This window comes from Ursus arctos, unplaced genomic scaffold (assembly GCF_023065955.2).
Source record: "Ursus arctos isolate Adak ecotype North America unplaced genomic scaffold, UrsArc2.0 scaffold_5, whole genome shotgun sequence".
Taxonomy (NCBI): domain Eukaryota; kingdom Metazoa; phylum Chordata; class Mammalia; order Carnivora; family Ursidae; genus Ursus; species Ursus arctos.
In genome coordinates this window covers 9,877,243-9,949,331 of record NW_026623067.1, presented here as the reverse complement: position 1 = coordinate 9,949,331, position 72,089 = coordinate 9,877,243, and the positions used below count along the sequence as shown (strand labels likewise).

General features: G+C 36.0%; 3 protein-coding genes across 3 annotated transcripts in view; all 3 read right to left on the bottom strand.

The window, feature by feature from the left end:
* Window positions 1-19, bottom strand: part of LOC113261449 (olfactory receptor 2T27) — a 954-nt gene extending 935 nt beyond the window's left edge. The window contains exon 1 of the mRNA XM_026507573.2: window positions 1-19. This exon is cut by the window's left edge and continues 935 nt beyond it. Coding sequence (XP_026363358.2) covers window positions 1-19 — 19 coding nt within the window.
* Window positions 20-31,778: 31,759 nt separating this feature from the next.
* Window positions 31,779-32,870, bottom strand: LOC113261448 (olfactory receptor 2T1). The gene has a single exon (XM_026507572.2). It carries the CDS (start codon window positions 32,748-32,750, stop codon window positions 31,779-31,781), a length of 972 nt encoding a protein of 323 aa, XP_026363357.1. The 5' UTR covers window positions 32,751-32,870.
* Window positions 32,871-55,500: 22,630 nt separating this feature from the next.
* LOC113261910 (olfactory receptor 2T6-like) lies at window positions 55,501-56,460 on the bottom strand. Its single transcript, XM_026508221.1, has one exon. The coding sequence runs from the start codon at window positions 56,458-56,460 to the stop codon at window positions 55,501-55,503; it is 960 nt and encodes a 319-aa protein (XP_026364006.1).
* Between the last annotated feature and the right edge of the window lie 15,629 nt (window positions 56,461-72,089).

Sequence of the window (72,089 nt, the reverse complement as noted above, 5' to 3'; positions counted from 1 at the left end):
AATAATTGCCCCACTCCATAGCTCTGTAGGTTACGCTAAAAATACATAGATATGAGAGGGAAATTTGGACACAAAACATAAATAGTTGGTTTGCTTAAAACATTATGATGCAGCCATGGACAAAATCAAGACAAATGAATCTCATCTCATGATGTAATTTCCCCCTTTTTCTAATGTTTCCTAGGATTATAAGTTGCTTTGAGAAATTAGTCTTTACCTTTGGGCCCTAAGGATGACCCACCTCCTTCATGAATCTCAAAAATTTCAACTTCCTGGAAGGACATCCTTAGAAGATTTATGTATGCCACACCATACAGTCACTCACTGAAGGATGACATACTTGATTTGCTATTACTTTTAAACTTAGAGGTCATAGTGAAAACATTTTATGTCATTTGCTCAACAATATTTATTTTATTTATTTATTTATTCATTCATTTATTTAAGAAAAATAATTTTGTCTTTACTTAAAATTACAAAAAATAATTTTGTCCTTACTACAGTGAGGAAAATACACATAAAAGAGAAAAATTAAAACTTGTCTGATTTAATAGGGATAGAACAGTCGGTAAAGAAGGAGCAAAATACCCACTTTATATTTCTCCCCTACAAGGGGCTCTAGTTCTTTTTGAAAACCATTGATAAAGAGAATGTATTTTGCCTATGAAAGGATAACTACTTTTATTTACACTACTCTTTTTTTTTTATTCTAATTCCAATATAATGACTATATAGTGTTATATTACTTTCAGGTGTACAATATAGTAATTCAATAATTCCATATATCACTCAGTACTTGTCACAACAAGTTCACTTCTTAATCCACGTCATCTATTTAACCATCCCCCACCAACTTCCCCTTTGGTAGCCATCAGTTTGTTCTCCATAGTTAAGAGTCTGTTTCTAGGTTTGTCTCCCCTTTTCTCTCTCTCTCTTTTATTTTTCTTTGTTCTCTTTTTTTTCTTTGCTCATTTTTCCCTTAAATTCCACATATGAGTGAAATTATATTGTATTTGTCTTTCTCTGACTGACTTATTTTGCTTAGTATTATACTCTGTAGCCCCAACCATGTCATTACAAATGACAAGATTTCATTCTTTTTTTATGGCTGAAACTATTCCAGTGTGTGTGTGTGTGTGTGTGTGTGTGTTTGTCTGTGTGTGTGTGTGTATCTCACATCTTCTTTATCCATTCATTTATGGATAGATACTTGGGCTGGTTTCATAATTTGACTATTATAAATAATGTTGTTATAAACACTATACTACACTTGACACATTTGTACATTGCAAATTTAGGGGCTTAGCTGATATTTATTAGGGTTTGGATATATACAAATAATGAATCTATGTTGAAATAAAAAAAAATGCTCTGAGAAACAATCTAAGAATTTTTAGAAAAAGAGATAATCAAGGAGAAAATGTTTAGGGTCAAGTGGTGTTCATTTTCCTTCTTTTAACAGAAAACCACTGATTAATATCCCACAACTCATTAGCATGATTAGTGAGATGGTAGCAATAATTACTGAACAACTTTTTAATAGAAAAAAAGAAGAAAAAAAACCTGTTTTAAGTAATACTGGAGATCATTGTCTTCCAAAGAGTGACTTTTCTGCTCAACCCTGAAGTTTAATTATGTGTATATAGTTATTTCAGTTAAATAATAGTTTACCACATTTATGAACAGGTAGACTGTTTGGACATTTTCTATCAGCAGCATATAAATCTTCCCTGTCCAGGATGGTAGTCACAAGCAGCATGATGCTGTTGAGGACCTGCAACATGGGTGTTCTGGATGGAGATGTTCCAAGAGCAAAAATTACATTAAGAATTTGACTCATATTAAAAAAAAAAAGATATGCAATGTATCTCATTTTTTTTTACTGGTTATGTGCTGAAATGACAATATTTTGGATAAATTTAGTTAAATAGCATAGACTAAAATTTAATATCACCTGTTTCTTTTTACATTTTTGATGTGGCTACTAGAGAATTTAAAATTACCTCTGTGCTAGAAAGTATTTTTTATTTAATTTTTTATTATATGTTTGTCACCATATAATACATCATTAGCTTTTGAAGTAAGTGAGATAAGTCAGTCCGAGAAAGACAAATACCATTTGATTTCTCTCATACATGGAATTTAAGAAAGAAAACAAATGGAGGCGCCTGGGTGGCACAGCGGTTAAGCGTCTGCCTTCGGCTCAGGGCGTGACCCTGGCGTTATGGGATTGAGCCCCACATCAGGATCCTCCACTATGAGCCTGCTTCTTCCTCTCCCACTCCCCCTGCTTGTATTCCCTCTCTCGCTGGCTGTCTCTCTCCTTGTCAAATAAATAAATAAAATCTTAAAAAAAAAAAGAAAGAAAGAAAACAAATGAGCAGAGGGGAAAAAAGAGAGAGAGGCAAATAAAGAAACAGACTCTTAACTGATGATTATCAGAGGGAAGGAGGGTGGGGAAGATGGGTGAAATAGGTGATGGGGACTAATCTGATGAGCATCAGGTTTTGTATGGAAGTATTGAATCAGTAAACTCTACACCTGAAACTAATATTTCACAGTATGTTAACTAATGAACTTAATTTTTTTTTAAATTACCGATGGCTACTGTTAGATATCTACTGGAGAGTACTTCCCTTTTCCTGGAATATGGTGGCTCTAAATATCTTCATCTAATTGAGTCACCCAGAATTGAATACACCCCAAATTATAAACAGCTGAACAAAACATTAAATGTAAGAGTAAATTAGATTTTTTAAAAAAGTGATGTTATCTCTATATTCATTCATCTGTAAATAGCAGTAAGAACACATTAACAGTGTTTTCTGCTTAGAGATTCATATATATTGTTTAACTAATGTATTCAACAACCCTATGAAACTCTACTGATGAAAAAAGAGTGAGACTTGAGGTTAAGAGCCCTTCTCAGGAACACATGACTCTAGTTTACCAGTGGCAGAATAATTGCTTTATGCTGGTTTTCAATAAGCCTAAGTAGAGATCAACTTTTTCATTTAAAAAAAAATATTTCTTCTGAAGCACACTGGGTGAGTAAAAGTTTTAAATTCTGAAAGGACCTAAAGGTTGTGCAAGTCTCCTGCCTTCAAGGAGACTAGAACTGAAGCATAGTAAGAACCCTTACAATATGTATGACTGTAGGTGCACTTTAAGAATGGTTTTGATTAAAGCCTCTGGGGTTTTGACTTCTCCCTGCCTGGTGTATATTGGAAATTATGAAAAAAGCAGGGAAAAGGACAATGGGACCTAAAGTCTACTGGCTGATTGATGAGAAATTCATATCAGGTCTCTATGTATATTTCACCAAAACTGTCACAACAGATAGATCTGTAACTATGAAAAGTAAATTTTTGGCTAGACTTTTACTAATGAGGTTCACATTATATCCTTACAGATTTTTGCTTTCTCATTCTTGAAATATTGCTAGCTTTACATCAAGGCTTTCACCAATTGTTTCCTAATGTGAGTCCTTGTTCTGTTTCTGTCTTTATTTTTGTTTCCACTGTGTTAAAACACTAGGGAAATTAAAAGAAAATATTCAGAGGCAATCCAGAAGATGGAGAGAGAAGGAAATGCCCACTCAGCCCTACCCATCAGTTCAATAAGAACAAGCTCCTTAGAGGGCTCTGCTCATTATTTCAACATAAATTCAGAGGTTGGTAGATGGTTAATAGAAACCAAGAACAGTGACTAGTATTGTTCCAAGGGGAACATCAAAGCCCAAGGGAGACCAATTGTCCCAAAAATCTCCCTTTCGTGACACAGGTGTCCCCCACCCTGACCATGAATATTCCTGGTGCTGAAACCCACTAACAAGGCCCTAGAGAACTCCCAGCACTCCACACAAAGGGAAAGGGAGATTTCAGCAGCCCTATAGATCTTCAGATCTTAAAAGCATCTTACTCTCACTCTGTCAGTGTTGACTCATGACCTGAATTTTAAAAATTATAAAACAGTTAAACAACATTAAAGAATACTGGGAAAATAAGAAGATGGAAAGGAGTTATCTGGAATACTCCATCTCCCCAGATAATAACTATTTATACGTCTATGCATTTTTTTATCTTAGTATACTTTCAATTTTGTTTATATATGTAATAGCGTTAAATGCCTCTTACACATAAAAGTGTGCCTTTTCTATGTAAATGTGCAGTCTTTACACAGAATATCATTATGGTTGAATGATGTAACATGAATTTACTTATTCATTACTTGGTTGACATTCACATTGCATCTAAGTTTGCTTACAGTGTATAATCCTGTGGTTAATTTTATGGGAGAGACTACTGAAGATGGCTTATAAGGCTTTTGAAGTCCAATGCCACATTGACATACAAAGTTGGTGACTAGTGATGCTAAAAGAACAAAAACCGAACACCCTTGGGGTATGGTTCTCTAGCATTTGCTTTAATGAGACTTTCTTTGAATAGTAAGAAATCTGAAAAAAATATACATATAATTTTGGGATTTCATTGTCATGATCCTTGCCCTTTTCTATTTTGGGGATTTTTCATGAATTAGCGTTTTTCACTATAGGATAAGGACATTGTTTTATGTATAATATTCATTGCAATGATTTTACCTGAGGTATTACTTGCAATTATAACTTTATTTTATATTCAGGCAAACAGTTTACACTATTATGTGTTACAATACTTATTTTGTCCCTTTGAACTCTGAATTTGATTTGGAAATTATTCCTCATACAGGTCTGTGATTAATGTGTAATTCTATTTTAATCCAGCTATCATAATTTTAAATGTGTCATAATTAAATAAGTATAAAATATATTTTGCTTTTTGTTGAAAACTTTCTATGATTTCTATTTATTCAAATAAACAAATCCAAAGGTGAATAAATAATAGGGATGACCTCCCTGAGGTCCACTACTTCTTTCTGTTGAAACAGACAGAGAACACATCATCATAGGTGAAATGAAATTTCACACATGTTGCATGTGGAAATAATGGTATGAAAAATGGATACTGAAAAACAGAGGGTTTTATGTTAGTCCTGAGTCCTCCAATAGCAGTGACAATTAAATTTTTGAATCTTAGCCTGTGCTTTCCATATCTATTCTTCCCAAGAATAGCAGATCCAATAGAGGGTAGCTAGCTTTTTTTCCTTTTTTTTTTTTTTTTTTTTGTCACTCTGCTTTCAAATGCAACTCTGTATCAAAGGCTGGCACAATGCTTACTTACCACCTAATTCAGTTGTTTGAGAATGCAAAAACGATTGGCCAGACAGGATGTAGGATAAGTGGCATAAATGGGAAGTGACCTAGATAAACAGGGAAAAAGATGACCCTTACTATGTAAGTCATTTATTTTTTATTAATATTTTAATTTTAATTCCAGTATAGTTAATATACAATGTTATTTTAGTTTCAAGTGTACAGTATATTGATTCAATAATTCCATACATTACTCAGTGTTCATAATAATAAGTGTACTCTTAATCCCCTTCATGTATTTTGCCCATTTCCCTACCCATCTCCTTGTCTGGTCATCATCAGCCTTTTCTTTTTTTTTTTTTAATAATAATTTTTATTTTGTTATGTTAGTCACCATACAGTATATCCTTAGTTTTTGATGTAATGTTCCATGATTCATTATTTGCGTATAACACCCAGTGCACCATGCAATACGTGCTCTCCTTAATACCCATCACCAGCCTATCCCAATCCCCCACCCTCCTCCCCTCTGAAGCCCTGAGTTTGTTTCCCAGAGTCCATTCTCATGGTTCTCTCATGGTTCATTCCCCCTTCTGTTTACCCCCCTTCATAGGATTAAATGTAAGTCATTTAATCCTATGTTTAATCTAGTCCATTATGTTTCTTCCCCAGCAGGCTTTTCTTATAAAGCCTCACTTCTAATTTTGGAATAAAATATTTTTTCTAAATAAGTGATGGGGATTAAGGATTATACTTGTTGTGATGAATATTGGGGACTATATATAAGTGTTGAATCACTAAATTGTACACCTGAAACTAATATTACACTAATGTTAAGTAAATGGAATTTAAATAAAAACTTAAAAAATAAATAATTTGGGGAATCTTTATTCAGAAGGGTAAAAAACATATATATTGGCAAAATCAAAGGTCCAGCCTTCCTTCTAAAAACAGACTAAAGGCATTGATAACCTTCTCAGCTAAATCTCAAGAACAGTTCCACTGAGGTCTTCTCCTATTTCCACTCTTGAAACCCATTTTCCTTAGCATTTGGGATGGAATGCTGGAACACTAAACAATATTTGGAATCAGAAACCAGTTTTCACATTCTATCTTCATCATTTATGAGCTTCTGGATATCTGGCAAGCCACTCATATTTTCTGTCTTATCTGCCTTCTACAATTTCTAAATATAAAATAAGAAAGTGTGGTGGACTAACATAACATAATAAAAAAAAATTATTTGAGGGGCGCCTGGGTGGCTCAGTCATTAAGCATCTGCCTTTGGCTCAGGGCGTGATCCCAGGGTCCCGGGATCGAGCCCTGCATCGGGCTCCCTGCTCTTCCTCTTCCCACTTCCCCTGCTGTGTTCTCTCTCTCGCTGGCTGTCTCTCTCTCTCTCTCTCTCTGTCAAATAAATTAATAAAATCTTTAAAAAAATTATTATTTGAAAAAAAAGGTGGTGGAGCAGTTTTTTAGAGCAGGATATGTAGGATCTTCCTAGCTAAATCTTCTTTAAAGAAATTCATGAATTACTTGAGGAGATGGAATCCTATAAACAAATTAGATAAATTCCTACCCCTATAAACACTTCAAAATTATATAAATGAATGCACTTTTTCAATAGTGAAAACTTTGTTGAATATTGACATTGAAATAAATCCATAAAGAAATGTTCTGGTCAGAAAAATCACGAACATTCTGATAGACATAATAGAAAACTGAATTTATTATATTGGTTAAGAGAATAAATGAAATCAAAGGTTATAAAATTTACATGAATAACATGTGAACATGATCCATAATGCCTATATTTAGAATGCTGAGGGTTCTAAACCTCAATATTCCTTAATATATCCCTGGTTAGAACTAGCTTTCCAAAAACTAAGTCCAGAATCAAATATTTCAAACATCCAACAATTGATTGACAAGAAAGTCCTCAAAATTACTTACCTGACACAGTAGTCTCCCCTAAATTGTATGGTTTAAACTGAAGGTCAGATATCTACTGGCCAAAGAAAAATCTTACTGAACTGAAACAAAAACAAAAACAACAAATGGAATTTCTCATTTTTTTTTCTGTTAAGTGTGGGTAATGAAGAGGCATGAATCAGATCTTTCAAACTGAGAATTTGTAAAGGAAAACAAAGCAAAGAGGACAGAAGAGAAGCAGAAAAAAGGAATGAAGGCAGGGAATGGTTATGGATTCAAAGAATGAAATATTTCTGTGTCTTGAGCATGGAATTACATTTTGTTGACTTAAAGATAAGGGTCAGTCTCCAACCATTGTGAAAGGCTTTAAAACAGGAAAGAATAGGCAAATAGATTGAAGACATAGAGATGGATCAGCCTGTGTCCTTAAATGCTTAATAAAGATGTGCAAGGAGAGTTGTCACTAGCTACATTATGTAGGCTGCTAAAAACAGAGGTCATCAACTTAAATAAGAAAGGTTGAATCATCAGTGTAGACCAATACTTTGATCTGGAAGAGTAATTGACATCAGAATATTAGTCCCTGTGGTACATCGTCCCTAGCTTACAATTACACAGTTAATATAGATGTGATAATCTCATTCACCTTTTTTTTTTAATTCTTGAAAATGTAACCTTTCAATCTACAAAGAATTACAATAATTAAACTCCCCATATAAATCGAGTTGTGAGACACTACACTAAAATTAATTATTATGATGATTATTTCACTTTTTTTTTCATGGAATTATTTGGAAGTTTCTTTCACTTTTAACATTTCCAGTCCTTATGTTTTTCTTTCTTCAAAGGTTTAAGAAGAAATGTAATATATATATATATATATATATATATATATATATATATGTGTGTGTGTGTGTGTGTGTGTATATATATATATACACACACACAAAGATTTTATTTATTTATTTGACAGAGAGAGACAGGCAGTGAGAGAAGAAATAAGCAGGGGGAAAGGGAAAGGAAGAAGCTGCCTCCCAGTGGAGGAACCTGATGCGGGGCTCGATCCCAGAACACTGGGATCACACCCTGAGCTGAAGGCAGACGCTTAATGACTGAGCCACCCAGGCGCCCCCGTAATATATATTTTTTGCACACTGTCACTAAAGTATCCACTTAATGTGTAATGATTTTGTGTTTCTAATAACTTCTAATGAGTTGTAAGGAGTTATAACAAAACTATCAGCATTGGAAAACATTTGAAATATATGTTGTGATGAGCACTGGGTATTATACACAACTAATGAATCATTTAACATGACATCAAAAACTAATGATGTACTATATGTTGGCTAACTGAACATAATAAAAAAAAGAAAAAAAGGAAAAATATATAGTGAAATAATGAAAAGAAATAAAAAATTGAAATCTTTGAGTTATCTGAAGAGCAATAAAATCATTTTTCATCTATTTTCCAGTATTCTGACAAGTGCTCACTCTACTCTGGGGTGGGGGGACTCCTAGGTCATAGGGCTTTGTGGTGCTGCTATCTCCTTCTTGTCTCTTTATCATACAACTCACATTTACCTCTCCCTGTTGTGTGCATAAATGAGGGTTGAATTTTAAGTTTTCTTTTTTTTTTAAAGAATTTATTTATTTATTTGACAGAGATAGAGACAGCCAGTGAGAGAGGGAACACAAGCAGGGGGAGTGGGAGAGGAAGAAGCAGGCTCATAGTGGAGGAGCCTGATGTGGGGCTCGATCCCATAATGCCAGGATCACGCCCTGAGCCGAAGGCAGATGCTTAGCTTAACCGCTGTGCCACCCAGGCGCCCCAAATTTTAAGTTTTCTGATCCTAAAGTTTACATGATTTGGAAGTCTTCCTTAAGAAAAAGTTTACAAAATCACTCTTACATTACTAGATACAGATAAATATTTTCTTCAGGTGAAAAAAGAAATCCCTTCAGATTGCACATTTAAAACACAGATAAATATCTAAAAGGAATCCAGAAAAACACTAACTTAATTTTGTTATCATTTAACTGCTTAACACACCACTTTAACTGTTTTTTTTTTCAAAAATTTTGAGCTTCATATTCTGTAATTGACCTTTATAAGACAATGCCATTTTCTATAGAAAGAAAAGAAAAATAATGCAATTTTCCTAGTATGGTCATCTGAGGATTTTTTTTTAAATTACTATTCTGATACTTTAGAAAAGTTTCTTTCAGTGTCTCCTACTTGTTAAGAATTGGGGTTCAATTTTGATAATTGTTATTAAATTACTTTCATATATGACATGCCTAGCCTGAGCTTCCCAGAAAAATTGATCTTGGGAAATAAATACAGAATTGCAAGTATTTTCCTGAGGAATGTGATCCAGGAAACCAAAGAGAAAGCCAGGGAAGAGTGGAGGTTGAAACAGGGGGAAAAAAAAAAGAGAGAGAGAGTCTCTGACAAGATAATGTTTTGTGAAAGCAGCCACCAAGGCTGTCAAATGAGTTTTATCTTATCTACTTACATATCAGTATTATGTGTCAGATAGATAGGTAGAGATTTTTTTTCTCAAAAAATGTATTGCTAATATATTCATGTGTGTATGTGTGTGTGTGTAGTCATGTTGGTATATTTTATGATCACTCGATGAATCCATATCAATATATCCTATCCAATTACTTCTCTAAATGAATTGTAAAACTCCAAAATGTTATTTTTACTAAAATATGTCTTTTCCAATTATGACATGTTGTAAATATATTTTATTATTATTTCTCTAATAGCAGAATACTTTATATAGATACTTAGTAACTCATAATTACTTTTAATTAATAATCCATTAGTTTGTGCTTAAAGTCCTTTTTGTTATTAAATAATTTAAAATATTTTATTGTGATAAAATATATAGAACATAAAATTTATCATTTTAATGATTTTTGGGTGTACAATGTAGAAGTATTAAATACCCAATGTTTTGTAATTATCACAACCATCAACGTCAAGAACTTTTTCATCATCCCAAATAAAACTTCTATATCCATTAGAAAATAACTCATCATCCCCTTGCTCCAAGACCCTGTTAATGTTTAGTTTCTGTCTCTCTGAATTTGTCTATTCTAGGTACCTCATAAGAATTGAATCATGCCATATATTTAAGCTTATTTCACTTAGCACAATGTTTTCAATGTTCACCCATATTGTGGCCTATATCAGAAATGTATTCATTTTTAAGGCTGAATAACATCACATTGTTTTAAATATCACATTTTAAAAAATCTATTCATCTGTTGATGGATGTTTGGGTTGTTTCCACCTTTTAGTTATTGTTAATAATGCTATGAACATTGGTTGACTGAGTCCTTGCTTTTATTTTCTTTGGATGTATAACTAGAAGTGGAATTGCTGGATCACAGATTAATTCTATGTTTAACTTTTTGAGGAACTGCCAAGCTATTCTCAAAAGTGGTTGCAGCTCTATAAATAACAACCACAATGAGATACCACCTCACACCCATCAGAATGGCTGAAATTAACAACTCAGAAAACAACAGATGTTGGCGAGGATGCTGAGAAAGTGGAACACTGTTACACTGTTGGTGGGAATGCAAACTGGTGCAGCTACTCTGAATAGCAGTAGGGAGGCTCCTCAAAACGTTAAAAATAGAACTACCCTATGACCCAGCAATAACACTACTATGTATTTACCCAAAGGATGCAAACATAGCGATTTGAAGGGGCACATGCATCCCGATATTTACAGCAGCAATGTCCACAATAGCCAAAATATTGAAAGAGCCCAGATGTCCATCAACAGATGAATGGATAAAGAACTGGTAGATATATACAGTGGAATAATACTCAGCCATCAAAAAGAATGAAAACTTGCCATTTACCACAATGTGGATGGAACTAGAGGATATTATGTTAAGCGAAATAAGTAAGTCAGAGAAAGACAAATGCCATATGATTTCACTCATATGTTGAATTTAAGAAACAAAACAGATGAACACAGGGGAAGGGAAAGAATAACAAAATAAGATGAAAATTGAGAAGGAAGCAAACCATAAGCAAACCCTGGGAAACAAACAGGGTTGCTGGAGGCAAGGTGGGTGTGGGGAAGGGACAATTGGGTGATAAGCATTAAGGACACTTGATGTAATGAGCACTGGGTGTTATATTCAACTGAAGAATCATTAAATTCTACTTCTGAAGTTTAAAAAAAAAAAAGAGCAGCTGCAGTATTTTATATTCCCACCAGCAAAGCACAAGGGTTCCAATTTTTCCACATTTTTGCCAACATTTATTCTCTTTTTTTCCATTTCAATGAATACAAATTAGTATCTAATTGTGGTAACAATGTACATTTTGTTAAAAGCTAATAATGTTACACGTCTTTTCATATGCTTATTGGCCATCTGTATATATTCTTTGGAGAAATCTCTTTCTTTTTAATTGAGTTATTATATTTATTTGTCTTGTAGTTGTTGAGTTTTAGGAGATCTTTATGTATTCTAGATATTAATCCTTTATCAGATGTATGATTTGCTTATATTTTCTCCCATTTTGTGAGTTAGCTCTATCTTCTTGATAGTGTCCTTTGACAAACACAAATTTTTAAATTTGATTTAGCCCAACTTACCTATTTTTTTTCTTTTGCTGTGTTTGAAGTTGGTGTCATATTCAAGAAAACATTGCCAAAACCAATATAATAACAATTTCCTCCAGTTTTCTTAAGTTTTAAAGTTTCAGCTCTTACATTTATACCTTTGATTGATTTTGAGTTAAAATGAAGAGTGTGTGTTCTCTAAATTTGATTTTAATTTTCAAAAATTTTTAGGCTATTTGGGTTCCCTTGAGATTAGAAATAAATTTTAAGGTGCTCCATATATGCAATGGAATATTACTCAGCTATCAAAACGAACGATTTCTCAACATTTGCTGCAACATGGATGGCACTGGAGGAGATAATGCTAAGTGAAATAAGTCAAGCAGAGAAATACAGTTATCATATGGTTTCTCTCATCTATGGAACATAAGAACTAGGAAGATCAGTAGGAGAAGAAAGGGATAAAGAAAGGGGGGATAATCAGAAGGGAGAATGAAGCATGAGAGACTATGAACTCTGAGAAACAAACTGAGGGCTTCAGAGGGGAGGGGGATGGGGGAATGGGATAGACTGGTGATGGGTAGTAAGGAGGGCACGTATTGCATGCTGCACTGGGTGTTATACACAACTAATGAATCATCGAGCCTTACATCGAAAACCGGGGATGTACTGTATGGTGACTAACATAATATAATAAAAAATCATTATTAAAATAAAAAAAATAAAAATAAAAAAATAAAACTGAGTTATCCACACACACAAAAAAAAAATCCAGTAGGATGATTCTTAGGTGTGTTAATTTTAAAACTTCCAGATACCAGCAAACCCAACAAAAATGGGTTTATTTGGGAAGGGCAGAGAATTGTTATTTGGGATTTCTGAGCCAAGGTAAAACCATGGCAAGTTTGGAAAACAAAAGAGAGAAAAGTTAATTTATATAGGAAAAGGCACAGTTGGCAGAAGCTTTTATAAACAAAAAGCTGGCGTGCCTGTGTGACTCAGTTGGTTAAGCATCTACCTCTGGCTCAGGTCATGATCTCAGGGTTCTGGAATCAGCCCAGCATTGGGCTCCATGCTCTGCAAGGAACCTCCTTCTCCCTCTCTCTGCCTGCCACTCCCCCTGCTTGTTCTAGCTCCCTCTGTTTCTCTCTCAAATAAATAAATTTTAAAAAAAAAGTCTATTGGAGTAAACTAGAAATGTGAAGTATAGTGAGTTTTCAGTGGCTGAGTTGTAAATGTTTTTCATGGGCTGGGCTGTTGCAAGTGGACAAGAAAAACGTTCCACATTATTCTGGGGTACTAAAGTAGTATCCACTTGCAAGAGATGTCTCTTACTGTTGGGTCTGCAATTGACAACAAATGGTAGGACATGAGAGCTCCCACTTTTGTCTCCTGGGCCCATTTTAATTTTTAAAATTTTATTATTTTTACATTTTTGTGGAAGTACATTTATCAGTGTTATATTAATTTCAGGTGTACAATATAATAATCCAATAAATCTATATATTTCTCAGTGTTTATCAAATAAGTGTACTCTTATTTATCCACTTTATTTATTTTACCTATCCTTCCACCATCAAATAAGTGTACTCTTATTTATCCACTTTATTTATTTTACCTATCCTTCCACCTGTGTCCCCTCTGACAACCAACAGTTTGTTCTCTGTATTTTAGAGTCTTTTTTTTGTTGTTATTCGTGACTCTTTTTTCCTTTATTTGTTTGTTTCTTTCTTAAATTCCACATGAGTGAAATCATATGGCATTTGTCTTTTTCGTTACTTGTCTTTTTCAGACATTTAAATTAACATATACCCTCTAGGTCCATCCATATTGTTGTAAATGGCAAGTTTTTATTCATTTATGGCTGAATAATATTCCATACTATATATGTACCACATCTTCTTTACCATTTATCTATGGATGGACACTTAGTTTGCTTCTCTATTTGGGTATTGTAAATAATGCTTCAATGATCAGGGGTGGATATATCTCTTTGAATTAGTGTTTCCATTTCCTTTGGGTTAATACTACTGGATCATATGGTAATTGAATTTTTAATTTTTTGAGGTTATCCATAATGTGGATAACCTGTGTCCACAGTGGCTGCACTAATTTGCATTTCCACCAGCAGTGCACAAGGGTTCTTTTTTCTTCATATACTCACCAATACTTGTTATTTCTTGTGTTTTTTATTTAGCCATTGTGACAAGTGTAAAGTGATATCTCATTATGGTCTTAATTTACATTTCTCTGATTACAGTAGTCTGATGTTGAGTATCTTTTCACATGTTTATAAAACATCTATGTTCTCTGTCAATTTTTAAATCAAACTATTTGTGTGTGTTTCGTGTTGACTTGTATAAGTTCTCCATATATTTTGGATGTGTTTTCTTCTAGGAATTTGATTGTTTCATATGTTGCACTTAGGTCTTTAACACAATTTCAGTTTATTTTTATGCATGGCACAATTAAGTGATCCAGCTTCATTCTTTTGTATGTAGTTGTTCAGTTTTCCCATCAATATTTGTTGAAGAGATTGTCTTTTCCTCCATTGTATACTTTTGGCTCTTTTGTCATAGATTAATTGACCATAAAAGTGTGTGTTTATTTCTGGAAGATGTATTCTGTTTCATTGATCTATGTGTTTATTTTTGTGCCTGTACCACACTGTTTTATTATAGCTTTGTAGCCTATCTTGGAATCTGGGATTGTGACATCTTCAGCTTTGTTCTTTTTCAAGAGTTCTTCGGCTATTCAGCATATTTTGTGATTCCACAAAAACTTTAAGATTATTTGTTCTAGTTACATGAAAATGTTGGTATTTTGATAAGGATTGCATTGAATACATAGATTGCTTTGGATAGTTAAGACATTTTAACAATATTAGTTCTTCCAATCTATAAGCATAAAATACATTTCCATTTGTTTGTGTAATCCTCAACTTATTTTTATCAATGTTTTATAGTTTTTGGAGTGCAGATCTTTTACCGTTTTGGTTAAGTTTATTCTTAGGTATTTTATTCCTTTTGATACAACTGTAAAAGGGTTGTTCTCTTAATTCTTTTCTTGCTATTTTATTATCAGTGTATAGAAATGCAATAGATGTCTATATATTAATTTGTATCAAGTGACTTTATTGAATTCATTTATTAGGTCTAGTACTTTTTGATGGAGACTTTAAGGTTTTCTAAAGGTAAAATCATGTCATCTGCAAAAAGTAAAAGTTCTACTTCTTACTTACAAATGTGGATGCCTTTTATTTCTTTTTCGTCTTTGATTGGTGTGGCTAGGACTTCCAGAACTATATTGAATGAAAGTGGTGAGTGGACATCCTAGTCTTATTCATGATATTAGAGGAAAGACTCTATTTCACCACTGAGTATGATGATTGTTGTGGAGTTTTCATATAGGGCCTTTATTATGTTGAGGTATGTTCCCTTCAAACCCTTTTGCTGAGAGTTTTATTATGAATTCATGTCACGCTTCACCAAATATGGTTTTGTTTTGCATCTATTGAGATGATCATATGTTGTTTTTAAAAATCTTTATCTTATTATTTTTTATTATAATAATGTTTTTTATTATATTATGTTAGTCACCATACAGTACATACCTGGTTTTTGATGTAAAGTTCGATGATTCATTGGTTGTGATTTTTTAAATTAAATAAGTCAATGAAAGACACATAACATAAAATTTCACTCGTATGCAGAATGTGAGAAACAAAACAAGTGAACATGGTGGGAGGGGAGAGAGGCAACCAAGAAACAGACTCTTAACTATAGAGAACAAACAGGGTTACTGGAGGGGACTGTGGGGCAATGGATTAAATAGGTGATGGGTATTAATAAGGGTGCTCTGATGAGCACTGAATGTTGTATATAAGTGATTAATCTCTTAATTCTACACCTGAAACTAATATTATACTGTATGTTAACTAACTAGAATTTAAACGTTTGGAGAAGGAAAAAAAAACTAGTAATAAGATGACAACATATACATATCTATCAATAATTATTTTTAGTGTAAGTCAACTAAGCATTCCAATCAAAAGATTGGGTGACACAGTGAAAAGAAAAAAAATCCATACGCTGCCAACAAGAAACTCATGTTAGATCTAAAGACACCTGAAGATTGAAAGTGAGGGAATGGAGACACATTTATCATGCAAAAGGATTTTAAAGGAAAGCTGGAGTAACAATACTTATATCCACCCAAATAGAGTTTAAAACAAAGACTGTAACAAGATATAAAGAAGGACACTGTATACTAATAAAGGGGAAAATCAAACAGGAAGAGTTAATGATTGTAAATATTTATACAACCAAAATAGATGCACACAAATACATAAAACAGTTGATACCAAACTTAAAGGAACTAATTGATAATAATACAATAATGCCAGGGAACTTTAACACCTCCCTTACATCAATGGACAAGTCACCTAAACAGAGCATCAACAAGGAAACTGTGGCTTTGAATGACACAATGAAGCAAATGGATTTATAGATTTATTTAGAACATTCCATTCTTTCTTTTCAAATGTCATGAAACAGTCTCCAGAATAGATCATATACTGGGTCACAAGTCAGCCCTCAACAAGTATAAAAAGATCAAGATCATACCATACATATTTTCAGACCACAACACTATGAAACAAGAAATCAACGACAAGATAAAATTTGGAAAGACCACAAATATATGGAAAGTAAATAACATGCTACTAAATAGTGAGTGGAAAAACCAAGAAATCAAAGAAATCAGAAAATATATGGAAACAAATGAAAAATAAAACACAATGTTTCAAAATCTTCGGGATGCAGCAAAAGCTCTTTGAAGAAGGAAGGTAATAGCAATACAAGACTATCTCAAGAAGCAATAAAAGTCTCATAAAACAATCTAACATTACACCTAAAGGAGATAGAAAAAAAACAACAAACAAAACCCCAAACAGCAGAAGGAAAACAAAATTAAAGAATAGAATTGAAATAAATGATCTAGAAACTAAAAAACAAAACAAAACAAAACAAACAAACAAAAAACAATAGGACAGATCAAAGAAAACAGGAGCTGTTTCTTTCAAAAGATAAAATTGATAAATCTCTAGCAAAACACTTAAAAAAAGAAAGGATTCAAATAAATAAAATCAAGGAAAAGAGAAGAAATAACAATGAGCACTGCAAAAATACAAACCATTGTAAGAGAATATTATGAAATACTATACACCAGCAAATTGGACAACCTAGAAGAAATGGGTAAATTCCTGGAAACATATAACCTACCAAAACTGAAGCAGGAAGAAATACAAAATTTGAACAAATTAATTACCAGCAAGGAAATTGAATCACTATTCAAAAAAGAATAGAAGAAGAAAGGGAAGAAGAAAGGGAAGAAGAAAGGGGGGGTAAGCAGAAGGGGGAATGAACCATGAGAGACTATGGACTCTGGGAAACAAACTGAGAGCTTTAGAGAGGAGGGGTGTGGGGTATTGGGATAAGCTGGTGACGGGTATTAAGGAAGGCATGTATTGCATGGTGCACTGGGTGTTATACGCAAATAATGAATCATGAAACTTTACATCAAAAACTTGGGATGTACTGTATGGTGACAAACATAACATAATAAAAATTATTATAAAAAAAGAAATTGTGCAAAATAGATATAAACATAATGACAAAATAAAAATTATTCAAAAAAAAAAGAATAGAAGGCTTCACAGGTGAATTCTACCAAACATTTAAGGAAGAGTTAATATTAATTCTTCTCAAACTATTCCGAAAATTGAAGAAGGAAAACTTCCAAATTCATTCAGTGAGGCCAGTATCACCAAGATACCAAACCAGGTAAAGACACAACAAAAAAAGAAGAACTACAATCCAAATATCTGATGAATATAGAGGCACAAATCCTCAACAAAATACTAGCAAACTGAATCCAACAATACTTAAACAAAATCATACACACTGATCAAGTTTAATTCATTCTTGGAATTCAAGGTGCTTCGATATTCACAAATCAATTTATATGATATATTTCATTAATAAAAGAAAGTATAAGGACCATATGATCCTTTCAATAGATGAAGAGAAAGAGTTGAAAACTACAAATTCCATTCATGATAAAAACCCTCAACCAAGTAGGGATAGAGGGAACAGACTTCAACATACTAAAAGCCATATATGAAAAACCCACAGGTAATATCTCAATAGACAAAAACTGATACTTTTATTCTATGGTAAGGAATAAAACAGGGATGTCCACTCTCACCACTGTCATTTAACAGTACTGGAAGTCTTAGCCACAGAAAAAATCAACAAAAAGAAATAAATTGTGTCCAAATTGGTAAAGAAGAGGTAAAATTTTCACTATTTTCAGATGACATGACACTATATATAGAAATCTCTGAAAATTCCAACATTCAGTAAAATTTCAGGTTGCAAATCAATGTGCAGAAATCTTTTGCATTTTCATACACTAATAACGAAGCAGAAGGTAGAGAAATAAAGAAAATAATCTCATTTACAATTGCACAAAAAATAATTATAAGAATTGGAATAATCCTAACCAGAGAGGTGAACGACTTGTACTCTGAAAACTATAAAACATTGGTGAAAGAAATTGTAAAATCCCAAATGCACAACTAACCTTACACCTAAAGGACCTGGAAAAAGAACAGCAAATAAAGCCTAAGCCAAGCAGGAGAAAATAAATAATAAAGATTAGAACAGAAATCAATGAAATAGAAACCAGCAATACAGTATAACAGATCAACAAAACTATAAGCTGGTTCTTTTAAAGAATTAATAAGATCAATGAACCTCTGGACAGACTTATCCAAAAGGAAAGAGAAAGGACCCAAATCAATAAAATCATGAATGAAAAGGGGAGATCACAGCTAATACCAAGGGAATAGAAATAATTATTAGAAATTATCACCAGCAACTCTATGCCAACAAACAAGGCAACCTGGAAGAAATGGATGCATTCCTGGAAACTTATAAACTATGAAAACTGAAACAGGGAGAAATAGACAATATGAACAGAACAATAACCAGAGAGGAAATTGAAGCAGTTCTCAAAATCTCCCAGCAAACCAAGAGTCCAGGACCAGATGGCTTCCCAGGGGAATTCTACCATACATTTAAAGAAGTAATAATACATATTCCTCTGAGCTGTTTCAAAAAAATAGGAATGGAAGGAAAACTTCCAAACTTGTTCTATGAGGCCAGCATTACCCTGATCCCAAAGCAAGACAAACACCCATCAAAAAGGAGAATTATGGACCAATATCCATGATGAACATGGATGCCCAAATACTCACCAAGATCCTAGCCAATAGGATCCAACAGTACATTAAAAGTATTATCCATCATGACCAAATGGGACTAATTCCTGGGTTACAAGGGTGGTTCAAAATCCACTAATCAATCAAAGTGGTAGATCACATTAATAAAGAAAAACAGGAAACATATGATCATCTCAATTAATGCAGAAAAAGCATTCAGCAAAATACAGCATCCTTTCTTGATTAAGACTACTCAAAGTATAGGGATAGAGGATACGTTCCTCAATATCATAAAAACCATCTATGAAAAGCCCATGGCAAATATCATCTCAATGGGGAAAAACAGAGATTTTACTTTAAGTTCAGGAACAGGACAGGGATGCCCACTCTCACCATTATTGTTCAACATATTACTAGAATTCCTAGCCTCAGCAATCAGACAAAAAAAGAAATAAAAGCCATTCATATTGGCAAAGAAGAAGTCAAACTCTTTCTTTGCAGACGACATGATACTTTATATGGAAAACCCAAAAGATGCCACCTCCAAATGACTAGAATTAATACAGCAATTCAGCAATGTGGCAGGATGCAATATCAATGCACAGAAATCATTTGCATTTATATACACTAACAATATAACTGAAGAAAGAGAAATTAAGGAATCAGTTTCATTTACAATAGCACCCAAAACCATAAGATACCTAGGAATAAACCTAACCAAATAAGTAAAGAATCTATACTCTAGAAACACTTATGAAAGAAATTGAGGAAGATACAAATAGATGGAAAAACATCCCATTCTCATGGATTGGAAAAACAAACATTGTGCAAATGTCTATGCTGCTCAGAGCAATCTACAGTTTCAATGCAATTTCTATCAAAATACCATTGACATTTTTCAAGGGGCTGGAACAAACAATGCTAAAATTTTTATGGAACTTGAAAGACCCTGAATCACAAGGTGAATGTAGAAAAAGAAAACCAAACCTGGGGGTATCACAATCCCTGACTTCAAGCTATATGACAAAGCTATGATCACCAAAAAAGCATGGTACTGGCATAACAATAGACACATAGATCAGTTGAACAGAATAGACAGCCCCAGAATGGACCTTCAACTCTATGGCCAACCAATCTTTGACAAATCAAGAAAGAATATCCAATGGAAAAAAGTTTGTTCAATAAATGGTGTTCAGAAAATTGGACAGTCACATGCAGAAGAATGAAACTGGACCATTCTCTCACAACATACACAAAGATAGACTCAGAATGGAGGAAAGACTTCAATGGGAGACAGGAATCCATCAAAATCCTAGAGGAGAACATAAGCAGTAACCTGTTCAACCTCGGCCACAACTTCTTTAAAGACACATCTCTAATGGCAAGTGAAGCAAAAGCAAAAAATGAACTACTGGAACTTCAACAAAAAGCTTCTGCACAGTAAAGGAAACAGTCAACAGAAATAAGAGGTGGCCCTGGAATGGAATAAGATATTTGCAAACAATACTATGAATAAAGGGCTACTATCCAAGATCTATAAAGAACTTCTCACATTCAACACCCAAAAAAACCCAAATAATCCAATCAAGCAATGGGCAGAAGACATGAACAGAAACTTCTCCAAAGAAGACATACATATTGCTAACAGACACATGGAAAAACATTCCACATCACTTGCCATCAGGGAAATACAAATCAAAACCACAATGAGATACCACCTTACACCAGTTAGAATGGCAAAAATTAACAAGACAAGAAGCAACAAATGTTGGATAGGATGTGGAGAAAAGGGAAACCTCTTACACTGCTGGTGGGAATGCAAGCTGGGACAGACACTCTGGAAAACAGTATGCAGGTTCCTCAAGATGTTAAAAATAGAGCTACTCTAAAACCTAGCAATTGCACTATTAGGAATTTACCCCAAAGATACAGATGGAAAGAAAAGAAGGAGCACATGCACCCCAACATTCATAGCAACAATGTCTACAATAGCCAAACTGTGGAAGGATCCAAGATGCCCTTCAACATGAATGGATAATGATGTGGTTCATATATACAATGGAATATTACTCAGCCATCAGAAAGGAAAAAAATACCCACCATTTGCCTCGACATAGATGGAACTGGAGGGGATTGTGCTAGGTGATGATATAAGTCAAGCCTAGAAAGACAATTATTATATGGTTTCACTCATATGTGGAACATAAGGAATAGCACAGAGGACAAAAGGGGGAGGGAAGGAAACCTGAATGTGAAGATATCAGAGATGGAGATCAACCATGAGAGACTCTGGACTCCAGGAAAGAAACTGTAAGTTACAGAAGGGAGGGATTTGGGGGCATGGTGAAACCGGGTGATGGGTATTAAGGAGGGCATGTGTTGTGATGAGCACTTGGTGTTATATGCAACTAATGAGTCATTGAACACTACATCAAAAACTAATGACGTCCTATATGTTTGGCTAGCTGAGCATAATAAAATAATTAATTAATTAAAAAATAAAAATATATAAAAATAAAAATGGGCAGAATAAATGGACAGATATTTCTCCAAAGAAGACATCCATATAGCCAACAGACTCATGAAAAAATGTTCAACATCACACATCATCAGGGAAATGCAAATCAAAACTACAATGAGATCTTACCTCATACCTGTCAGAATGCGAAAATCAAAATCTCTAGAAACAACAAGTTTTGACTAGGCTGTTCAGAAAGGGAACCCTCTTGCACTGTTGTTGGGATTGCAAACTGGTGCAGACATTGTGGAAAACCAGATGGAGGTTCCTCAAAAAGTTCAAAATAGAACACCTTGTGATCCAGCAATAACACTACTGGGTATTTACTCAAGGAATATAAGAACATCACTTCATAGGGATTCCTGAATCCTGATGTTCATAGCAGCAATACTTTCGATAGTTAAGATATGGAAGCAGCCCAAGGGTCCATTGACTGATCAATGGATAAAGAAGATGTAGAATATTATTCAGCCATTAAAAAGGATGAAATCATGTCATTTGTAACATGGATGGAATTAGAGAGTATAATCCTAAATGAAATAACCAGTCAGAGAAAGACAAACACCATCTGATTTCATTCATAGGTGGAATTTAAGAAAACAAATGAGCAAGGTAAAAAAAGATAAAAAGAGAGAGAGAGAGGAAGAAACAAACCAAGAAACAGACATTTAACTATAGAGAACAAACCTATTTACCAGAGGTGAGGTGAATAGGGGATGGATGTAATAAGTGATGGTGATATTAAAGAGTGAACTTATGATGAGCCCTGGGTAAAGTACAGAATTGTTGAATAATTATATTGTAATCCTGAACGTAATATAATATTGTATGTTAACTATACTGGAATTAAAATAGCAAAATGAAACAAAACAAAACAGCATAAAATAAAATAAAATAATAAAATAAAATAAAAAATAAAATAAAATAAATGAACTGAGTGTCTTGTAGCCAGTTTATAGATGGATCTTGCTTTTTTATTCATGTAGTCACCCTATGTTTTTTGATGGGAGCTCTTATCCCATTTACATTCTACATAATTTTTGATAGATGTACTTATTGTCATTTTGTTACTTGCCTTCCAGTTGTTTTTTGTAGTTCTATGTTCATTTTTTTCCCTTGCTCTCTTCCCTTGTGGTTTTATGACTTTGTTTAATGATACACTTGCATCATTACTCTTTATCTTTTGTGTATGTATTACCAGTTTTTGATATTTGGTTGTCATCAGCCTCATATATCTCATCTTATGCATGTAGTAGTCTATATTATGTTGATGGTTGCTTAAGTTTGAATCCATTTTATTTATTTTTTAATTTTTGAAAGATTTTGTATATTTATTTGTCAAAGAGAGAGGGGGAGAGAGAGCACAAGCAGGGGGCATAGCAGAGGCAGAGGGAGAAGCATACTCCTCCCTGGGCAAGGAGCCCAATGAGGGACTTGATCCTAGGACCCTGGGATCATGACTTGAGCCAAAGGCAGATGCTTAACCAACTGATCCACCCAGGCATCCCAGTTTGAATTCATTTTAAAAGAACTAAGCTTTTTCTCTTCCCCTACAGTTTATGTACATGATGACCTACTTTGCGTCTCTTTATTTTGTGAAGACAAATGTGGCTACTTTTTATAGATATTAGTAGTAGTAGTATTTTTGTGTTTTAAACCCCACACTGGTTTTATAAATGATTAAACTACTGATTTAATTATATTTGTATTTGACTATGACAAATTTTCCTTTCATACTTTTCTTACTCCTGATTATGGCATATTCTTTCCACTCAGATAATTTCCTTTAACATTTATTTTTTTCTTTTTACTTAAATTTTAGTTAGTTATCATACAGTTCAATATTGGTTTCTGGAGTAGAGTTCAGTGATTCATCACTTACATACGATACCCAATACTCATCATCAAGTGCCCTCTTTAATACCCATCACCCAATTAGCCCATATCCCGCCCATCTCCCTCCATAAATCCTCAGTTTGTTCTCTATTGTTAAGAGTCTGTTATGGCTTTGTTCTGCTTCTTTCTTTTTCTTGTTTTTCGCCCCTTCCCACTGATCCGTTTGTTTTGTTTCTTAAATTCCACATATGAGTGAGATTACATGGCATTTGTCTTTCTATGGCTGAATTATTTCACTTAGCATAAGAACACTCTGGCTCCGTCCATGTCATTGTAAATGGCAAGATTCCATTCTTTTTGATGGCTAATAGTCCATTGTATATATACATCATGTCTTCTTTATCCATTGATATATCCAGTTGATATACTTTGGGGTTTTCTCTATAGTTTGGCTTTATTGATAATGCTGCTATAAATAACATGGTGCATGAAACCCTTTGAATCTGTATTTTTGCATCCTTTGGGTAAATACCTAGCAATGCAATTGCTGGATTGTAGTACCCTACAAGTACCCTGCTTACCAAAGACTTGTTGACCATATAGCCGTGGGTCCATTACAGGATATTCTATTCTGTTCCATTGACCCACGTGTTTGCTTTTGTGCCAGCACCATTCTGTCTTGATGACTCCAGCATTGTAATATAGCTTTAAAACCAGAATTATGATGCCTCCAGTTTTCTTTTTCATTTTCAGAATTGTTTCACTATTTGGGGTCTTTTGTGGTTCTGTACAAATTTTAAGATTGTTTTTTCTAGCTCTGTGAAAAATGCTGGTGGTAATTTGATAGGGATTGTATTAAATGTGTAGGTTGTGTTGGGTAGTTTGGGTAGTATAGATATTAACAATGTTTGGTCTTCCAATCCATGAGCATGGAATGGTTTTCCATTTCTTTGTGTATTCTTCAATTTATTTTATAAGTTTCCTATCATATTCAGAGTACAGATTTTTTTACCTCCTTAGTTAGATCTATTCCTATGTATCTTGTGTTTTGATGCAATTTCAAATGGGATTGATTCCTTGATTTCTTTTTCTGCTGCTTCATTATTGGTGTACAGAAAGTTAATAGATTTTTGCACATTGATTTTATATCCTGCAACTTTGCTGAATACATGTATTAGTTCTAACATTATTTTTTTCTTCTTGGTGAAGTCTTTCAGGTTTTCTACATAGAATATATCACCTGCAAAGAGTGAAAGTTTGACTTCTTCCTTCCCAATTTGGATGCCTTTAATTTCTCTTCGTTGTGTGATTGCTGAGGCTAAGACTTCCAGTACTATGTTACATAGTACTGGTGAGCGTGAACATCCTTGTCTTGTTCCTAACTTTCTAGGAAAGGCTCTCAGGTTTCCCCCATTGAAGTTGATATCAGCTGTGGTTCTTACATATGTGGCCTTTTATGATGTTGAGGTATGTTCCTTTTATCCATAATTTGTTGAAGGTTTTTATCAAAAATAGATACTGTATTTTGTCAAATGCTTTTTCTGCATCAATTGAGTGCATCATATGGTTCATATCTTTCCTTTATTAATGTGGTGTAACATACTGATTGATTTGCAAATGTTGAACCACCCCTGCAGCCCAGGAATAGATCCCACTTGATTGTGGTGAATAATCCTTTTAATGTAATTTTGGATTTGATTTGCTAGTATCTAGTTGAGAATCTTTGCATCGATGTTCATCATGGATATTGGCCTGTAATTCTCCTTTTTAGGGTGTTTTTTGGTTTTAGAATCAAGGTAATGCTGGGGCACCTGGGTGGCTCAGTCAGTTAAGGATCTGCCTTCAGCTCAGGTCATGATCCCAGGGTCCTGGGATCCAGTCCAGCATTGGATTCCTTGCTTAGCAAGGAGCCTGCTTCTCCCTCTACCTCTGCTGCTCCCCCTGCTTGTGTTCTCTCTCTCTCTGTCAAATAAGTAAATAAAATATTAGAATCAAGGTAATTCTGCCTTCATAGAATGAGTTTGGAGGTTTTGCTTCCACTTCCATTCTTTGAAACACTTTGAGAAGAGTAGGTATTAACTCTTCTTTAAATGTTTGGTAGAATTCCCCTGGGAAGCCAATGGCCCAGAACTTTTGTTTGTTGGGAGATTGATTAGTGATTCAATTTCTTTGCACATTATGGGTCTGTTCAAATTTTCTATTTCTTCCTGTTTTCTTTTTTTTCATATTTTTAATGTTTTTAATTATATTGTGCTAGTCACCATACAGTACATCCCTGTTTTCTGATGTAAAGTTCGATGATTCATCAGTTGCGTATAACACCCAGTGCACCATGCAATACATGCCCTCCTTACTACCCATCACCAGCTTATCCCATTCCCCCACCACCTTCCCCTCTGAAGCCCTCAGTTTGTTCCTCAGAGTCCATAGTTTCTCATGCTTCATTCCCCCTTCTGATTACCCCCCTTTTCTTTATCCCTTTCTTCCCCTACCAATCTTCCTAGTTCTTATGTTCCATAGATGAGAGAAATCATATGATAATTGTCTTTCTCTGCATGACTTATTTCACTTAACATTATCTACTCCAGTGCCATCCACATTGCTGCAAATGTTGTGAAATTGTTCTTTTGGATGGCTGAGTAATATTCCATTGTATATATGAACCACATCTTCTTAATCCAGTCATCTGTTGAAGGGCATCTTGGCTCCTTCCACAATTTAGCTCTTGTGCACAATGCTCCTATGATCATTGGGGTGCCCTTCTCTTCACTATGTCTGTATCTTTGGGGTAAATACCTAGTAGTGCAATGGCTGGATCATAGGGTAGCTCAATTTTTAATTTTTAAAGGGAACTCCACACTGTTTTCCAGAGTGGCTGTAACAACTTGCATTCCCACCAAAAATGTAAGAGGGATCCCCTTTCTCCACATCCTCTCCAACATATGCTGTTTCCTGCCTTGTCAATTTTTGCCATTCTAACTGGCATAAGATGGTATCTCAATGTGGTTTTGATTTGAATTTCCCTGATGGCTAATTATTTTGAACACTTTTTCATGTGTCTGATAGACATTTGACAAAGACAGCATGGAACTGGCACAAAAACAGATGCATAGAACAATGGGACAGAATAGAGAACCCAGAAATGGACCCTTGGCTCTTTGGGCAACTAATCTTTGACAAAGCAGAAAAAAATATCCAGTGGAAAAAAAAGACAGTCTCTTCAATAAATGGTGCTGGGAAAATTGGACAGCTTCATGCAAAAGAATGAAACGTGACCACTCTTTCACACCATACACAAAGATAAACTCCAAATGGATGAAAGACCTCGATGTGAGACAGGAATCCATCAAAATCCTAGAGGAGAGCATAGGCCACAACCTCTTTGACATTGGCCACAGCAACTTTTTTCACGACACATCTCCAAAGGCAAGAGAAACAAAAGATAAAATGAACTTGTGGGACTTCATCAAGATAAAAAGCTTCTGCACAGCCAAGGAAATAGTCCAAAAAACTAAAAGGCAGCCCACGGAATGGGAGAAGATATTTGCAAATGACACTACAGATAAAAGATTAGTATTCAAGATCTACAAAGAACTTCTCAAACTCAATACATGTGAAACAAATATTCAAATCCAAAAATGGGCAGAAGATATGAACAGACACTTTTCCAATGAAGACATATCTTTGAATATTTTTTAAACATTTTTATCTTTGTGGTTATGGTAATACTGATGGCTTCCATTCTTTTCTCAAACCCAGTGAATACCTTTATCATTGTTGCTCTTAATTTTCCATCAGGCATGTTAGCTATTCCTGTTTTGCTTAGATCTCTGACTGTGGTTTTATCTTCTTCTTTCATTTGGGATAAATCCTGTCTTCTCATTTTGTCTCTTCTCTACCTTCTTCTTCCGCCTGATAGAAAAGCCAGTTATGTTTCTTACTCATGAAAGTAATGGCTTTATGAAGAAGATATCATGTAATTCCAAGGGCCTGGAGCTTAAGGGAGTGCTTCCATTGTGTGTTGTGTCTGCTCTGCCATCGTGTTTTGCCGGCACTATTCTTCAAGCCAGTCATCTTCAGAGGTTCTCCTTGCATGAAGTGGTCAGTGTTTGATCTCTGGCCTGAACGTGGCAAGTTTTGCCTAGTGTGCTTCTGTATGCTTGTGAAATGTGTCCTGTTACCACCTCCACCACTACTGAGGCCCTGAAAAACTTGGAGGTGTATTGCGGGCAGGAGTTTTTGCTGGTCTTTTGGATGAGTGACCTGCCTCCTAGGGACTGTGGCAAGATTGAGTGAGAAGGTGTGAAGCTTAGTGTAATCAAGTTAAGCATTCAAAGTATCCACTGCACTGCTTCCCACAGGTGGCTCTGTGTTTATGCTGAGGGCTGGGGGTGGAAAATGGTGCTAACCAGCTCTGCTTTTCCTGGAGAGGCACCACTGTCTCTCAGGCAGACATTTCAAGAAGAGTAAGTAATCTCCCTGCCATATGTCTTAGGTTTTTTTGTTTTGCTTTGTTTTGTTTTTCAGATTGCTCTTTCCACACTGTCAGCCTCCAGGTTGTTTGCCTGTTTTCTTCCCAGAAACAGCACAGAGCCCTGTGGGGTCTATCCTAGCCAAGCCTGCTAAGTTTTAAAACTCCAGGCTTTAGGGTCATGGTGTGGGCAGGGACCTGCACTAGTCTTCTGTGGAAGGGGCCCATCATGCTGGGACTGAGATGAACTTGACCAAGAAGGGCAGTCATGTCAAAGCTCAATGCTTTGGGACATGGTATAAGTGAGTTAGGCAGCCAGTGTTGGACCTGAATTACTTTCTGCAGGTTGCTATGTGTTTTTCCTGAGAGATGGGGAAGTGGAAATAGTACCTGCTGGTGCCTCCTTTGTCCCCTTAGTGGTTTCTCCCTGAATCTTGCCTCTCAGTGACATGTTCTAAGAAGAGCAAATAATCCCCCCCTGTATGTGCCGAGTATTATTCAGATCACTGTTTCCACACTGTCTCCCAGGTTTGTTTGCCTGCCTTCCCTACAAGAGTGGGGCAACACCCTAACAGCTCTATCCCAGACAAGCCAAAGAAGCCTTAAAACCCCAGTCTCTAAGCTCCACTGGTTGCAAAAACTCATGAAAATTAGTCCCTATTATTTCCCAGCCAATGGCTTTGGGAAAATGTTCTTGTGTGTTTTCCTGTGTGCTCCTCTCTCTTCCCTTCCTCTGCAACTATGGCTCCCCCCCCCCAGCATCTGTGATCTCTTTCTCCCCCAAAATATGTCTCTGTACTTCTTTCCTTCTTCATTGTGGCTTCTTCTTTCCCTTAAGTTGTGGAGTTTGTTCTTTCAGGTTGATTTCTGGGGTATTTAGGTTGACTTGATAATTATCTAGTTATGTTCAGGGGCTGACACAAACCTAAGTCCTCCTACTCAGCCACCATCTTAGCTCATTGAAACCTCTCTGTCAAGGACATAAAATGATTATTAGTTTCCGTATTTAGGTGACAACCTTTTTGTTTCAAATTTACTTAAATTATGTCCAGTATTTCACATTGTAGACTCCTCCTTTCTATGAGAAAGAATGTCTCTTCTAGGTTTCTATCACACCATACTTTCCTGGGTGTTCTACATCATTTCCATCCCTTTATTGTCACCTACTTCTTTCATGGCTTGGCATTTATACATTGAAATATTTTGACCTATTCTTCAGTTTTTTTCTTCTTTATATATGCAGTCTCTCAACTAGGTTTGATCTCCTAATGTAATCTCCTGTGGTTACATACAGTATGTTTATCAGTGACTCTTAAAATCTATCTTCACACTTAACAACTGAAATGATATACAAGCTGAAATATCTGACATTTCAACATATATTCAATAGACATTTCAAACCTAGCATTTCATTTTCACTGCCCCATCTTCTGAACACACCTTCCCCATTTCAGGACAATGACACCTACTATTCTTCCTACCTGGAAGCCTGTCAATTTGGATTTTCCCTTGCCTGGCTCCTTTCTTGCACAACTAGAGTCTCCTTGGAAAGTACTTCCTTGAACATGGTAGCTTGAGTAGCCCTTCACTGATCTCCATTATCCCACTGTGTTAATGTATTTCTTGTATGCACTTCATGATATTGTAAGTTATATTTTCCCAGTTTTAAGATAAAATTGACACATAACATTGCATTAGTTTAAACTGTACAACACAATGAGCTAGAAACTTACACCTGTTAGAACGGCTGTCATCAAAAAGATGGGAGATAACAAGTGTTGTCAAGGGGACACTTGTGCACTGTTTGTGAGAATGTAAATTAGTGCAGCCATTGTGGAATACAGTATGAAAGTTCCTCCAAAAATAAAAACAATAGTGCTACCATATAATTCAGCAATTCCACTTCTGGAAATATATCTGAAGGAAACAAAACTACTATGTGGAGGCATATCTTCATACCCATGTTTATTGCAGCATTGGTCGCAATAGCCAAGACATCGAAGCAACTTAAGCAGCTACTGATGAAATGAATAGATAAAGAAAATGTGATATATATCTAATATGAGTTATATTTTAATTTTATTGAAGCAAAATAAACATACAAAAATATTAAACATACAAAAAGTTGAACTTGGTAAGTTTTCTCAAACTGAACACTGGATGTGTAATCAGAATCCACATGAAGAAACAGAAAATTACCAGCACCTCAGAACACACCCACATACCCTTTCAGCCACTAATCTTCCAAGCATAGGCTAGAATCTGTACTTTATATAAATGTACTTTTTTGTGACTTTCTTCTTCAATTCAACATGTTTCTGAGATTAATCTATATTATTGTAAGTAGCATTAGTAGAATGTCTATCTTTATTGTATGACATGTCACAATTTATGTCACCACCAGTGAGATTTTGGGTAGCTTCTTTTTTTTTTTTTTCCATCTGTTACTACATATCTTTTGGTTAAGATTATGGATACATATTTGTTAGAAATTCCTGAGTGTGTTTCTTCTGGGGCACAGAGAACAGATATGTTCAGCTTTAGTCACTGTTGCTACATACAATGTTGTGGGGATATAAATTGTTTTCTTGACTGCTGTTTTTTTTTTATTATTTTTCTTTTCATTGCCTTTCCCTCATTAGAATGTAAACTTTTTAACTGTAGGTGCTTTTCCCATCTTGCTAACAGCTATGATGAATAAATGAATACATGGATAAATGAATGAGGAAGCTGTATCAGAAAGATTTAGTGTTCAATCAATCACATTCCTTGAAATTTTGTAGCTTAATGCACTAATTTAAAAAAAATCCTACAGAAGTCCCTTACTTCATTGAACCCCACTGTTTTCATCTGTAATTAAAGCTGTTAATATGTGGTTTATTTGTTATGAGGTTGTTAGGGGTGATGAACCTTACAAAATATGTGAATTGTTAAGTTTTAGACAGATTGACTAATATGATTGATTATGATTATTAATAATTTAATCAAGTGATCCCTATGATACCTGAGTAAACTCCTTATATAATCAAATGCAATATTGAACATGATTTGCCACATGTTTATTGTCCCCAATTCCTGGATCAGTGGGGAGTATGAATATGGAATATGAATAAACTCTTATTATTTGGCTTGTATATGATAAATCCTGATGACCTTGTCACATATTTTAATAATTATTTTAGTATCCTCTCAGGCCGTATCCTTTTGTGTTTCTCTGACATTAAGTAAACTTTTAACCATATGATACCCTCACATTGTCTTTTCTGGGCAGTGTGTTTTTTTCTCACCCGTCAATTTTAACTTATCTGACAAAACTTTCACTTCTGTGTTACAAACAAACAAAACTTAAATACTGTATTGTTACTTAAAGTAAAACACACATAATTATTTCAGGGAATACAATGACTATTTGAGAAAATTATATTCAGTGACTCTTCTGACCAACTGACAAATTGAAACACATAGGTAGTTACACAACTGTCTTCCTAAAAGGCTGGGTCAGGTATTAGTCTTCAAAATAGAGAAGATTATATTTTTTTCTTATTTTTAGATGGTACATAGAGTTATACAGCAGTATCATATATATTAAAAGTACCACCTTCCCTCCTGCACCCTTCAACATAGTTCATGCCATTTAAAATTGCATGCAATTTATGTCATCTCCAAAAGGTGAAGCTGTGGAGCAAGAAATTTTATTTTCAATTCCTGACAAACACTGAGCATTTATTTTGAATACATGTAAACAGAACAGAATAAAGAGAAGTCATAAGAAAGGAGAGATGAAGAAATGAAGATCAAAAGGATGAATTTTTATATTGATCTTTTTTTCTTTTTTTTTTTCCCTTCACAATTGAACCTACCCTCCAGTTTAATCTTTCGTTGAAAGCATGGCCACACTGTTCACAAAGGGTGTCATTTGTTACTCACGTGAGAAGAAGCCACTATCAAAACACTTCTCCTGACACTCTTTGTGTACCCTTAAACCTGCCTAGTGCCCTCTTAAGAGCTCCAGTCACATCCTTGTTCCTCAGACTGTATATGAGTGGATTTAGCATTGGTGTAAGGATTGTGTAGAACACAGAAAAGACTTTGTCCTGGGCTGGCCTGTGGTAAGAGTGTGGAAGCATGTAGGTGTACATGGCAGCCCCATAGAACAAGGTCACCACTGTCATGTGAGACGAGCAGGTGGCAAATGCCTTCTTCCTCCCCTCCACTGAACTCATGTGGTGGACTGTGGTCAGGATTCGGGCATAAGAAGCAATCACTACAGAGAAAGGAATTAGCAGCATCAGAACACAGCACACATACATTACTGTCTCATAGAGGGCTGTGTCTGCACATGCCAATCGCAGGACTGCAGGTGCCTCACAGAAGAAATGGTTAATTTCCCGGGAGTTGCAGAAAGGAAAGCTCATGGTGATGGGAGTTAGAAGGAAACCATCCAGAGAGCCCCCAAACCAGGAACCTGCTATGATCATCCAACAGACCCGGCGGCTCATAAGAACAGGATAGCGAAGGGGGTTGCAGATGGCCACATAGCGGTCATAGGCCATGAGGCCCAACAGGAAGAACTCGGCTCCCACGAGGGTGAGGTAGAGGAAATGCTGAGCTGTGCACCCCATAAAGGAGATGGTTCTTTGACCCAGCAGGTAATCAACCAGCATCTTGGGCACGATGGTGGAGATGTACATCATGTCAATGAAGGAGAGGTGGCTGAGCAGGAAGTACATGGGAGTGTGAAGTCGTGCATCAGTGCGGATCAGGAAGATCATGATCCCATTGGCCATCAATGCAATGAAAAAGATGACAGAGATAATGGCAAAAAGAAGGCCTGATATGTCCTTCCTGTTGAACAGTCCCATGAAGGTGAAGTCTGCAGAGGAAGAGGTTGTGTTGTACACTTCCATTGATCCCATGATGGTGCTGTTGTGACCTAAAATCTTCCAAATAAAATGACAATATTCTTAGAGAATTAACATAACAACATATGGGTTGTCTGTTAGTCAACGAACTTCTAAAAGTTGGAGGAAAACATTTAAAAATATTTTCTTACAACTTTGACACAAATATCTAGCAAATAATCTATTCTAAAATGTTTCTTTACATAAAACTGATCACCTTAATCAATAGTTCTTTAAATACATTGGACAAGATGATGTCAACAGATGCTATTGTTCTACAGTAATACATATAACAACACATAAGGGTGTAAACCATGTTTTTCAGTTAAACATACCCTGGCCTGGTGTATGTGTGTGTGTGTGTGTGTGTGTGTGTGTGTATGTGTACATACTACCTTAGATGTGTTTAAGTTGGTATCCTTATTAAATGAATCTTTGTTATAATCAACGTTATCACCATCTTAAAAACATCTCAGTACTGACTATGAGTAGTCTTTCTCTGCAATTTAGGTACAAATGAGTGATCTGATATATGGGCTGTGAGAATTATGAGTATTCTCTTGGCGTCTGTTCATCTGTGTTGCAGATGAAATTGTATGGGAGAAAATAAAGTGGGAAATGGGAAACCACTCTTGCAAACTCAGAAAAAAAGAGGCAAGTCACTTTTGTGGAATTACTTTTGTTTATTTTTAAGAAAGAAATTTAATTTTAGGATGAGGAAGAATTGGCATTAGGATCATGTATTAGCATCAGCATTAGTCAACTATTAGCATTTAGCATTAGCAATTAGGATTCAGAGGAAATAGCACAGGAACATACAGGGTAAGCTACAAACCACCTATTATTTTTGGAAATTAGAATTTTTTTATAGTGATTAGTAATTAAGAAAAACTGATTGACTATTTTATGTAATTTCAGTTTATGATACATCTACAGTTGTGAAACATCTACAACAAAGTTTTGTTTTCTTTTTTCTTTTGAAAGTTAAGGATTATTTTTCATGTACTTTAACATTAAATATGTCAAGATAAGATATATTTTACCAATATGTTTTTTAGGTAGATTGACCAAACTAATCTATGCTCCTATAAATATTCCAAAACTATGAGTATTTGAGTCAACTGCACAGAGAACAAAAAGCTATTAAGAATAATTGTGAAGGGACGTCTGGGTGGCTCAGTGGGTTAAGCATCTGCCTTTGGTTCAGGTCATGATCCCAGGGTCCTGGGATCGAGTCCTGCATTGGGCTCCTTGCTCAGCAGGGATCTGGCTTCTCCCTCTGCCTGCCACTCCTCTTGCTTGTACTCTCTCTCTCTCTTTGACAAATAAATAAATAAAATCTTTAAAAAAAAGAATAATTGTGAAGAGTTTACTTTGTGCCAAGTGCTTCATATCTATTGACTTGTTGAGTTTCACAATAAACCTAAGAATTGAGGAACTATATTCCCCTTTCTCACTGATGACAGAATTATGAATAATGTTCTAATGGTCACATATGCTGTTAGTGGCAGAGATGTTTGGACCAGGCAGTCTCAAATCACTGTGTTCTTACCTACATTCCAAAAAACCTAGACATTACATTAGTTGTCAAATTAAATGTGCCAACAACGTGAATCTGTTAAATTTTAACTATATGTAATCATAAATGTGGCTAGTAAAAATGTCGTGATTGAAAATACATCACATACATAATACATAAACACGACTGCTGATTTTTAACAGAATAAACTCTGTTTTTCTTGTTTATCTTCTTCTTTTGGTGCTAATTTCAAAATCTTTGAGCCAAATTTTATAAATTTCCCTTACACCATGTACCATTTCCTCATTTCCAATCTGCCTCATTTTTCTTCTTTCTAATTTTCATTAATGGAGCCCATTGACATATGTATCTATAAGGAAATGTTGTCAAGTTTATAGAATAGCTTAAATATTAGTAGTATTCTGTTGTCACAACTCCCACATTTTGGATCTAACTTTTATCAAACCTCAAGATCCCAGTAACAGAGAGAATATTAGGTATTAGTTGTTTTCCTGCCATTAATGAATTCTGTTACTTTGGATTCCATCCCCAAAGTTTGAGCTTCAGTTTCCATTTATATTAAATTAAGGTAATATACAGGGTTGCTATATGGATCAAATGAGAAATTCTTAGGTGAATATACTTTGTAAAATGCAAAGGAAAATGCCAATGTTTTAGTTATTTCAAAACTATTGATAAATATGTGAGAATCTCCAATTTCTTATTTAAGCAATCTGCATATTCAACTAAAATCCATGAATTTGAATTGTAAAATACTCGTGAACTTCAGTTCAATGGACTCTGGCAATCTTGGCAAAACTACTTCAGATGTTAAATTCTATATTTTTTCTCTAATTATCTCTTCACTTGAAGGAAATGGCCTTTAGCATAAATTTTCAGAAATATATGCATCACATTTAAGCCTGAAGAGAATCCAAATATCTATGAGAAGCATATATATGCTTGGATTGGAAATTATAACACAAGAAAAATTATTAAATAAAATTGGGATGACTTTATTGGATGAAATTAACTTCAAAACTTACTTAAATTACCCATCACTGGCCTATCCCAATCCCTCACCCCCCTCGCCTCTGAACCCCTCAGTTTGTTTCCCAGAGTCCATAGGCCAGTGATGGGTATTAAGGAGGGCACATATTGCATGGAGCACTGGCTGTTTTATGCAAACAATGAATCAGGGAACACTACATCAAAAACTAAGGATGTACTGTATGGTGACTAACATAACATAATAAAAAATTAAAAAAAAACTTACTTAAATTACTATCCATTACACTATATCACAAATTGAAAAAAATGCATTTATTCCATCCTGACATTTACAAATACTCTCTTTTTTTGGTAAGGGGTGAACATTTGGTTGAGTAGAGCTATTTGAAGTTACTTCTCCCACCTAACTTGAAGTTAGGATATGATTCATGCTCAGGCCTGGGATGATCACTATGCCCATCTTTTGAATCAAGTTACAATAGAATCTTTCTGCCAAATGAAAGCACATACTCCATGTTTTTTCAGTGCAATATCTCCATTGCTAGGAAGCTCTATGCTCACTTGGATCAAAAATTGCCTCATGGACCTCCTTCTTGCCCTCTAGATATGCTCAGAAGCAGCTTCCTCCCTTTTTAACTTTCAGCCTTTCACAATATGAATATGGTTAGGATTTCTTCATGTTTGTCTGTGCCAAGTTATGCTTCCTGATTCTTGTATGCATTCATGAAGACATTGCCAACATGCTCAAGTTCCAGGTAATGACTTGAGATGATCTTTGGTAATGTCCATTTTAAAATGTATTATCTCAATTTCAAGAATTACTTCAGGTGAAGTTTATTCAGTGCAGAATAAACTAGAAATATTACTTTTCTCTGTTTTTATATAGATACATCACACTTTTGGCACATTATGTACACATTACAACTCTTCTGTTGAATTTTTACATAAGAGCTTCTCAAGCCAGGACAACTCATAGTTGTGCAGTTTTGAAACTAAATACAAAACCTTACATGTATCCCTAAATCTTCTTTGTATTCCTAAATTCTGCATAGTATCTCAAAAAGTTGCAATCATTAATAATAAAACCAAATTGAAATAAGAATCTTAGAATTATTAGACAATGAAATGTCATGTAATTAAATAATTTCACCAAGTGTCTATTGCTTTTCAGAACATCACTCCAAGGAGTGATTTAGAACCACATTCCTTTGTCAAACATATACCCCTCCTGCCAGAACCCCTAAAGAGATCACATACCTGGATAACCACAATTACACTGTTTCTGATTGAAGTTTATTCCATGGGGTGGTGGGCATTAAAAAGAAAAAAAATAAATGCTTGCATACCACTTCCAGAGTGGAATTGAAGAATACGGGCATCTATACAACCTTTAAAAGCATTATGGAAAAGTGATATGTAAGGTGTTTGCATCACTGACAGCAAGGCAAGAGCTCTCTGCTTGAAGTCAGAGGGCCTATGAGAGTCTGCCTATGTGTCATTAAGGCAAGCACCTCCACTTCCCAAACTTCAGTGTCCTTTTCTGTAAAAAGAGAGCAAGAATACAAAGACAATCATGCCAGTGGTGGTGGTTGTGGAGAACTCCAGCAGGGAAGTAGGGAGCCTTTTTGTAATTGGTGCCCTATTAACTAAGACCAAGAGGAAGTTCTTCATTTAACCTCTCTGTGTCTTTCAAGTAGTATTATCCCTATCCCATCTAATTCCCATGATCAATTTTTTAGAGAGAGAAGGAAAGATTTTGCTAAGATCATGTACACACAGATATAAAAAAGTATTTTATAGAAAAGATGATTCTTTGCACTATTCCACTCAGCACCATTACAACTAGATATTTGCAATGCATACTCTAGGTAATTTCCAGAAATAATAACAGGTAGTTTTCTTCTCAATGTAGTTGGGGTGGGGGATATGGAGCAGTCATTTCCTCACTAAGCTTGCACATGAGATTTGCAGCCCATGAGTTGTAGACAGCCCTGTCTCCATTTCCTTAGATTTACCTTGCATAAGTCTTATTTATATCATAGAAAGAGAGTTGATTCATTCAAACCCCTAGGGAAAACTGGGGAAGTTCAATAATTTCTTTATTTACCAAATATTTAAACTCTCCTTTGAAGAGCCAGGCTAGTTACTCATCAGCATTTGATCTGTCACCTGTGATCTTCCTGGACAATTTCAATAGACCTGGGTTTTCATTAAGGTGGTAGGAAATGAAGAATAAACAGAGTTGGTCTAGATGATCTAGAATCCTAGATGATTCACTGAATTGCTTACATTTGATCAAGAATTTTGCATTGTTAGAAAAACTTCAAACTATTAAATCCAATAATTTAATTTACAGAAACCTTCAAAATGATTTATTCATTTGCCCAATATCCTCCCATGTTTAACCTCATCACCCCACATTCCTCAGTACTTTTCTCAGCCATGCAATCTGAATGCAATGTATTAAAAGCAATTTGCTACACATTTCTTGGTATGCATAAATTAAGAAGATAATGCACATCATCAATATAAAAAAATCACCCTATGCCTAATTTTATACTAAAATTAGGTACAACTAAAGAAGATTGTCTCTGTCACTTACTCAGAGTTGAATCCTCTCCAGATAGCCATTCAGAGTAGAGTGCATTGTTCAAAGGTAGAGATGGTCATATAAACTTTAGTAAACAACAACAACAACAACAACAACAACAATGACAACTCACTAGGAAACTGTAAGAATTTTATGTAACTAAGAAAGCAATGAGGAATGAACAAAGACTTTTCAGAAAATAGAAGGTGATCTATTACTAGAAGAAAAATAAGATTAGTGGATTTAATTTATCCTCTAGTTTATGTTGACAAAAAAAACCCAGAAAGTTATTCAGTCATGAAAATCCACAATGGGAAAAGTTTCAAGATATGGCCAATCTGCACATCCAGGTGTCCTCTGCATGAAAATCCATCACATAGAGGTTTTTAATTTGGATTTATGAACTTGAATTTCCTGAACTATAGACTAGAAGTATCCTTAGCAACTGATGATGGAATTAGCACACAGAAAGATGTACAGCAATTTATTAACTCTTGCAATATAACTCTGCAGAAGGAAGTATCATTAAAAGAATGTCTTCCTAAAATCCCTGAAATATTTTGCATTGCCAGGAAAAATCATACAATTTCTCCAGCTTTCTACAAAAGTGTGTTAATTCTTGCTTCCTATCTTTACAAGAGAATATCTAGAAACCAAAGAAAGACAACTGCGAAACAGTAACAAGGCAGGAAGAAAGCTGCAGACCATTAGAGAATGCTGAATCCTCTCTGGGTGTTCTGTGTTTCGATTCCTGGGCGCAGAGGGGAGCGCCCAGGGTGAGAAAAGGCAGGAGCTTAAATAGTTTTGTAAGAAGGCCATGAAATGAAGTACTCTTGGAAAGAGCGGGTTTCTTCCCTGTGGATTGCAGCGGACATTAATGAGACAGATATGTCACAGCTAATTAGAAGTGTTTCATGGAATGGAAGAGGGTGAGCCCTAGAGTCATATGGGCTTTGAGAAAAGTGTTTCCAGCACTGGGTTCACAAGTGCAAGTCCCTGATTTTTTGAAGATTTCATCAGAAATTTTCTCCAGCAGCTTTTCCTCCTAGAGAAATGTGGGGACTAATGTGAAAAGACATAAAAAAGATGAAAAATAGCCCAATTCATGTTATTTATTTTAACATTTTATTGATAGTCTAACAATAATAATTACATCTGTGTATTAAGGCAATACATACACTGAGGAAAATAAGAAAGTGTTTAAAACTTTAGAAGGTTCCCCCCCAAAATTTACATGCTCCCTTAATATCCGAAGATAGTTGCCAAAAACATATCATATAGAAGGGCATCCTTAAAATATTGCATTTCCACTGTGTGTATGCATACATACATAAATATAATATTATATAGATAATATATATAACATTATGTTATAGTAGAACGTATAATATATATGATATAGTAGAACATATAATATATATATTATATATATATATAACATATATATAATTTTTTTTTAAAGATTTTATTTATTTATTTGACAGAGATAGAGACAGCCAGCGAGAGAGGGAACACAAGCAGGGGGAGTGGGAGAGGAAGAAGCAGGCTCATAGCGGAGGAGCCTGATGTGGGGCTCGATCCCATAACGCCGGGATCACGCCCTGAGCCGAAGGCAGACGCTTAACCACTGTGCCACCCAGGTGCCCCAACATATATATAATTTGAGTGTGGATTTTTTTAAAATATTTTTTTATTATATTATGTTAGTCACCATACAGTACATCCCTGGTTTTTGATGTAAAGTTCGATGATTCATTAGTTGCGTATAACACCCAGTGCACCATGCAATACGTGCCCTCCTTACTACCCATCACCAGCCTATCCCATTCCCCCACCCCGCCTCCCCTCTGAAGCCCTGAGTTGTGAGTGTGGATTTTTGAGTGTTTTTTTCACATTTTCCTCATTCAGAATTATTTAGTCAATTTGTGTAAATATATTTAAAGTGTTGATTTCATTTTTATGTTGCATTTTACATTATCAGTTTACTTTCCTATAGGTTGATAGTTCCTATTTCCCTGATATCCTCACAATGGTCTCTAAAGAGAAATAAATAGGCCCACATATGTTTACATTTCTGGTAATATTGACCCAAGATGACTGAATTAATTATTATTAAAAAAAATAGTGAGGTTGATACTTCTTGAATGTGTTAATATTTAATATTTAAAAAATTATCTGCCAATATTATTTCTTCTATTTATTAGATTAAAAACTTATTTAACCTTCTCTTCGCATATTTAAGTATGAATATGTTTCTGCCAATACGTTTCAAATACTGTTTACATTTATTTTCTCTTTTTTTCCTATTTTCTTGTTATTGGTCATGGCTTTTCTGTTAAACAAGAATTTGTTTAAGTTATAAAGTAAAAATCATCAAAATTAATTCTGTAGTTTCTAATTCTATGATTAGAAAATACCTAAATAGCTTCAAACTTGAGAAGTTTTTTTTTTTTTTAACTTTTATTAGTTTCCATTTGTCTGTATATGTGTGTTTGCTTTTTACACTTAACTCTTTGAAGTCTGAAATTTTGGGATATGATTATGAACCAGAGATTTACTGTATTCTCTCTGAATAACTATGAATTTATCCTAAAACCAATCACTGAGAAACTATTCCTTTATATGATGAGTGTCAGGGTCAGTTTTTTTTTTTTTTCATATACTACATTTTTACATTTTTCAGTGCCTAACTCTTCAAACTGTACCTCACCCTTTGGATTATTTTAAGGTGTTATTTGTTCTCTGCACTACATATATTAAATATAATTTTTTTCTTCCTTTTCCAAACAACTTTATAAATATTTGCCCATTTATTTAAGAAAGGAAAACAGCTCTAGGACTTCATTGTTATGTTTCAAAACAACACCAAAAACCTTTTATAGTTCTTACTGGAATAGAACTAGACTTACCATTCATTTGAAAAGTACTGACTTCTTTACAAAGTTACTCTTTTCAACTAGGAGTGCACTAGACTCTGTTTTAGTTAGGTATTCAGTTACCTTCCTTTGTGAAGAGTTATAACTTGTATGTGGTATGTGGATATTTGTGTGTTTGTGTGTGTGTGTGACTTCTGGTTTTTAAATATTAATGTTTATTTTTAAAATTTATTTATTTACTTTGAGAGAGAGTGAGAGTGCGTGTGAGTTGAGGAGGCAGAGGGAGAGAGAGAATTTAAATCATAGTCCCCATTGGGCATGGAGCTTAACATGGGGCTCCATCTAACAACCCTGAGATCATGACCTGAGCTGACACTGAGAGTTGGATGCTTAGCTGACTGTGCCACCCAGGTGCCCCAAATTTAATGTATTTTTTTTAATCTTGCTTTCCCACATACAACATCTATTTAGTAAACAATTTTGCAGAGGGTCACATTGCGTTTATGTTGCACGGTCAACAAATGCAAAAAATTAAGATTTCGTTTTCTTTATTCTAAAACATAGAATTATTTTTTATCTTCATTATATTGTTTAGAATTTCCAAAACTATATCAATCAATCAATCAACACAGTGAAAATGGACTTTCTTGTATGTATGTATGTATGTATTTATTTTCAGAGGGAGGGAGAGGAGCAGACAGAGAGAGAGAAAGAGAATCCTAAGCAGTCTCCATGCTCAGCACAGAACCTACTGCAAGGCTTGATCTCACGACCTGAACTCATGACCTGAGCCAATGTCAACAGTTGCACATTTAACCAACTGAATGACACAGGTGCCCCTTCTTGTCTTTATTTTTAATTTAATAATAACGCATATATTATTTTACCATTATACCTGGGTCTTTTCTTAGTTTAAGGCAAATATAGCATATCATGGTAAGGAATTACACTTTCACATTTTTTTCGTTGATTTCTTCTCTCTTTCTCTCTGTCTCTCTCTTTCTGTCTCTCCTTTGTTCCCTTTTGTTTATTTGTTTTGTTTCTTAAATTCCACATAGGAGTGAAATGATATGGTTTTTTTATTCCTCTAACTCACTTATTTTGCATTTTTATTTATCTAACTCACATATTTTGCTTAGTGTAATACCCTATAGCTCCATCCACATCTTTGAAAATGGCAAGATTTCATTTTTTTTAAGGCTGAGTAGTAGTCTATTGTATGAATATACACCACATCTTCTTTATCCATTCATCAATCAATGGACACTTAGGCTTGTTCCATAACTTGGCTATTGTGTATGTATGTCCTCATTGGAAAATTGTTCATATCTTCTACCCATTTTATGATTTGTTTATTTGTTTCTCGTGTATTGAGTTTGAGAAGTTCTTTGTAGATCTTGGATACCAGTCTTTTATCTGTAGCATCATTTGCAAATATATTCTCCCATTCCGTGGGCTGTCTCTTAGTTTTTTTTTTTTTTTATTGTTTCCTCAGCTGTGCAGAAGCTTTTTATCTTGATGAAGTCCCACATGTTCATTTTATCTTTTGTTTCTCTTGCCTTTGGAGATGTGTCATGAAAAAAGGTTGCTTTGGCCGATGTCAAAGAGGTTGTGGCCTATGCTCTCCTCTAGGATTTTGATGGATTCCTGTCTCACATTGAGGTCTTTCATCCATTTGGAGTTTATCTTTGTGTATGGTGTGAGAGAGTGGTCCAGTTTCATTCTTTTGCATGTAGCTGTCCAATTTTCCCACCACCATTTATTGAAGAGACTGTCTATTTTCCACCGGATGTTTTTTCCTGCTTTATCAAAGATTAGTTGCCCAAAGAGCCGAGGGTCCATTTCTGGGTTCTCTATTCTGTTCCATTGCTCTATGTGTCTGTTTTTGTGCCAGTACCATGCTGTCTTTGTGATCACACCTTTGTAGTACAGCTTGAAATCTGGCATTCTGATGCCCCCAGCTTTGTTTTTCCTATTCAACAGTTCCTTGGCGATTCGGGGCCTTTTCTGGTTCCATACAAATTTAAGGACTATTTGTTCCAGTTCCTTGAAAAATGTCATCGGGTATTTTGATCGGGATACCCAGAGCATGGACATTTTAACTATGTTAATTCTTCCGATCCATGAGCATGGAATATTTTTCCATCTTTTTGTGTCTTCCTCAATGTATTTCAAGAGTGATTTATAGTTTCTAGAATATAGGTCCTTTACGTCTCTGGTTAACTTAATTCCAAGGTAACGTATGGTTTTTGGTGCTATTGTAAATGGCATGGATTCCCTAATTTCTCTTTCTTCAGGCTCATTATTCGTGTGTAGTAATACAACCAATTTCTGAGCATTGATTTGGTATCCCGCCACATTACTGAATTGCTTTATAACGTCTAATAGTTTGGGAGTGGATTCTTTTGGGTTTCCCATATGGAGTATCATATCATCTGTGAAGAGAGATGTCTTCTTCTTCTTTGCTGATTTGGATACCTTTTATACCTTTTTGTTGTTTGATTGCTGTTGCAAGGACTTCTAGTACTATGTTGAATAATAGTGGCAAGACTGGGCATTCTTGTCGTGTTCTTGATCTTAAGGGAAAGGCTTCCAGCTTTTCCCCATTGAGAATAATATTTGCTGTAGGTTTTTCATAGATGGCTTTTATGATCTTGAGAAATGTACCCTCTATTCCTAAACTCTGAAGGGTTTTAATCAGGAAAAGATGCTGTATTTTGTCAAATGCTTTTTCTGCATCTATTGAGAGAATCATATGATTTCTGAATTTTTGTTTCTGTATAAAATCTAAGACACTGATAGATTTGCAAATGTTGTAACACCCTTGTATTCCAGGGATGAATCCCACTTGGTCATGATGGATAATCCTTTTAATGTACTGTTGGATTCTTTAGCCAGGATCTTGTTGAGGATTTTGGCATCCATAATCATTAGGGAAATAGGTCTATAATTCTCCTTTTTGTTGGAGTCTTTGCCTGGTTTGGAGATCAAGGTAATATTGGCCTCATAGAATGAATTTGGTAGCTTTCCTCCTGTTTCTATTTTTTGAAATAGCTTTAGGAGAATAGGTATTATTTCTTCTTTGCATGTTTGGTAGAATTTCCCAGGAAAACAGTCCAGGCCTAGAGTTTTATTTTTTGGAAAGTTGTTTATCACTGACTCGATCTCTTCATAATTAATTGGCCTGTTTAAAAAATCAATGTCTTCCTGTTTCAGTCTTGGTAGTTTATGGGTTTCCAGGAAAGCCTCTATCTCCCAGATTGCTTAATTTATTGGCATAAAGCTGTTGATAAAAGTTTCTAATAATCCTTCCAATTTCATTGGTGTTGGTTGTGACCTCTCCTTTTTCATTCATAATTTTATTAATTTGGGTCCTTTCTCTATTCTTTTGGATAAGTCTTGCCAGTGGTCTGTCAATTTTATTGATTCTCTCAAAGAACCAGCTTCTAGTTCTGTTGATCTGCTCTACTGTACTCCTGGTTTCTAATTCGTTGATTTCTGCTCTAATATTGGTCAACTGCTTCCTCATGCATGGATTAGGCCTGTCCCTTTGTTGCTGTTCCAGCTTCTTGTGGTGAGAATATAAAAACTGCATTTTAGATTTTTCTCTTCTTTTGAATGAGGCTTGGATGGCTATGTATTTCCCCCTTAGGACTGTCTTTGCAGTATCCCATAGGTTTTGGACTGTTGTGTTTTCATTCTCGTTGGTCTCCATAAATTGTTTAATTTGATTTTTTATTTCCTGGTTTATCGAATCATTCCTGAGCAGAATTGTTCTTAGTCTCCAAGTGTTTGAGTTTCTTCCAAATTTTTCCTTGTGGTTGAGTTCCAATTTCAAAGCATTGTGGTCTGAGAATATGCAATAATAGAATGAGTATTCTTTGGTTCTAGGGTGAGGTGTTCTATATATATCTATGAGATCCAACTCATCGAGTATGGCATTCAAAGCCTTTGTTTCTTTGCTGAGTTTTTGCAAGGGTGTTCTGTCTATTTCTGAGAGTGGAGTGTTGAGGTCCCCTACTATTAATGTATTTTTATCTATATGTCTCTTTATTCTGGTTAAGAGTTGGTTTGTGTATCTTGCTGCTCCCCTGCTGGGGGCATATATATTTATAATTGTCATCTCCACTTGTTGGATACATCCTTTAAGAATAATATAGTGCCCTTTTGTGTCTCTAACTATAGTCTTAATTTAAAATCCAATCTATCTGATATGAGAATTGATACCCCAGCTTTCTTTTGAGGTCCATTTGCATGAAAGATGGTATTCCATCCCTTTACTTTCAGTCTGAATGTATCTTTGGGTTCAAAATGAGTCTCTTGTAGACAGCAAATGGATGGGTCATTACTTTTTATCCAAACTGCACCCCTGTGGTATTTATGGGAGCATTTAGGCCATTTACATTGAGACTGAATATTGAGAGATATGATTTTAATGATGGCATGTTGCCAGTAAAGTCTTTGTGTAGGGCTGGTTTCGTGGTTACGAAATTGGTCAATGGCTGGCAATTCTGGAAGGTCTTTATTGCTCCATCAATTGTGAATGTCAGCCTTGCTGGATAAAGGATCCTTGGCTCCATGTTTTTCTCTTAAAGAGTTTTAAAAATACCCCTCCAACCCTTTCTCTCATTCCACGTCTGTGTAGACAGATCTGACGTATTTCTGATAACTTTGCCTTGGTACGTGAGAAATTTCTTTGCCCTGGCCACTTTTAATACTGTATCCTTGGATGTAATATTTGCGAATTGCACTATGACATGATGTGGCATAGATTTGTCGTGGTTGAGCTTGGGCGGGGTCCTCTCTGCCTCTCGGACACGAATGTTTGTTTCCCTTGCTAGATTAGGGAAGTTTTCAGCTACAATTTGTTCAAATATCTCTTCTAGGCCTCTGTTTTTCTCTACCCCCTTGGGGATGCTGATGCTTCTGACATTGGATCGTTTCAATGAGTCAGTAATCTCCGGTAACATACATTCATGTGCATGGATTTTTTTAAGTCCAGATTCTATTTTTGCTTTTTCTTCTACTAACCCATCCTCCAATTCGCTAATACGTTCTTCTGCCTCATTCACACTGGCCGTCAGAGCCTCTAGTTTTGACTGCATTTGGTTCACAGAATTTTTAATTTCTGCCAGATTCGCTCTCATTTCTGCCCTTAGAGATCCTATATTCTCATTAACATTTTTGTTAATACTTTTTTTCAAGTCCACACATCATCTTGATCATTGTTACTCTGAATTCCATTTCTTATAATTTGGTTATATCCATATCCAATAGTTCTGTGGCAGAGGCCACAGACTCATTGTCTTTTCTTTCCTGGGGGGGATTTCTCCTTCTCGTCATTCTGATGAGGAGAGGTTGCGGGGTTGTCCAGAGCCCAAATTATTGACCGGGACCCAGGCAGTGCGGACTTGTTATAGGGATCTTTGGGATGTGGGCTTCTTGATTTTTCAGCCTGCCTTCTGGGGGAGGGGCCTGCTGCACCCATAATCAGGCAACCCTGTTTGGGTAGAGTCTCCGTGTCCCCTGCGAGGGGGATGGGGATGGGCACGCTATGAGAAGGTATTCCTAGGCTTTTGTTCTCTGGTGGCTTTCCCTGGCGGTTTGCTGTGCCTCTTCTGAGAGTCAGAGCAGCAGTGGCCAAATCTCAGCCTCTGTCTCAGAACAGAGGGATCGCGGACCATTCTCCAATGATGTTCTCGACACTTTAACTCTGTTTCTGTTGGTGCTGCTCAACCCTGCAGCGTCCCGGGATGTGCACCCCACACCTGGTGTCCTAGCCCTTACTTCCAGGGCCAGCACATCTCCGTCCTTTGTGTTTCTAACACCACCAGCCGCCACCCACCGGCCACCCCCGTGTGCTCCTGGAGCTCCAGGCCTCAGTCTGGTTCCAGTGAGCACACTGGAGTTCCATGAGAAATCTGGTGGCACACTCCCCGCTCACGTTCACAGTCTGTTCTCTCGTGGGTGTCATCCGCAAGTCCGCCTGCTCCCCCGTGCAGATGGCTACCACTTCCTGGCACCCGAATATGGTGGCTACCTCCCCCTTCCATTTATTTTCTGATATCTGTGCGTGGTTTCATGGCTCCCCGCTTCGTACCTCAATACTCAGCGCTGGAGATGTTCATTTGTAGAGATCCAGATGTATCTTCCTGCATCTCAGGCTGATTCCGTGGATGTTCAGGCTGGTCTGGTACCCATTCAACTCGACTTAGGGGACCAGCTGAAAAAGGGTTCCCCTACTCCTCCGCCATCTTAATCCCCCTCCCAGTTCTTCTGCATGTTACTCTCCAGTTTTCCCAACACCATTTTTTGAAAACATGGTCTTTTCCCTATTAGTTAGTCTTTCCTGCTTTGTTGCAGATTAATTGACCATATAATTGTGGGTTCATTTCTGGGTTTTCTATTCTATTCCATTGATCTATTTGTCTATTTTTGTGCCCAAAACCATACCATCTTGAGGACCACAGCTTTGTAACATAACTTTAAGTCTGGAATTGTGATGATTCCAGCTTTTCTTTTCTTTTTCAGTATTGCTTTGGCTATTCAGGGTCTCTTGTGGTTCCATACAAATTTTAGGATTGCTATTCCAGCTCAGTGAAAATGTTGACAGTATTGTGATAAGGATTGCATTAAATGTGTATATTGCTTTGGGTAGTGTAGACACTTTATCAATATGTGTTCTTCCAATTCATGACCATGGAATGTCTTTCCATTTTTTTGTGTCATCTTCAATTTATTCCATCAGTGTTCTACAGTTTTCAGAGAACAGGTGTTTTACCTCTTTGGCTAGGTTTATTTCTAGGTATCTTGTAGTCCTTGTTGTGATTGTAAATGGAATTGACTCCTTATTTCTCTTTCTGCAGCTTTATTTTTGGTGTATAGAAATGCAACAGATTTCTGTATGCTTATTTTGTATCCTGCAACTCTTCTAAATTTGTTTATTCTAGCATTTTTTGTGGCATGTTTTGGGTTTTCTATATAGAGTACACTGTCATCTGCAAATACTGAAAGTTTTACTTCTTCCTTGTCTTGGCAACCATTTCTTACAAACTGTGTGTGTGTGTGTGTGTGTGCGTGCGCGCACATGCATACTGCATTTGTGCTCCTTCATCTCATAGAACACATTACATTTTTTTCAACAGTTGTTCAGTTTGCTCATTAGCAAAAATAGATTTGCAGGTAAACACATTTGAAGCAAGAGACCTGAATTTTGTGCCAATACTGCTGTTGACAGCAGATTGTGTAACCCAATATAGCTTGCTGTAACTTTGCTTCCTTACCTCTGTGATGATCAATTTGAATAAGATCAGTAATCACATATACAGGGCATTTGTACTTGGCACCTAAACTGTGGGACTCATCCCCAGCATCTAGCCTATGTCCACCCTGGTTAATGAGATTGCATCACTCTTCTTACAAAGCTTAACTCTGGCCCTTGTTCTTGACAAAATCCTCAACACAGAAGTCTAGGAAGCCACTGGTGGTCATTGAAATTGGCACATGTCATAAACCCATTGATCAGTCATTGACAAGATTTCCTCTAGAATTACTTACTCCCTTGAATTTTCCTCTTGTATGAAGGATTCCCCACATTTCCTTTGGGCATCATTTACAGGGTGCTTATTGATTGTCAGGCCCTTGGGCAGATACTGGGCAACCACTGGCTCCCTTGTCCCACCATAGTGCTCAACCAGTTCACCCTAACTCCTTCCCATGAATGATCCTGTGCTTCTTAGAGACACTAATTAATGCCAAAAATCACTATATCTGCTATATATGAGTACATGTTTTTAGCAAAACATTCATGGCATTCTAAATATCAGAATAGAAACCAAAATTTAAAAACTTTGGTCATGTTTTTCATGTAGTTGTTGCCAGGGCCTGAGCACTACTTATTGTTGTCAAGGTTATTTCTTTCTGAAGGAATCAGGAATTATATCTGCAAGAATATTGCTCATTTCATTTATGGAGAAACTGAGGCTGAAGCAGCAGAATCATCTAAGTGACAGAGTGAATGACTGGCAGAGCTAAGAGCCACACTGATCACTCTTCTAGTCATTACTAATTATTTAATCAACACAAGTTACACCTTTTGCTCGTGGGTTTCTACCAGAGGAAGCACAAGGTCCTAAGACATTTTCCATAGGTTCCAGCACTGATGTTCAACCTGATTTTTCCTTTTTCTTTTTTTTAAATATTTTTTATTATATTATGTTAGTCACCATACAGTACATCCCTGGTTTTTGATGTAAAGTTCGATGATTCATTAGTTGCGTATAACACCCAGTGCACCATGCAATATGTGTCCTCCTTACTACCCATCACCAGCCTATCCCATTCCCCCATGCCCCTCCCCTCTGAAGCCCTCAGTTTGTTTCCCAGAGTCCATAGTCTCTCAGGCTTCATTCTCCCTTCTGATTACCCCCCCTTTCTTTATCCCTTTCTTCTCCTATATCTCCTCCAGTGCCGGATTTTTCTGAACCTATGTCTGGATGGCTCACAAGTGGAGGAATGGCTTCACATTTCTTTAAAGGACTTCAAAATTTTCTACTATCTTTCACATAACTGAAATACCTAACACTTTTAGTGTTTGAGACTTACAATGAATGACAAAATATACTCTGAGAAGAAAACCATTCCACTTACTCTAATGAGGGCTTTCCCCTGCAGTAGCAGCCTTCTTTTGAAAGATTGTTTTCTCCTACTGTGGAGAATACAGAGCACAGGGAAATATAGACCATTTATTTCTCCTCTACACACAGATTGTGCATTACCGGTACCCTCTTACATATTCAGGAGGAGAAAGGATGCTGACTTAGATTGTGGAGTTCCAAAGAAATGCTACCATTAGCACAAGTGAAACAAAATAGAATTTAGTTCGTGTTATACTAATTAACTTATCTTCTCAAAATATATTAGTCTTGTTGTTCCCCATCCCCTAAATGTATGCAACCAAATCCTAAAAGTAAGACTAATAAAATTAATGAGATTTTATCATTTAATGCTCAACCTCACCCTAATTCTACAGGCTCTACTATATTTTGGTGACAGCTTCTAAGGATTTCTTTTTTTTTTTTAAGACTTTTTTTTTTTTTTTTAATAAGCGGCAGGGGTGTTGCAAAGGGAGATGGACAAGCAGACTCCCCAGTGAGCAGGAAGTCTAATGTGATGTTGGATGCCAGGACCCTGAGATCATGACCTGAGCTGAAGGCAGATGCTTAACTGAGCCACCCAGGCGCCCCTGATTTCTTGAGTGAAATACAGTAACAGAGGGTTATGTGATTTGTAAGAATTTTTTTTTATTAGTAAATTGATTTTCTAGTTTTGCATTTTGGTTTTGGTTTTGGTTTACTGAAAGTTTAGCAGATGGTACAGAGGATTGCCGTATATTCTTTCTCTTTCCCCTATTATTAACAACTTGTATTAGTGTGGTATATTTGTTATAATTAATGAACTAATTTCATACATTACTAATAACTACAGTCTATGGTTTACATTAGTATTCACTCATTCTATTCTATGAATTTTGAAAGATGGATAAAGTCATGTAATTCCCACTATAACAGCATACAGAATACTTTCAGTGCCCTAAAACATTTTGTGTTCTGCCTATCATCCTTTCCTCTCCCTTAGCCCCTGGCAATCACAAATCTTTTTATTACTTCCATAGATTTCCCTTTTCTAGAATGCCATATAGCTGGAATCATATAGTATGTAGCTTTTTCAGACTATCTTCTTTCACTTAGTACTATACATTGAAGATTCCTTCCAGTTTTTCACAGCTTGATAGCTTAGTTTATTTTGTTTTTTATTGCTGTATAATATTCTATTATTTAAATGTACTGTAGTTTATCCATTCACCTACTAAAGATATTTTTATTAATTCCAAGTTTTTGGTGATTATGAAAAGAAAGCTGCTATAAATATTCACTTGCAGGTTTTTGTGTAAACTTGTTTCCAAATCAGTTGAGTACATCATGAGAAATTCAATTGCCAGATTATATGATAAGAATGTGTTTAATTTTGTAACAAACCACCACACTGTCTTTTCAAGTAGATGTACTATTCTGCATTCCCACCAGCAGTGAATGCCAAGCTCCTGTATCTCACCAGCGTTTGGTATTGTCAGTATTTTGAATTGTGGCTATTCTAATAGGCGTGTAGTGTTATATAATTGTTATTTTAATTGTTACATTTTGAAAGTATGTCTATAACACCCTTAATGACTTAATTCTTTGAAGTTTGTCAATTTTATATGATTACACTGTAGCAATAGTCCATGCTCAAACCAAGACAGTACCAGAAACTCAAGGCCACAATATTCCCAGTCAGTTCTCAAATAAAGAACTGTCACTGGAAGCCCTCAGTGGCAACGCATTCAGGACCACTCTCACTCTAGAGAGCGTCTTTCCTTTCTTCTCTCAGCTTCACTTAGTAAACTTTCACTTCACTTTAAAAAACATGGAGCTGAAATGAATGCCTAGTTTTCAGGATCAATTCTCACCTTCTTTTCTGTTTTATATATTGTGTTTCTTGTACTTCACCATCTTTTAGTTAGAAAGCAACTCACTATTATCTGACACATGGTGTTCCCCAAGCCAGTCTGACAAGATTGAAGAAAATGAGGTCTTTCAGAAAGAAAGCCTCAGAAAGGCTGATTCTGGTTTGCAACTGATAACCCTGCTGAACTAGATGGAAGCAAGTCTATTTTCTTCATTAACTAGTAGTCCAATGCAGGATGTATTGTGCCATTGGTTAAAGATTTTTGTGTACCACCCAATGGCTTTTGTAGAGCAATAGAAGTCTTGGCTGTGTTTACCTCACCCACCACAATCAGTGTGTCAGAAGTAGAACGATATTGAAATCAGTCAGGACTTTTTTCAGAATGATAAGAACAAAAAGACTGGGATAACACCATGCAAAGATGGTTCAAGGGTCCCAGGATATGGTTCAGGTTCTTACAACCGGGCCTACAATTTAGGCTGAATACATACATTCTCTGGATATCAGCTTCCTAAAGAAATTGTACTAAGTCATTTCCAAAGAACTTACCAGCTCCAACTTTCAAATGAAAACTGTACCAAGGACTCCACATGTGATGAGCACTTGGTGTTGTATGTAAGTGTTGGATCATTAAATTGCACACCTGACATTAATATTAAACTGAATGCTAACTAACTGGAATTTAAATAAAAACTTAAAATTAAAAACAATAACTGAAAACTAGTTCTTTCCTTCCCATTTTAAGATGTTGTCCATGAGAGACCCTGGACTCCAGGAGAGAAACTGAGGGTTACAAAGGGGAGTGGTGTGGGTGTATGTAGTAACTAGGTGCTGGGTATTAAGAAGGGCACATGTTGTGATGGCTACTAGGTATTATATGTTACTAATGAATCATTGAACACTACACCAAAAACTAATGATGTACTATATGCTGGCTAACTGAACATAATAATTAAAAAAATAGAATACCCTACTTAAAAAAGAGAGAAAAGAAAGGAAAGGAAAGAAAAGAAAAGAAAAGCTATCCAATGCAAAATCCAGTACTGCACAGAAGGAAAAAATGTGCTATCCACTATTTCTTTGAAAGAGAAAGATTTATAGAAATATCCACACCATAACTAACATCTAGAAAGTGATTCCAAAAATCCAATAATCTTAATGAATTAAATATTGTTAAAATGTCTATGCTACCCAGAGCAATCTACACTTTCAATGCCATCCCAATCAAAATACCAATGACTTTTTCACAGAGCTGGAACAAACAGTCTTAAAATTTGTGTGAAACCAGAAAAGACCCCAAACAGCCAAAGCAATGTGGAAAAAGAAAACCAAAGCTGGGGTCATCACAATGTCTGACTTCAAGCTATATTACAAAGCTGTGATCATCAAGACCATATGGTACTGGCCCCAAAAGACACATAGATCAAAGGCACAGAATAGAAAACCCAGAAATTGACCCTCGACTCTATGGTCACTTTATCTTCCGCAAAGCAGGAAAGGATATCCAATGGGGGGGGGGGAAGACAGTCTCTTCAACAAATGGTGCTGGGGAAATTGGACAACCACAAGCAGAAGCATGAAACTGGGCCACTTTCTGTGCCATACATAGAAATATACTCAAAATGGATGAAAGACCTCGATGTGAGATAAGAATCCATCAAAATTAATCCAAAAAAATCCACAGGCAGCAACTTCTTCAGTCTCAGTTGCAGCACCTTCTTACAAGACACATCTCTAAAGGCAAGGAAAGCAAAAGCAAAACTGAACTATTGGGAATTCATCAAAATAAAAATATTCTGCACAGCAAGGGAAACAGTCAACAAAACTAAAAGGCAACCTATGGAATGGGAGATGATATTTGCCAATGACATATCAGATAAAGGCCTGGTATCTAAGATCTATAAAGAACTTACGACAAAGACTATTGATGTACTGTATGGTGGCTAACATAGCATAGTAAAAACACAAAACAAAGCAAAACAACTTATGAAACTCAACACCCAAAAAACAATGAAACCAGTCAATAAATGGGCAGAAGACATGAACAGACACTTCTCCAAAGAAGACATAAAAATGGCCACAGAGACATGATAAAATGCTCCACATCACTAGCCATCATGGAAATACAAATGAAAACCACAATGAGATACCACCTTATGCCAGTTAGAATGGCAAAAATTAACAAGACAGGGAACAACAAGTGTTAGCAAGGATGTGGAGAAAGGGGATCCCCCTACACTGTTGGTGGGAATGCAAGCTGGTACAGCCACTCTGGGAAATAGTATGCAGGTTCCTTAGGAAGTTAAAAATAGTTACCCTGTGGCCCAGCAATTGCACTACTGGGTATTTACCCCAAAGATAGAGATGTAGTGAAAAGAAGGGACACCTGCATCCCAGTGTTCATAGCAGCAATGTCCAGAATAGTCAAACTGTGAAAGGAGCCAAGATGTCCTCCAAAGGAAGAATGGACAGAGAAGATGTGGTTTGTATATACAATGGAATATTACTCAGCCATCAGAAAGAATGAATACTTACCATATACATCATCATGGATGAAACTGGAGGGGATTTTGCTAAGTGAAATAAGTCAACCAGAGAAAGACAATTATTATCATATGATTTCACTCATAAGTGGAATACAAGAAATGTGCAGAGGATCATAGGGGAAGAGAGGGAAAACTGAATGGGAAGAAATCAGAGAGGGAGACAAACGATGAGAGTCTCTGGACTCTGGGAAACAAACTGAAGGTTGTGGAATGAGGGTGGATAGGGGGGTAGGGTAACTGGGTGATGGGCATTAAGGAGGACACTTGATGTAATGAACACTGGGTGTTACGTGCAACTGATGAATTATTGAACACTACATCTCAAACTGATGATGTACTATCTGTTGGCTAACTGAATTTAAATAAAAAAATTAAATGAGAAAAATAGTATCAAAAATAATCAATGAATTGAAGAAGAAACTTAAAAGGGATTACTGAATTTATGAATTAATGGAGCACTTTTTTTCTCTCCCATCTTTCAGTGTCTTCTTATGTAATAATTATTTACCACTAAACAAATTTAACATCGTAGAATTGACCTATAGAGGATTATTCTGCATTTCTGCAAAAGTACATGGTTCATTTTCTTCAGTTCCAAATTTACATAAAGGAAGAATGTTTTCAGTTGCTACTCAAAGAAAAGATATATGGATTTTCTAAATATTTATTTAAGCCTATTTAAGTATTCCCTTTGAAGTGTTTTGATATTGTAGTCTCTTTTAAATATCTCTCAAATGTATGCACACCTAACCCTTCTATAAACTCCACCAATGGAGCATTTAAACAATGTAATAAAAATCACCAATTCTTATGAGAACACTGAAAGTGAGCAGAGTATGTAATATTAACCAGACATTTGGGAGCATTTATATAGATTCATTACAATCAGAGAAGTAGTATTATGAGATAATAGCTGGAATTGTAACCAGCATAGAGGGTCGGTCCAGGTGGTATGTAAAGTTATTCCTATAAGATGTTTTTCAGGAGCCCAAATCAGAAGAGCCACATGAAAAGACAAAGCACCAACACCTTTAGAAGAGGACATAACATGTGCAGATATGAAGTCTAACACAAAACCAGCTTGAAACAGATCGGAGTTGAAGCATGGGCAGAAGCCACCTGAGACTGCTCTACAATTAATTTTAGAGCATTATAATACTAAAATCTCCTCTCAGGGGTAGAACTTAGGTCATTTTTTGACCTTGTGATATATGCTAAGCATGCACAGTAAACCTAGAATGCCTAAGTAATAGGATATGTGTAAGTTCCCTAGTGTACATGCAAGCTTCTGGACCCTGACTTCTCTGCATACTGAATAAAGGCTAACTGCACTATCCCCAGGGGAGACACTGCTTTAGGAAATATCTCCAATGGTGTCCTTATTTACTGCAAGTAAATAAAAGCTTCCACACCAGACTGACTGTAAGCCTTGGATCTACTATTGGCTTATACTCACTGAGGAAAGGTACCCTTTGAGTCCAGTAACAGAATGGGTGGACACAAAGAAGGAATAAACATCAGTGGTATTTAGGCACTCTGGAAATATTCATGTGTGAATGCTACAATTGGTTTCACATTTTTGACAAAAGTAGTGCTGATGCACCTTTCAACATAACTGGCATTGGCAGCTGCTAAATGCATTATTCATATTACCCATGGTATAACCCCAAGTAACAGCACCCATGTACCCCTGAGCAGATGTGGATAATTTAGATGGTCAGAATCCTTCCCTTGACACACCAGGATCCCCTTGACATCTTGACAAAATCCTCTTAAAGGCTCCGGTTACATCTGTGTTCCTCAAGCTGTAGATGAGAGGATTTAACAAAGGAGTGAGAATGGTGTAAAAGGCAGAGAAGACCTTGTCTTTGATCGGTGTGTGGTAGGATTGGGGAAGCATATATGTGTATAGGGCAGCCCCATAAAACAACGTCACCACCATTATGTGTGATGAGCAGGTGGCAAAGGCCTTCTTCTTCCCTTCTGCTGACTTCATCTGGTGCACTGTGATGAGAATCCGGGCATAGGAAGCAATCACCACAGAGAAGGGGATCAGCAACATCATGACACAGCAAATGTACATGACCATTTCATAGGCAGCTTTGTCACCACAGGCCAGCCTCAGCATGGTGGGAGCTTCACAGAAGAAGTGATTGATCTTGTGAGAACTGCAGAATGGGAGACTCATGGTGATAGGTGTGAGGAGAAAGCTGTCCAAAGCACCACCAAACCAAGAGCTGGCCAAGATCATCCAACAGACCCGGTGGTTCATAAGGACAGGATAGCGAAGAGGGTTGCAGATGGCCACATAGCGGTCATAAGCCATGAGTCCCAGCAGGAAAAATTCAGCCCCCACAAAGCCCATGTAGAGAAAGTACTGGGCTGTACAGGCAATGAAGGAAATGGTCCCCTTACCCACAAGATAATCAACCAACATCTTGGGCACAATGGTAGAGATGTACATCATGTCAATAAAGGAGAGGTGGCTGAGCAGGAAGTACATGGGGGTGTGGAGGTGAGAATCTATGTGAATCAGGAAGATCATGATCCCATTAGCTATCATGGCCATGAAGAAAATGGCAAAGATGATGCTGAAAAGGAAGCCTGAAGTTGCACTTTGAGTGAAGAGCCCTGTGAGGGTGAAATCACTGGACAAGGTTTTATTGTCTCTATCCATGGTGTTGACTTGGACCTGGGGGCATAAGGAAATAAGTGGGGAGATTAATGAAAATTCCAGTAGATAATACAAATCCTTTAAAGATGTCTGTAGAAACATTATTAAATTACAATTATTTATATAACTAATATTAAGCATTTTATGTGTGTGTATATTGTGGGGTGGATTTGCAACTTTTTCTTTCTTGGATATTTCTTCTTGTTGAAGAAAAATTCCAAAGTCGAGTCTCCATGACATGAAGATGAATGAACATTTGGCAATCGATGATTGGTTTAAGGGAGTTTAGTTACTGCAGAACATTTGGGCCCAAGAGAGTCTTCTTTATCTGGAGTTGACTTCCTTTATTTGAAACATGGATATCACTGCAGAACAATTTAGTTCAAATAACAAAACAATTTAGTAAGATGTTTCATTGAGCTGGGAATTTCTGTCACAAGTATAAAAGCAATCAGCCTGATCTGGAAATAATCATTAAGTTGTTGACACAGCTGAAAATTATGAGCTATAGTAAATTGGATCACAGCATTGTCCAACTGATCATTAATCAACCTTATTTGTTTCCTCACTCATTTGTTGATTTTTTAGTCATTCATTTACAAACCAACCTTTATTTATGGAGAGTTTCCTGTGTTCCACACACTATTGTAAACAAAAGAGGAGGTGTTTCATGTGACTTATGTCTCTAGTTGTGAGATAAAGAGAATAAGCAAATAAAGGACAATGATGGTTCTGGATAATGCTGATAAATACTATGAGGGAAAGTTTAACATAGGCAAAGAAGGATAGCAAAGGAGAATCCATGTGAATATTTGGGGGAAAGGTGTTCCTGCAGAATGAATATATAATTTTAAATCCCTAAGGCAGAAATGAGCTTACATTCAGGAAAGTTCAGGCAAAGCCTTGTGACTGAGAGGACAGTGAGTTGTCAGAGGTCAGATTTTAAGGCATGTAGGCCAAGGTAAGGAAGTCAAAATTATTTCCTAAATATTATCAGCAGAATTGAGGTATTGTTGACAACTTGTAATGTTTTTTGAGAATTTAAACAAATGTTCACTCTGATTTTTTTTTAGTGTTCCTTTTGTATATTTGAGCTAATGATTTTTTCCACTTGATTTTGCAGTTTTGTGGACTTTGAAAGATTTACAAGAGGGGAACTTCCATCCAGGTAAATATGGGGTGGTCTAGGTTTTGCCTCCTGAACCAGGGTCCCAGTTGTTTTAGCATGTGTCCTTCCTCCTTTTGCTTTACTCTCAAGAGCATCCTGATATGGTCATAAGCCTTAGGCATGATACCCAAATAAAGTACATGAAAGAATATGTAGGCCCAAGGGCAACAGGATATCCTGCAAGATCTTGAGAGTATAAGGACATCCACCTACTGGTAGTATATTTGCATCTTTTATATAGAATGAAAATAAGAGAATACTCCCCCAAAATTCTTCGCTAGTTTTGCCATTCTTCAAAGGCTAAACATAATTTTTGAATTATTGGAAAATAATATTACCCATTGCATTCACTGAGCTATTATACCATAGAAAGAGGCAGGTGATGCAGCCATCTGTGCATGGAATTAGTAGGCAGTGTCCTGGTCCAGGAACAGCGGTTTGGAGTAAGGGGTCTTTTTGAGGTCAGTTCCACTATCCTTATTAAAGGTTATCACAGAAATTCTGTGTTGATGTAATGTTTAAATATCACATTATTTATACAGAAGACCACTGTTAAATATATTTAGTTGCTACTCTAGTATAAGCTACTATGGTAGTGAGATAATTCTGGTGTTATGAATACTCAAAATTTGTTGCTGTGGGCAACATTTTGTTTTTTAGCTACTTATGTATATCTTACAAGCACAACCCATGGAACACATGATGAAAAGCACATATTACCCACTCCTACACTGTCTTCCAAATTACTTAAAATGATAGACTTTCAGAACATTCTTCTTGATCACACTAATAATGACTGTCACTTGTGGGAATTCTCAGCAAGAGGTTGGGCATTGTGTAAATTAGTTTCTGGAAAAACTCATTCCAGAAAGATTATCATTTCTAAATTTCACTTTCAGACTAATCACTGAGGAATAAGACACTAGGTAATAGTTAGCATTGCATGAACAACCAGAACATTTAAAAAAATCATTTGATGGTGTCTACAAACTCCCCACATAGCCTGGATCAAATTTCTTTTTTTATTCTTTTTATTTACTTTTATTGAGTTTTTTTTATTTTAATTCGTTAGTTAATATACTTTGAAGCTGCAAAAATAATTCCCTCTCAACAGTGTTGACAACTAAAAAGATAGACACTAGTCCTTGTCTGGTTGAGAAAGGTCTGTCCAGTTTTGCCCACCAAATCATAGGAGGCCTGCAAGTAAGGATTCACTCAGCCAAAGGACTGTCTGCTTCTCTCTGAGTCATTGTCTACTCTGGGGTAGATTCTGCCTTCCCATCCTCATCCCCACAACTCAGAAATAATTTCCTCATGCAATTATGCAGAAGAGGAGTAGAGTTTTGCAAAAATACCAATAAGAGTGGTGCTTGGAGGAAGCCTCGACACAGTGAATTGGAGACCTGAAATATATTTTCTCTAACTTTTTCTTAATCTTTCAACAAAAATTAAAACATAGTTGTATAGTTTTGCTTGTCAATTTTAGAAAAGCTGAATGGATAGTGTTGAGAAGTGGGGAGGAGATGGTTGTTTATTTGGCTTCTGTCTGTCCACAGTGGGGATCCTCTAGAAAGCAGTATCAGCACATTTACTAAGTTCCTAGTGATGAGCTAGAATTGGAAGGAGCCCACAGCAAAGCCAAGGAGACCAAGGAAAGCTAGGGACTTTTAAGGAGAGGAGAAATGCGTAGATTAGTACACCACTCTCTGAAAGAGAATGAAAGTTACTCAAGACAACTAAAACTATGGTACCAGGATGAGAAATTATAGGAGAGGCAGAGATGAACAGTGATGATGATATGAAATTGTATCACAACTGTGGGAAATAAAATTTGAGCAGTTCCCTGGAAACATACAAGGACAGAGATTAAATGATATGAAAAAAAGTAATAGATATGGGATAATGATAATACAAAATTAAAGTATAAATAGTGGCTTTGAAAAGAGTGTGTCTGCAAATATAAGAGAATGATTAACAAGTTGAAAAGAAGAAAACTATCAGGAAAGGAACAAATGGACCTTGTGTATGGATGTTTTCTGTAATAAAAAGATACATATACTTATGTATGTCCTGGCAAATTATCTGAAGTGAAAGCAATATGAAAAGGGAAAGAGAAAAAGGAAGGAAAGAAGAGGGGAAAAAAGAAGGAAGGGAGAAATAGAGGAAAGAAAAGCAGGAAGTAAAGAAGTAAAAATAAATGTAGAAGTATACAGACAGAATAAAAGAAAGGAGAGTATATGGCCCTTCTCTTCACTATGTCTGTAACTTTGGGGTAAATACCCAGTAGTGCAATGGCTGGGTCATAAGGAGCCAAGATGCCCTTCAACAGATGACTGGATTAAGAATCTGTGGTCCATATATACAGTGGAATATTACTCAGCTATCAAAAAGAACGATTTCTCAACATTTGCTGCAACATGGACGGCACTGGAGGAGATAATGTTAAGTGAAATAAGTCAAGCAGAGAAAGACAATTACCATATGATTTCTCTCACCTATGGAACATAAGAACTAGGAAGATCAGTAGGGGAAGAACGAGATAAAGAAAGGGGGGTAATCAGAAGGGGGAATGAAGCATGAGAGACTATGGACACTGAGAAACAAACTGAGGGCTTCAGAGGGGAGGGGCATGGGGGAATCAGATAGACTGGTGATGGGTAGTAATGAGGGCACATATTGCATGGTGCACTGGGATTATATGCAACTAATGAATCATTGAACTTTACATCAAAAACCAGGGATGTACTGTATGGTGACTAACATAATATAATTAAAAAAAACATTTAAAAAAAGAAAGGAGAAAAACAGTCACTTACAACAAAATAAAATTCAGACTGGCCACAGATGTCTTTTTGATAGTGATAAAAGCCAAATAAAAGGGAACAAATGTCCAAAACAGAAGACATGTGATGTTGGAGTTAAAAGTGAACATTCCAGGGCCAGAGTTTTCCTGGGTTTGGTTCTTTCTTCAGTACCCAGTTGTTGTGACCACTGGCAATTTGCTTAACTCCTTTTTGCTTCAGTTTCCCCATCTGCTCTGTAATGTCAGAAATGACATGGGTTTCCAGGACTACACCAGTTAATAAATATAAATTTCTTAGACCACACATAGAATGTGCTAAGTGTTTAATAAGAGTTATTGTCAATATTATTAGTTATATATCAGTTGTCAGTAATATGTGAATAACTCAGGAAGACATTCTAGATATGTTGTGGAAAATCAATGCTAAGATGGATCCAGATATTTCTGCAGATGAAACAAAATTGAGAAGTAAGAATAAAACAGAAACTGTGTAATGTTAATAATAGTGACCACTGAAGTCAGTTTAAGTATACTTGTTTTAAAAAAGTGTAAATATGATTGCAAAATTGCATATAATTAAAAATAACTCAGCAAAAATTATATATATATATATACATATATATGTATATACACACACACACACACACATATATATATGAAAGTCTGAACATTGCAAATTATCTACATGAAAAACAGATTTCATTTACATTGAATGAAAAAATTAGGGAACACCGGAAAATAGCCAGCATTAATTCATGTTTTTATTCATTCAACTATGTATTTTGGTTTATTGGTTTAGAAGCTGAAGATACATTGACAGTGTTCTCTTTCTTGGAACAAATATTCTACTGGAAGGAACCAGTGATAGTTGAATATACAATTACCAAAAGTCGAACATTTTTCATACAATTAATGAGTCAGGAGAGATAGATTTTTTAAAACTCATGACTCAAAATGAAAACTATAAGGAAAAGAGAAATTAATCAGTACTAGTATTAGAATGAGACACAAGAATGTGAGTGTGTGTGTGTGTGTGTGTGTGTGTGCATTCTAAAACACTGAAAATATGAAAGAAAAATACATTATATAGCACAGGTGGTTAAAAAAAACATATAATGAGATTATACAGAAAACGATTTTGTTAGTTTGCAAGAATGTAATAGGTAACACCCCTCCTTATAAAGTGCAGGTTCACTCTAAGAAAGCAAATCAGAAAAGGTACAAAAATGGAAAATATAGACGTAAAAGATGTAAAAGAAAAGCTAGTGACTTAAATATATATGGAATTAATTTAAACCAAGAAACAGACTCTTAACTGTAGAGAACCAGAGGGGAGGTGGCTCGGCTCACGGGTTAAATAGGTGATGGGTATTAAGGAGGGCACTTGTCGTGATGAGCACTGGTGTTTATGGAAGTGTTGAATCAATAAATTGTACACCTGAAACTAATGTTATACTGTATGTTAACTAACTGGAATTAAAAAAAAAACCAAAAAAATAAGGCGATTCTATTACATAGGAAAAACCCATAAATAAAATTACAGGTACATTATTCATTACAGTATCAGAGAATCTGAAAAAAAAAAAAAAAAACAAAAACAAAAACAAAACACTGCCCTATAATTATAAACAACCCTCACTTTTAAACGTAGATTAAAATTCCCCAAATTAATAGTCATTAAACACAGCAGTGCATTAAGAATAACACATCTGTGAATCTGTTCATATAAGCCTACAACCTCTCCTTAAAACTCTTTAAAGCTCTGGATTGTTTGTGAGTAAAGATCAAAGTGATGAATGTGGGTTTTATGGCTCTCAGTAGCCTGAATATTCATCCTGTGTTCTCTGATGCTCCATCAGTTTCTAGCATTTGTCTCCTAGCAGATAACCAGACACGGAAGTCCTGCCTGCCTGGAGCATGATCCTCTCTTCCTCTGGTTTCTATAGCCTCAGGTCTCAGCTCACATAACTTCCCACATGGACACTCTCTGGTGTCAGTAATAGTATCTAATGTCCTCCTTATATGTTAGCATATTTGTTCATAATGTCAACAAAAATATCAACAAAATAATGAAATAGCTGGTAATATACTAAACTTGGAGAAAAGTGTGAAACTAATGAAATGCATTTCTAATTGAAATCCCAATAGGATTTTTTTTTTCTGGAGAAACTTGGTGAAATAATTCTCAATTTTATCTGAAAGAATGAGCATGTGTTAAATGTCCAGAAGGAAAAATGCTAAAAACTGACAGTGCATTCACCGCTGTGGAATCTATATAAAATACAGAAGCAGAAAAACTGGACAGAGAAAAGTAGTTAGAAATAAACATCCTTCACCACCACCATCCCCCAAAAGATACACAAAATCATAGCATATAATTGGTGCTGCACATAAAATAAGAATTCAAATAAATTGAAAGATTAATTTCATAATATATATATATGGGGATGAAGAAAAATGGAATAAATCACCCCAAAATGTTTCTTTGACATAAAAATTATTTTGAGCTGAAGGAAACTAAGAGGCAAACTCAGAAAATCCTCTTCCTTTCCTGACGCAAGGCAAAATATAAATTATCCTTTTCCTAGAGACAGACTCTCAGCAGCCCAGAGATGGCACCAGATAAATCTGCAAACAAACCTTACTCTATTAGTTCCCTCCCATATATTTACATTCCACGTTGCTGCTTTTGGAAGCCTAAAAGTGCTTTCTCTCATCCTGTCATTTTTTCTATGAATTCATTGTTTGTTGAAGATGCTATTTGAGACTCAGTTCTAATCCATCACTTTGAGTTACTTTTTTGTCAAGGTTTCTCCCAGGTGTTGTACACTCCACACATTAATAAGCTTTTTTTTCCCTTTTGTTAATTTATCATTTTGTTAAAAAGTCCCAGCTAAACATAACATGAGTAGAGGTAGTTTTGTCTCACCTACAGATATTTTTTTTTATAAAAATGCAACTTAAAGAATAAGATTTTATTCTATTTATTTACTTATAAAGATTTTATTTATTTATTTATTTGAGAGAGACAGAGAAAGAGCATGAGCTCGGGGAAGGGCAGAGGGAGAGAAAATCTCAAGCAGACTCTGCACTGAGTGCAGAGCCCAGTGTGGGGCTTGATCTCAAAATACTGAGATCATGACCTGAGCTGAAATAAAGTCAGACACTTAACTGATTAAGCCACCCAGGCACACCCCTGAGGCTTTTTTTTTTTAACTCACAATCTTTAGACCAGATGGCTCCAAAACTGGAATAAAAAAATATATATGTACATTTCTGAAAGAAAAAATTATATAGTATTTAAATCTGTCTGACAAAGAAATGTTATTTTTATTTTATTTTATTTTTTAAAAGATTTTATTTATTTATTTGACAGAGAGAGAGACAGCCAGTGAAAGAGGGAACCCAAGCAGGGGGAGTGGGAGAGGAAGAAGCAGGCTCCCAGTGGAGGAGCCTGATGTGGGGCTTGATCCCAGAACGCCAGGATCACGCCCTGAGCCAAAGGGAGACGCTTAATGACTGAGCTACCCAGGTGCCCCAATAAATGTTATTTTTAATAAGATAAAAGGTATGTTTAAAAGATGACAGTAACATTTAGGATTTTCTTTTTTTTTAAGATTGTATTTATTTATTTTATTATTTTCAGTTAGCCACTGTATAATGCATCATTAGTTTTTGATGTAGTGCTCAATGATTCATTAGTTATGTATAACACCCAGTGCTCATCACAACCCAATGTGGGGCTCAAACTCACAACCCTGAGATGAAGAGTCACGTGCTCCACCAATGGAGCCAGCCAGGCTCCACAAACATTTAGGATTTTTTTTTAAAGTTTAATTTATTTATTTAAGAGAGAGCTATAGAGATAGTGAGAAAGAGCACAAGCAGGGAGGAGAGGGAGAAGCAGACTCCCTGGTGAGAGCAGGGATCCAGAGGCAGGACTCGATCCCGGGACCCTAGGATCATGACCTGAGCTGAAGGCAGACACTTAACCAACTGAGCCACCTAGGCACCCCTTAGGATTTTCAATGAGGAAGTGGATTCATGATCTCTCATGCATTGCTGGTGTGAATGAAAATTGGGGAATGAAGCATGAGAGACTATGGACTCTGAGAAACAAACTGAGGGCTTCAGAGGGGAGGGTGTGGGAGAATGGGATAGACTGGTGATGGGTAGTAAGGAGGGCACATATTGCATGGTGCACTGGGTGTTATACACAACTAATGAATCATCGAACTTTACGTCAGAAACCAGGGATGTACTGTATGGTGACTAACATAATATAATAAAAGAAAAGATTAAAATTAAAAAAAAATAATTATTCTAGATGTTTTTGGCAATATTTATTGAAATCAAATATCTACACTTAACCTACTTTTATAAACTTATTCTTAGGAAAAAATAGTATGAAAATGCGAGTGTATGCAAAGATACTAATGAATCATTACTTTTGATAGTAAAAATAAACTGGAAACAATCTAAATTAACAAAATTAAACTTTATGCAGCTTACCTTGCACCTGTTGATAATAGTGATGTCGTTTAGGGTTTTTTTAAATGTAATTATGTGCATAACATTTTTGACTGAAAAAAACATATTACTACTCATTTACAGAAATTATATATAATCACCTATACTTAGTTTAGCAATTTTAGTACTGAGATAGGAAAGAATAATCCCAAGAGAAGAAACCTAGCTCAAGAGAAAGCAACCTGGAGCCTCTACAGAACTGAATGGTACTTGAGGAATCAGGAAGACAATTTACCAGGGCATCCTAGAATCTGGTTTATTTTATTTACTGTATATTATAAACTTTACATTTAATCCTTTTCCAAATAAAATGGACTAGACCCTGATGGTAATCAGAGTTCCATAAAGACACCTTCAATCTCTCCTTAATGCTCTCAAACTTCAGACCAGGGAGAACACCTTCCCCTTACCCCCATGGTAGTTTATCAACCTGTTTCCACAACTTGTAGCAGTCTCCCTAGGGGTTTTATTTGCTGTTTCTGTCTTCCCAACTACAATGTGACCTATTTGAGGGTAGAGCCATCCTCTGAAGAGCCTTTATATTTACAACCATTAGAACAGTCTTGTGTATAATAGTCTACATGTCAATAGATTACTCTAAGAATTTAATGACTCCTATACTTAATATTTTCCCATTTCAAATGTATACATGATTGGACAAAAAGTGTAAATATTTGTTTTTGCTATCCCCTGTAAAGTCACACTGTACCAAAAGGCTAACTTGAAAGACTTCTTGAGTCAGAACAAAATGGGGTCTATGGGAAAAAAAATAAAGCTTATGACATCAGTTAGAGAGGTGATGGTGTCAGCCATTTGTTCGCTTCTAACCACATATGGTGCATCATCCCTGTACTTTAAACACAGTCTGACAACATCTGACCAACCAAGAGCCACAGCATTAATAAAGAGCATACCCACCTTTGGATACTGCTTCTTGATGTGTACAAAGTGGGCCACAAAATGCAATAAATACAATCAGTTCATGAAATAGTTATTGGCATTATCACAAGTCTACCTAAGCACTTGTGCAAGAAGGTGGCATTTTATTTATTTATTTATTTATTTATTTATTTATTTATTTATGCTTTTGTAAAAACATTTTTATTTCACTGATATTTACAGATGAATTTTTTATGATTTGACTTTATTTATTTTTATTTATTTATTTTTATTATTATGTTATGTTAGTCACTGTGTAGTACATCATTAGTTTTTGATGTAGTGTTCCATGATTCATTGTTTGCATATAACACCCAGTGTTCCATGCAATATGTGCCCTCCTTAATACCACAAGTGGGTGTATATTTTGTAGTTGAAGCAACAGAAAATTTGCAGACTTCTCTCAGTGTTTCTATGATTATTATTATACTATACGTATATGCCTATATCATACTATATCTATATACTATTCTATATTTAGATCTATCATTATACCCAATTGCTGACCCCATTTTCTTAGAAGTGTATCATTTTTACCTAAGAAACCTATCTTTATGTGTAATAAATGAATAACATGACAGTATTCAGAAAGAGCTCAATAATAACCCGTTTTTAGGTTTGACAACTAAGTGTTAGCCTACAGTTTAGGCATTATTAATTAGGTCAAAATTATTTGCCTCTGGACTCCTGGGTTGTGCTTCATTAATTTCCAACCCACTGTTCTTTGGTGAAGCATTCTAATTCCTTATACCTCCACCAAAATTTCTCCTTTCCAAACCTATTCAATTTAATCATTTTGCTGTCTTACCTGAGTCCCCATGCTTTAAACTTATATCAAGTTTGTGAGAAATGAACACACACAAAATATCTGAATTATTTCAAATCATTGACCTTTCTTATCCATTCCTCCACCCCTAGCCCACCATGGCCCTCACGCACAATATTTAAAAGAACCAAATTGTTTTCTTACCCTGAGAACAGAGGTGAAGAAGTTGATGACAGCAGATCACCTTTAAGTAAAATATACCTAGAAAAATGTATTAGTAAAAGTCAAAACTATTTATGGACAACTTGACAAGAGATGAGACCTTAGAAACTTAGAAAATAAAATGGAACTTCCTTGGTTTCCTTGTCTTCTATCTTCATAGAGGCCTCCTTCCTTCCTTGAAGAGATGGCAGGAGATCCAGGTTGAAAGACACAAAGCATCAAAAAGGAGATTGTTAGAAGTATTTAAAGATGACACCCTTAACTGGAGCCATGGATTTCACACTTCAGTGCCACAAAAACTTTGCAGCACATAGCACCAGGGAACCAAAGAGAGAGTTTAAATAACCTAGACAGTGTCATCATAACCATTTTGAGACATGGAGACATGTCCTTCTCAGAATCCAAAGGAGTATCAATTAAACTGTTCTGGTAGGTACTGAACACTTCACTCAAATGTCTAAATTGCAAGCAAATGTTCCAAAGCTAAAATTATTAGGCCAAATTCTCTCCTGGTTTTTTTCCCCATTATTAATAGCTTTAGAACAACTGTTTTCTGGATGTTTCATCACCAGACACTTATGTCTTTCATTCTCTAGAGAACAAATTAGTAATGTTGGGAAGATTGCCAAAGGAAGGAAAGAGAAGTTTTTCATGTGGTCATTTAATTTCTCATTTCAAGAATAATTGTTAGTTTTAATCCTGTGATTTTTCTCTTTCATTTATCTACTCACATTGAACAAATGCTACCAAGATAACGTGTACAATTACCAATTTAACAAAAGCATTGGGCAATTTGATAAGAAAGTATGTTTTTGTTTAACCTATGGTCAGTGTAATTGATATAAAAACCCAGTTTATGAAAGTGATTATTATGAAAACTTCTTTAACATACGATTAGAAAAAAAGTTGATGAAAATGCTTTATTCCAGATTGGGAGTCCTTACTCCATGAACAGGCACCCTTGTTTGGAAAAATAAGTCATTACTTTCTTCTTTAAAGCAACAATTCATTTTGAAACTTCAAAAAACATGGAGAATACTTCATCACTTATTACAAAAAAAAAAAAAGCCCAAAAGTGTACCAGTTCAATTTGAAAATTTTGATATGTTCAGTTTATCTCTGTGAACATCAGACCCAGGTCTCCAATGAATACTTCCTGTGATTACTTAAAATGGAAGTAAGTGAAAGTAAATAAAAATATTAACACCACATGTCCTTCCACCAATCAAAGATAATTACGAATGGATCAAAGTTAGATAGCTAGGTCATGTTATTAAGTATATTTACTTCACTCTTCCACATCATAATATATTATGACCTGTTTCACCATTCTGCAATCTGATTCCAATTATCTCAATTATCTTATGGTAAATTGTTATAATGAAAAACAATTTTAACTTTTGTTTTTGGTTTTGGTTTTGTTTTGGTTTTTTTATTGTTGTTAGTTTTATTTGGGGCCATTGTGTACAGACAGCAGTGCAATGGATGACTTTGTATAGAACTATTCTGGTAAAACATTACTTCTTCAGAATGGTTATCAAGAGGTGGAATTGCTACATCAAGGAACAAAAATCCATACTACCAAATAAACCTCAAGATGAATTCTTCTTTTTTTAAGTTTTTATTTATTTATTTGAGGGGGAGAGAGAGAGAGAGAGAGAGAAAGCATGAGCAGGGGGAGGGCAAGGGAGAAGGAGAATCAGACTCCCCACTGAGTGGGGAGCCCAACAAGGGACTTGATCCAGGACCCTGAAATCATGACATGAGCTGAAGGCAGAGGCTTAACCAACTGAGCCACCTGGGCATCCCTCAAGATGGATTCTTTAACACTCTGAGTAACAATGTAAGACAGAGTATCTACTTCACCATCCCTGTGAGTGTCTTCTAATATATATGCAGCATGTACATATGCTTTTATGTTAAGATGCATGTAAAAAAAAGCTAAGCCAGCTGTATGGACTCCATCACCAGTATCACTCTGGTTACCACAATCTGAACTTTCACTTGTTTTTTTTTTTGTGAGTGTGTGCATGTGTATTTGTGAGCAATTAGAATGAAGAATATAGTTAAGATGATGGTAGATATGGATAAGAGAGGATCACAGCTTTTCTTTTTAAGATTTTATTTATTTATTTTATTTGAGAGAGAGAGAGGGAGGGAGGGAGCATAGGGAGAGAATCTCAAGAAGACTCCATGCTGAGGGTGAAGCCAGACATGGGGTTTGCTCTCAGGAGATCATGCACAAGTGGAAACCAAAAGTAGGTCGCTTAACAAACTGAACCACCTGGGCACCCCACAGCTTTTCTTGATTATACTACATTCCAAATATAAAACTAGTCGTTTGGCATTTGCTGATATACTCTGTTTCTCTCTGGGAACATTAAAATATGGATTCTGAGATGAACTCTTCTTGTGACTATGGAAAATAAATAAATATCAATAGTAGATTGTATGATGAAATATTGTCATTTCATATGAAGAAATTGAGGTTACTTACTTAAATAGACAAAATTGATTCATTCAACTAATGAATGTAAATGCTTACTATCTATTAGGTACTATATTGGAAATGGTTGACACACTAGTAATCAAAATAGAAGCTGTCTATGACAAATGAGACCTGAGTTAGGTTAGTGATGAGGATTATATGAATTAATGCATTCGAATTGCTTAGCTTACCAACACGATGGTTTTTGTTTTGTTTTGTTTTCTGAAGACAGTATGTGCTTATTAGTTTTTAGTTCAGTAAATTTAATGAGAGAGGTTGAGTACTGTGGTAATTTCTCTAAGATTTATTGGGGGATATGGTCACAGATGTTATTAATGACTTCAGCAGAGTTTCAAATTTTCTGGTTTATCTTTCCCTTCTCAGTAGCGAATATTGGTTGATTTGATGGAGGGTGATGTGTTGGGGCAGATAAAATAATAACAACAATGACAACAACAGTAACAATAATAGCAATAATACAAACCTTCTAGTTTTCTTATAAAGATAGGTAAATTCCTGTACGTGAACACCAGAAGAGAGCACAGGACCGATGTCAACCCTGTAATTGAGAATTGATACTACCTGTGTAGTTTTTAAATGGCTCTAAGGTCTTTTCATGTCCATTATCAATTAAATTCCCACAAGCCTATATAAGAAGGATAATCCTCATTTTTCCTCAGCTGAGACTCAAAGAGGATATTTTTCAAACAATGTTTGAGACTGAGGTCAAATGACCTGCAATCCAATGAAGAATGCAACAGTTTTTAATCCAAGGACATTGTTGCTTTGGTTATGAATTAAGGGGAGATACTTCCTTGAAACAACTGTGAAGTTAAAAATCAGAAAAGAAGAGACATAGAACTGGAAAAATGTACTTTCCCCTGCTGGAAGCATTTTCTCAAGAGAAACAGCACTGCATCCTGGGAGGTTCTGAAGCAACAGCAGCAGTTGCCCTCAGAGCCAGTAGGGGCCAGCATTGGCAAGTTCTCACAGGCTCCCACAGGGCTGAAAATGGCTGTCTTCCAGCTTCCATGGGTCTGGGACATGCTCTCCCTCTGCACTGTGCAAGGGGTGGTGGAAGACAAGAACAAACACCTTCTCAGAGGTCCAGGACAGTAGTCCAGTGTTGAAGCTCAGCATGCTCTGGTGTTTTCATTAGGCATAGAACTCAGAGCCGAGACTGGTTGTGACCTGGACAGCCATGGTCAGTCAGCATCAGGCCTGGAGGGACTTCTACATAGGGACATTGGGGGCCAGGATAAAAGACAGACCTGAGGAGAGCAAGCATCCTCTTGGGCTGCCTAATTAAGATGTCCCTGCCCAAATGGAGGACCACCCTTGTACGTAACACCCTTGTGCTCACCCTTGTGCTCAGCAGCATCCTTGTCCTTCATCAGAAACGGGGCAGGACAGATACACCCACACAGTCAAGATGTTTCTACAGGGCAAGATCAGGAAGACTGCTCTCTGAAAACACACCCAGAGCCAGAGAACACACCTCGTGCCAGCCCAGTGAGTTGCTGCACGGCTTGGAAAAGTGGCCTCAAAATCTCCATCTGCAACAAGAGGGTGCTAAAGAGCTATTCTTAGATGCTCCCAACTTTGTGACTTCCTCTCTTTCAATAGCAAGATTGATGTGGACTTTAACATAACGCCATCTTCCCAACAGTGAGGAGATGACTTTTAAGAGAATCAATTGCCTTAGAGAAAGCAGTTCCTTCATTCAATAAACATTGAAGTTGAGAAACAGGCAAGAGCCTGAGGTCAAAATGGAGAAAATGACCTACATGACCTCTGTCCTCTACAGCCTTGCTGGCAGGTGAGAAGATGCCCCAAGAGTTGTTCAAGCAGTCTGGAAGGGGAATCTTAAGCTGAGAGCTCTGGCTGAGACAGAAGGTGGAACACAGAGGACACTGTGGTGTTGGGGGAGCCAACTGAGGAAGTATATGGAGCTGACACCCAGAGGCATCTGTGACAAGTGTTTGTGTGTGAACCAGAGAACACGCAAGGACAGATACTCCAGATGTGAAGAGCATTAAGGAAGTCCAGAGAGAAAGATGTGGTGTGTTCCAGAAATTTGGAGAAGACAATGAGGTTGGCACTGAAGAGGAGGGAGGGGAGAGAGGCAACGTGACCTTGATAAGGGGCAGAGAAGTGGGCTTCAAGGAAAGGAAATCTACTGGTCACTGGATTTGGGAACTTATTTGTTATAGCACCTGATCTTTTCCCTGAATAAAACTTTCCACAGGCTATCCTTCTGAACAATGTACTGCGAAAACAGTTCCAAGTCAACTTTCTCTCTAGGTGACCTATGTCTGGGCAATAAACCTTTTCAATGAGGCCATTTCCTCTAAAATTGCTCTCCCATTTTCTCTCCAATTGACTCTCATTCATTTGCTGTTGTTCCCATTGAAATCAGGATGCAAGCCCCCACAGACAGCAAGATTTAGATATGTGGCTCCTAGCTGCCTCTGACCAGAGTCATGTAGCCCTTAGTCACTGTTAACCTAGGAAATAACATAAAATTCCCTTCCAAAAGGTCTGTGGGATGTTCTTCTTTTGGCCTGAGATAACAAACATACCAGGCTGTGTTTGCAAGACAAAGCTAATAATGATTTGCAGCTTAGTAATAGTCACAGGATATAGAACTTTTGCCTTTGTACTCTAGAGATGATGTCACTAATGCGATAGCCAAGAACATTTTACAGTTCTAGGC

Bases quoted from the DNA above. Each gene is read 5' to 3' on its own strand.
- LOC113261910 (XM_026508221.1), bottom strand. From the start codon at position 56,460: ATGGATAGAGACAATAAAACCTTGTCCAGTGATTTCACCCTCACAGGG.
- LOC113261448 (XM_026507572.2), bottom strand. From the start codon at position 32,750: ATGGGATCAATGGAAGTGTACAACACAACCTCTTCCTCTGCAGACTTC.